We start from the raw sequence: 71,269 nt of genomic DNA on the forward strand, positions 1-71,269 counted from the left end.
TTTGAAGAAGAAACTTCATATGAAGAAGAAGAAGAGGAGGAAGAAGAAACTTGACATGAAGAAGAAGAATCCCGCCAATCGGAAACGGGCGTGGAGACGGAGGGCGTGTTATTAAATAATTATTCAAGATAATCAGTGTCAATAAATTCCGACCGTCGTTCTAATCCTTTTACTGTCAATAATCACGCGATGCTTAAATACGTTCCGAAACTTTCAAAGCACAACATTAGTTCGCTTCAAAAACCTCCCTCGAGTGCCGCTTCCGGTTGGGTTATGTCAGAAAGCATGTCCTGTCGTAAAGTGTCTCCACTGCTCATGTCGACTTATTGCGACACTTTTTATTTGTTATTATAATTAATGTCGTTGTGTTCAAGATTACAGCAAACGGCCGTTCGTGATCCCGAATTCCACCAGAAAGCGAGAGGTGGGGTCTTGGGTAGGAGGGAGTTGTGACGTGTGTCGTGACGTCACAATTACCTTCTGTGAGTTAATTGTTCTGCTCAAAAGCTCGTCTGATCAAGGCAAGGAGATCAACCCGATTCCTACCAAACGTGTTTTTTCAGACCCAACTCAAAACCATTCAATTTCATTAAATCTGCCAAAGTTTCACATCAATGATTAAACATGATGTTTTATTGATGACGTCAACAAGCATAAACCAAGAAAAAGAGCAAGCACACATTGCAGACCCTCACCAGGACTTTTGTGAGACGTTTGTGTACTGGAGTGTTACGTCATTAATAAGAGACGTAACTGGAACTGCCACTTTATAACTGCTGGCAGTGATGACCGGGTACCAGGACGTCCTGCTTTGATTGGACGTGTGACCCTGACATCTCTCAATATTATTATTCAATTGAATTTATAATGGGATTAAAATAGATTCAATTAAAATTAAATGGAAGACCAAATCGGTACGAGTCCTGCATCGGAGTCATCAGAAGGATCCCGAACAAGTAAAAAGCAAAGATGAAGTCATCAGGAGGAACCTGGATAGGATTCACATTTCAGCTGCTACTCCTCTACCCTCAAACCCATCCAAGCACAGCCAAGTGAGCTTTATTTATAAATAAATAAATAAAAACCCAGATCAAATAATTTAATAATTCTGACTACCAAACCATGCATCCAATCAAATTGAAACTTAAAACATCTATTCCCCATCACGACTACATCATAATTGTGAAGTTTCATGTCGATTGATTAAGCAGTTCCAGAGAAAACATTATTTAATATTTTTTTTCAATCCAATATGGCTGCCAAACTGTGTGACCTATCAGTTATTCCTGAAACTTGAACAGACATGGCTTGGAGAACATTTGTGTGAAGTTTCTCCTCGATATGTCCAGCTGTTCTGGAGGTGATTTTTAAAGGTTTTCGGGTATATCAAATATGGCTGACAAACCATGTGACCTATGACATCATATGTAAACATTTTGTTCCTCATGGATAGGTAGTCATATGTGTAAAGTTTCGCCTTGATCTGTTCAGCCACTTCAGACAAGCTTTTTGAAGTTTTTAAATTTAAAAAAAACTATGCCTGCTGAATCACATGACCGATGACATCAAATTTTTTTTCTGCAGACCATTTTATGGTGACGTCAGATGACCCTCAAAAGTTTTCATACTGATGAGATGTAGCGTTATACACATGCAATTATGCCGTCATAATGAAGGCACCTATGACGTCATAAAAAAAAAACAAATCACACTTATTCCCCACGAGGAGTACTTGTCGTGTGGCAAGTTTCAATTTTTTCCTTGGTGCGGATTCAGAGATACAGAGGTACAAACTTTTTCCAACATGGCTGCCACACCACATGAACTATGATGTCATAATTATCAATAAAACATTCTACATGAGTACTTGCTCCTCAGGCGAAAATTTTGTCGCAATCTGACAGGTGGTTGTGGAGAAAAACATTAAAGGTCTGTGTGAACAAACAAACAAACAAATGAATCACTCATGGAGTGAGGAAGTTGTCGAAGTTGTTTGAAAATTTATTATAACTTCATTGCAGTCACACGGATACAGCACAAGAAACATCATTTACAGTTCAGTCAGTTGCCATCATGAACAACATTCGAATGTGGAATGTGATGTCAATGGTTTAAGTCAAAAACTCCATCATCACCTCCACCTCCTCCGCATAAAAACAAGCAAAATTCTTACTGAAAACGGAAAATTGACACACCTGCGTGATGGTAACGTCATAATGGATTGGTACGATGTGGAGGGCCTTTCATTGTTAATAAAACTGGCCTGCACTGCAAAATAATACATCACGTTTGCAGAATAGTGCCATTGGCGCCTGAGCGCGATAGACGAATTTTCGGTGTCAGGCGAACTATTGAACCGGAACAGTCACAACGAAGGCCTGGATATCTCATGAAAGAGTAATATCTGAACTACATTCTCACCTAGTTTGAGCCACATATCACAAAAATTGATGGAGATACGCGCTTTCAAAAATGGCCAAATTATGACACATTTTTGCTGATGGGATCCAGAATACAAACCGGAAGTTGATCGAATTACGTCAGCTAATGGCCAATCGTATGTTTTACATTCCCTAAAAGTTTGAGCCAAAAATATAAAACTTTCGAATTTTAAGAATTTTTTTGTCATGTAAATGGGCTTTTCAATGCAAATTTCAAACATTTTGTGACGTCACAATCTGGATCCGATCCGGTTGAAACATGGCAGGGTGAAAGATATTATGACCCAACATAAGCACATTAAATATCTAAGCAATTGAACATGAAATGGCAGAGAAATTATTTTTTGAAATTTCGTCCCATGTAAGTGATTGGGATTTTTTGAAACTTTGTGAATTTTTCATGACGTCATCATTTGATCCAGGTTCACCCAAATTTATAGGTTCAGTCCTTGGGTGATTATCTTTCATGTCAAAATGTTTCGTGGACATATACACAAGGACCGCTGCGAAAATCGATGCACAGACACACACACACACACACACACACACACACACACACACACACACACACACACACTCTTAACTGTACAAAGTGACAGAAGTTGTCTTTGACAACTTAATAAACAGAGAGATGGATGTGGTAATAACATCAAAATGTGGGCATGGGGTCAAAAAATACCCCTGTTGGTAGGATTAAGGTTAATCACAGATAAACCCACAAACTTCATCCATGTGGCCATATTTGCTCAAACCAGTCCAATTCCCCCTCCCCCCGCCCCCCAGATAACGATAGGGGCGTCTGCGAGTTACTGTAAAGGACAATGTGCTACACTCTTCACTTTTTAAGCTTAAACTTGCAAAATATCCAACACTGTCCTAATTCCCTCATAACATGTCGGCCCTGCCTGTGATCAACAATAAGGTTTTTGTGAAGAAACGGAGTTTATAAGTCACAAACCCAATTAGAAACTAGAAGGGCACTCGGGAGAGCGCATCCCTCCGCCACGTAATGCCTGATCTACGAGAACATATCGGACCCAATACATTTTTGAAATATCATGCTATACAGGACTACAGCATATCATTTTTGGCCCGATCTCTCAATGGTGAAGAATCACTTGAAAAATTCATTAATTCTTGCATCCAGATCCGGATCTTCACCAAAATCTAATCAGTTCGTCCTTATCACACACCCAACCTGTACACAAAATTTCATCTGGATTCCTCTTCAACTTTTTGAGATATCCTGTACACAAACAAACAAAGACAGACAGACAGACAGACAGACAAAAAGGGGTGAAAACATAACCTCCTTCACCTTAGGTGGCGGCGGTAAAAAACTACAACGTATTCAAATCACTGATACTGTTCAAAAATTCACTCATCAAAATGTTATTTTTTGTAACCGAAGGTGAAAACAATACAATTAACGCTTGCTAACAACTTTGCAGTACCATATACTATTGCAGTTTGCCTTCAACACCATTGATGCCAAAAATTGTAAAGAACAGTAAAACAGAATCTTCATTGAAAGTTCATACCAAGTTAATTCTTATACATACTGTTCACAAGTCCAGTAGATTAGGAGGTATTCTGGGGCGAGGTTCGGAGGTCTGGCTGCAACAGGTCAAAGTAGGTCTTCAGCGACATTCCCATCAAAGGCTCTGATGGTTCTCTCTCAGTGGTTGAGTGGGGTGTTACGTGGTGTTAGGAAAATAATTAGGCCACTTTTGACTTGATGCTACCCTTTGTGAGCTTTCCATACCCTCCTCCCTGAATGTTTGCAGTGAACATTCAGCCATTGGTCCTTGGATGGTACAGTGCGAGGGTGAGCTGGGTGAATCCATTCCATACAACACCCATTGGGACCATACTCTGTGCGGAGCGTTGGTGCTGCCTAAGCAGTCTTCTTGGCTATTGGGTACAATCCTGGACGGGTCGCCACTCCGACACAGTATAACAGCAAGCTGGCACTCATTTTGCCAACCTTAGAAGGACGACAGGCAGTGTTAACCCCACCTGGTATTGATTAAACAGCTGAGTGGGATTTGAACTCAGGAACCTAGGATCCAAAGCCAACCATCCTAACCATTAAGCCAACACCAGTCAAAATAAACGAGTATATTTTTTTTATATATTTATATATTTTATATAAATATATATTTTTTATATATTATATAAATATATATTTTTATATATTTTTTTGTTTATATATTTTTTTATATTATGTTTATATATTTTTTTTGAAATGTGAAATGATACTTGCATGCATGGCAATGGCTGATCTATTGTTTCCGGCTGTAATTTTTCTTTTGACACCACTTTGTGACATGCCGGCCTTGAAAATCGATGTGAAAAGCAACATCATTTTGCCTTTTTTGTTGAAAAAAAATGGTTGATTGGCCGAGCCGTCCCACCCTTGCACGTTTGGGCGAATGTTTTTTGCAAAATCGGTCATCCATTTGTGTTCTTTATTTGTTATTGTAAGTGTGGCTTGTCCGAATGTTCATGCTGTTTTATGTTGTTGTATCTAATAAAATAAAACTCAAAACGTTGATAATAAAAAAAACAAAGCTGTTAGTTCATGTTTTATATTCATGATTATCGATGTGTGATATTTCTTTATTTGTTTCTTTTATGTTTTGTTTATACTGTGTTTACACTACTGAGATGTTAGTTAATATACATTGTGTAATACAAGAACAGTTGTACTTACGTGGATGTGCCAATAATTAGTCACAGACAGCACTGGTGAAGTTTAAATTTGTCATGTTTGTTATGACGCCTTTCCTGTGACCATTTTAATTGAAAGGCAAGCTGCGAACAGTCCTTGGAGGGCCCTTGTGTATGACAATTTTGTTGGTGCTGATCAAGCAATTGACATCACAAACTTTTGAAATTCTAGACTAGTGAATGTTGGGCCATTATCCGACACAATAATCCATGTACAGACTGCAAATGTGGTTCTTATTGGTTCACAAAAAAATATTTTCACGAAAAATATAAGTGACCACTATATTCGTTATTGTTGTGTGTCTGTCTGTCTGTCTGTCTGTCCCGAGCATAGCTCCGTGGGTTTTGATCAGATCCTGATGAAATTTTGGTGGGAGGTTTATATCATGAGAGAGTTGTGTTTTCCTGAAAATGGGCGTGGCTCCGCCCATAAAAACATGTGTTTTTAGGGGGTAGCCGATTTCAATTTGCATCTTCTCCTTGGGGTTAGGGGTTTTGGTATTTGGTTAACCCAATGGCACCTGCATAGCCCTGCGGAGCTCGATTTTTCATTTTCGTCCCAAGGTCAAGGACACAAGGTGAGGAACTTAGAAAATTGCGATTTTGACATAAAATGTCTTCTCCGAGGGATTTGTCAAATCTGGCAGGGGTTTCGGTATTTGGTTAGCCCAATGGTACCTGCATAGCCCCACAGAGCTCGATTTTTCATTTTCGTCCCAAGGTCAAGGCCACAAGGTCACGAACTTAGAAAATTGCGAATTGTGTTTTTAGGGGGTAGCCGATTTCAATTTGCATCTTCTCCTTGGGGGTTTGTCGAATCTGGCAGGAGTTTCAGTATTTGGTTAGCCCAATGGCACCTGCATAGCCCCACGGAGCTCGATTTTTCATTTTAGTCCCAAGGTCAAGGTCACAAGGTCATGAACTTAGAAAATTTCGAATTTTGACATAAAAATCAGACGATCGCCCAAACTTTGTGAGCTGGGATGACAATATTTTTTTATGCATAATCTCGAGGTCATTCCCCACCTAAAGTCTTGAAACCATTTTTCTCTATCTCGAACACCTTGCCCGTGGCGCCCCCTGCAAGTTTGTTTTTACGCTGATTTCATCAAAGTATGGATAATCCGATGAGTGTGAAATGCCATATAGCCGATATGACGTTATATTGTTCCTGGAATGTTCCAGAGGAAGTTTTGCACCAAAGGTCATAATCCTTGACCTTTGACTTTTAAAGTTCACAAAAGTCAAATTTTCAAAGTTGTGGGACTCAAACCGGGTTTTCGACCTTCTTCGACGAACTAACTCCATTAAGCTATAGCACGTATCCTGTTTCCTTATTTTAATGTCCACAACATTGTTTTGTGACCTTTAAAGGTTATGCAAAGGTCAAATTTTTTAAGTTGTTGAACGAAACCGGGTTTTCAACATTTTGCAGCTAATAACCCGTCACTCGTACCACATCATGTTGATATTTTTATAACTTGGTCAAATATTATCACATTGTCTCATCCTTGACTTCTGAAACAATCTACATCGTTTGACATTGGTAGCTTCTTCCGTTATCGAGTTATCTGAACCAAACGATCAAAAATCGAATATTTGACCTCACTGTGACCTTGACCTTTGACCCATTTTGACCAAAATCTAATCAGCACTAGCCATCACCCTCTTGAATCACGTGGTGTAATTTGACAGTGGTAGCTTCTTCCGTTCTCGAGTTATCGTGCCTACAAACAAACAAACATAAACAAACAAACAGAAACGGAAGTCATCAATATACTTACGAAATCTTTAGATTTCGTAAGTAACAATTGCAGATAAAAAATAAATCATGGAATCGTTTTGTTGAACAAAATTGAATCTAAATTTTTGACTCATCACAGTAGCCACCTTTTGCAGATATAACAGCCGAACATATTCGTGGCATTCTTTCTCCAATGGAAATCAAATATTGTTCGGAAAGTTCTTACCAACACTGTTGCAGATGTTCCCACAAATGTGTTGCACTTGAAGGTTGCTTTGCTTTCACCCTTCTCTCCAGTTCATCCCAAACCAGCTCGATGGGGTTTAAGTCTGGAGACTGTGCTGACCATTCCATGATTTGAAGCCTACCGTCTTGTTCTTTTCTTCTAAGGTAGTTCTGACATGGCCTGGAGGTATGTTTTGGGTCGTTATCTTGCTGTAGGATGAACCCCTGACCAACTAGGCTTAGACCAGAGGGTATTGCATGGTGCTGCAAAATGCTGTGGTAGCCCTTTTGGTTCATGGTGCCAGTCACTCTGTGCAAGTCGCCAACTCTGGAAACAGCAAAAGAGCCTCAGATCATCACGCTTCCTCTTCCATGTTTTACAGTTGGTAAACCATCCTTTCGCCTACTCATCGGCGTACAAAAACCCTGCCTGATGAACCAACGATTTCAAATTTTGATTCATCGGTTCATAAGACCTTCTTCCAGTTTTCAGTCGTCCACTGGCGGTGTTTCATGACCCAGGCAAGCTTCTTTTTCTTATTTTGCCATCTTAGCAATGGCTTTCTTACTGCCACTCGACCTGTCAAATCTGCAGGTCGAAGTCTTCTCTTCACGGTTGAAACGGAGACTTCCTTACTCCGACCAGTGTCAAGCTGTGCTTGAAGCTGCTGTCCTGTGAGCCGCCTATCACGCAAGCTGTTGACTCTCAGAAACTTGTCTTCTGATTGTGTTGTGGCTTTGAGTCTGCCAGACCTCTTCCTGCCAGAGTTTCCTCCAGTTTCCAAGTTCCTTTTGATGGTGTCAGAAACTGTACTCACTGACACCTTGGCTTGCTTTGCAATTTCTCCAAATTAAGACCTACACTTTTAACGGTTATAATGGTCTGTCTGTCTTCCTTTGTTAATTGCCTTTTTCTCACCATTATGATAGCAATATCCTACTTCCTACAGTGCAATATTGTCCAAATAATGTTTCGGAGGGTGCAGCAACACAGTCTGTTCCAACACTGCTTTTATACAGACAGGGGGTTTGTAAGTCATCAACAAAAGTTGGTACACCTGTAGGGATTGTTTGCATCAACTTTCAAGGCTTAATATACTTCCATTGCTGCAGAACAGCTGCAGTTGCTCACCCATTACTTGTTCCATGAAAAGGGCCTTTATTTTTAACAACTCTGAAATTTACATTATTTTTCAGTTTTTGGTAACCTAAACCTTTTTTTTAACCTATGGCAGTTTACCGCTTAGCTTTGACCATTTCAAGTTATTCACTGGACTTGAACTGCTTAAATTTCAGTAAAAACTGAAAAACGGGGATGTTCTAAAACTTTCGACCGGAAGTGTATATATTTGAAGTTTTTAATAAAACACCTCCAGCCCGTCATTTTAACCGCCTTTTATGCTCTACACCAGCAAAATAAAAATAAGGTATTTGTACGTAATTTTGGTTTTAACCTAAGTTTTCAAGGCTGAATAGTGTGAAAATACAGAAGGGCCACCCATCATTTTGATCGGCTTTTCTGCTTGTAATTAATAAACGCCATCCTTGTGTTCAGACCTGTGCACATCAAAGTTTCTTGAATAAGCACTACAAAAATACATTTCAATAAGATTTTATTTTGAATTGCCATTTGATACCAACGTATGAAAAGAGTATTACAATCAGAAGTGTACATTAGTAATTCAAACAGTAAAGGGACACACCAAGTTAAATCTAAAATGCAAAATGATTTGTGTGTTCAATAAAGTTACTTCTAATTATAAAGAAAGCAGTTGTTATCCTGTGTTGTCTATTATTTTATAATTTCAAAATAATTAACAGATATTTGAATGAGAGGAGTCATTTATGTACATTTTGAAGCAGGAGATGGATGCTTACACAGTCGAGTGCTGGTATAACGAATATACAGAATAACAAATTCAATGCGACACATCAGTCAAGCTAGTGTTGAGTCCTACACCATTAGGATAACACAAAATTAAATAATTATGGACTGCCAGGCCAACAAGAATAATTCATTTCTATAATTCTGTAGCATCTAACAGTAGAAAGTGAAGCAAAGAATGCGTAACAATGACCGGAGATATATGCAACATGTGGTTTCGTGGTTTGCTTTGCTAAAAAAAGGAAGAGTTTGAAGGGCTAGAAAGACATACCAATGTGCATCATGTGTACCCCCAAGCCAGCTGTTAGTTTTATTCTACAATCACAGCTCATAGCCAGGTGTGTGTGACGATGTGTGTTAAATGTCCATGAGTGGAATGGTGCACAGAATACATGTGGTTGGCTTGACATCTGACCTCTATCATTCTTCTTTGGTATAGCTGGATCGATCCAAGTGTAATGATCGTGACAATCTGCTGGTGCAAGCACACCACTTCTGGTGCTGTAACTTCATAAATGGTTTGTTTGTTTTTCATCGGAGTTGAACTTGTCTAAGTATATAATTGGTGATACAATGGTGTGCTAATGTTTTCCACTCTACATTTGGGGTCATGAGGAGGGCACTGTCACGACATAATAACTGTGTCCTGTGTTCTGAGAATGGGAGTTCAGTTTATGTAAACAACTTCATCCCATGCCGCAAAACATTAAGGTGTGCTTTTATCTCTTGCCAGAACTTGATAAACCATGGTTGGAAGTGTGCCATTGGCTTTGTGCACAACGGTCTCTTCCATGTTCCCAGCATGTGTAATTAAAAAAAAAATTATTATGTACAGCAACCTGTATCACACATTTAGGTTATTGTCTCTTTGTAACAGGGTGGTACATTCATGTTGATGGAGCCCTGGAAAATAGCGGGGCATGCATTTATGAAATATTCTCATTTTTAAGTCGCAGCGTCACAAATTTTCGTTATAATGAAGAGTCTGTGGAATAGCTATGTTCATTATACTGAGAATACTGCATACAGAGGTTTATATTGCCCCAATCTGTATATCTACACCACTGAAGTCACAAAGTGACTTTCTTTTTACATAGTTCATTTCTTTATTATAGTTCAAATCTATAAGTACACTGGTGTTTTTGTAATCTAAAGTTTATAGCCATTTAAAAATAATTTAACTCCCAGCAAACCCTCCCATATACCCCTTAATCTCACCCATCCATATTCAACAAAGTAATAAATATGCAAACCACAACATAAGTAAATTTCAGCAAATTAGCAGCAAAAAAACACAAACATTTTTGTTCCTAAAAATGGTAAGTGATAAGAACAATGTTGTATTAATTCCAATTTTAAGGCATTAGAACCCACAGAACCACAAGAATCCACACATTTTTACTTTCAGCTCGATGGGATCTGTGGTTCGTTTTCAGCACATACGATGAAGCTGTGACTTCACTTTCAGATCATGAAAAGGCCAACACTCAAGCATAAAATTAATGTTATTATCTTGGAAAATAACAGTAACAAAATATATATATATATATATATATATATATATATATATATATATATATATATATATATATATTCCCCAGACCTCGAGGGTGCGAGCTGGCATTTGGCAGGCATGGAATGGCTCCTAACCTCTTCTCTCTTGACTCCCTACACCTCGCAAACTCCCATACCTTCCTCTATTGTAATTTATTCAAGATTTTCTTTCCAATTGATCCCTACCCTCATTTTGCATGTAACATGTAATACCTTGTGCAAAAGCTTTTGTGAACTACCAGTGTGTTTTACATCTGCTAGTGGGAGAGGCATGCATAGGAGTTAGCACAACTATCGAGACAATGTAGAGGATGGTTGCATTAGCAAATGCGGAGGGAAAATCTTCCTCACAGACTTCAGTGCACATCTTTTCCGTGCACACGGCGTTTATGAGCTAAACATGCACTATTCTGGGTGAACTTTTTGAAACATACATCACAATGGAATGGCCTTTCCCCTGTATGTATCCTCTTATGGTCTTGCAGGTGGCTTGATTTGATAAAATCTTTTCCGCAGTGTCCACAGATAAATTGCCTCTGCTGCTGGTTCTGCAATGCCGATGAATTGATAAATCCTTTCCGACTCACCTTGAAACGAATTTGCTGCTTGTTGATCAATGGAAAGGTGGGAGTGGAATCCAAAACCTTCAAATTCTCTCTGCGCTCAGTAGGCCGTCTTCTATGTTGTACCAGGCCATGCTTAAGATTCCCACATTCTCTGTTAATGTTACTCTTCTTTTGGAGCACAACTTCCTTTTTATGAGAAATAACATAGCTCGTTTCGGGGTTGAACATCCCGTTCCTTTCCTCTCTTCCAAAATTGGCAGTCTGCTGCTCAGCATAAAACTGATGGTTCTGCCAGTCGTTTGCAATTTTGTAGTCTTCCCAGCTACCTACGTTGGCAGTGGCAGTGACCTCATTCGCAAATTGCAAAGTAGCATGTCCATCCGTCATTTCTGTAGGGGATCCACCATGGCTGCAGAAGTGGCGGTCTTTAGCTATAATGGGAACTTCAGTGGTAAGAGGAGGAAGATGAGACTTGGGAGCCACGTCCACTGGGTTAGTGAGTGCTGGTCCTAATGAAGGAAAGTTGTGGATGGGGGTGGTTAATAAATAGCTGAATATTTGCTGAAAGGGAAGATTAAAAATTCTGCAATGCATCACTAATGTACGGCAAAAATATGTGAGAACGAGCAAATTCCATGATTATCCCATTTTAATGTTGGACTGAATACGATTTATATAATGATTTACTTGATGGAGGCCCAGTTTTCATACCTCCTATAAAACAGTATCAACGAAGTAATTTATTATCATTTACATTTTTGTCAATACAACTTTCAGATATTGAGGCTGTTCAACAAAACATTTTTGTCGGTGTATTGGTTATAATATGCAATATCTTGATGTTTGGAATTTTAATTGCAAAATAAAATTAACTTTTAAAGCTGAACAAACTGTATTTTGTGATACACAAACATTCTTGACATAAACAAGTGAAATCCTTCAATACAGCTCGTGTGGTGAAGCAAATGAGTACACTAATGTGAAAATATGCAATTTATGCTTTTTCAGTTGAAAAACAATTAATAAGCATACTTAATATTTAAAATGTAAAAATCTTGTTATTATTGTGATAAACACATACATATATACATATACATATATATATATATATATATACATATACATATACATATACATATATATATATATATATAAATAAAACAGAAGGAATGAAATCATTCGATACAGCGTGGCAGGAGGCTGCAAAAGAATGATAGCATAAGAAGAACTTAGCTTTCAGCATTCGGCGATCGGCGCGAAATGCGATGGTGGGCGGAAATGATGTCTTTCATTCGTTCGTACATGAGAGGGGCGCGTTTCTTGGTTTTTTCCCGTCAAGCAATAAATTAAATGGGTTTCACATATATATATATATATATAACACATTAGTTTCACAAATTTCCATTGAAATACTCGGGTATTTCCGTCAATTCTCGCTATGTCCGTCTAGGTTACGCACTGCATCTACCGGACAGCCGTCATTGGCTGTCTTGAGGCACGTGGGGGGGGGGGGACACCGGAGACGTAGTAGACGTGGTAGACACCGGGGACATTTCAAACTCAGTGCAATTGTATACAGCGCACGCGCTGTAATAAGAAATAAAAGAAATAATGAAGACTTGTACTGGTAGTGGACAAAAAAATGGAAACATCTGGGTAAATGAGGTATAGCAAGCAATGTGTGGCCCATGTGTGCTGAGGGTCATGTATAAAAATTGCTGCATAGACCTGGTTGCCTATAATTATGGCCATCATGGCTGAAAGAGGAGATCCCCCCATGGCCCCATCCACAGAGCACACGTAGATGCCAATTGGTTTGATGAACATGAAACTGATGGTATCCATACGACGAGGCCTTCTCGGTCACCAGATCTGAACCCAATCAAGCATTTATGGGACTGGGTGTGCTCTGGCTTTCAAAAGGAATTAGCCACTGTGGCTAATCCAGGTTTAAAATGATTAGCCACAGGAGAAAGGAAATAGCCACATATTTATTCTCACCCATCAACTTCACTCATCCAACCAACCAAAGTCACTCATCAAACTCACTCATCCAAACAAACTCGTCTTACTCCAGGTACTACTACTGATTGTGTCAAAACTCACCTGGCAACCACTGACCCAACGAAGCCGAGTAGCGCCGAATCATCTGGGAATAATTTTTTTTTTCAAAAAAATTAAAATAAAATTTTGAGACAAGAATCATGGGAATCATGCGTAATTTCGGTCGATTTTTTTTTCCTAGAAACTAGTTTAAAACTACTAAAGTTAGTATATATATAAGCTTGTACGAAATCACGCGTGATTCCCGTAATCAAAACATACAAAATGGCGGCCATCTCAATGAAGGTTGAATTCTGTGCTAAAACCACCCAAAATTCGTCTAAAACTGGTAAAAAAAACAAAACAAAAAAAAAACACTAAAACATGGATTAGCCACAGTGGCTAATGGGTGGTTTAAAATATTAGCCACAGGTAAGGGGGACTCGCCCTGTGGCGAAGTGGCGAGCGTCAGCGCACACCCAGTGGGATATTCTAGAACAACGCCTGAGACAGTGTTTTCCACCTCAATCAAACAGGTGTGAATTGATTGACTTTCTCGTCGAAGAATGGTGCCACATCCCTCCTGCAGAATTCCAGACGCTAGTGGACTCCATGCCATGGTGCATACAGGCCGTACTGGCCGCACGTGGTGGCCCAACACCCTATTAAGTGACTTTGCATTGGTGTTTCCACTTGTTTGTCCACTACCTCTATACAAAAACAGGTTCATTCACACATTCACAGACTGGTGTTTCGCATTGAGCTTGCAAAATACACATGATGAATTGGTGTTCCTAATAAGTTTCCTATTACATATGCTATGTGGAGCGCTGGCCAAAGGTCTGAATGATGTTACCATCAAATATTAAGACATTGGGAACCTTCGGTCATCAATTGTTACCTGCTGCCAGATTTCTGCCACAATGCAAAGTGTGCTCTGGAGACAGGATACAGACTGGACAAATGATCTAAGCCTTTGAAAGAACCCTGAACAGAGTTTGTGAGCTTTCTCAGAGGAATGATATTGTTGCGTGAATGGCTCGCTTCACCGCAGCTGGCATAAAGCCGAGCACACTGAGGTTGTCTGCCTTGAGGATGGCTGGCTTAAGGGTAAAAGGAATGTGGAATAATCTGATTTATCAGGATTACAATTATCCTGAATTTCGACCCACAAGAATTATCAAGTAGGCTGGAACGGTTTTATCGAGGGAAGAATGGCAGGCAGACACACATGTAGGCCTTATAAATAAATAAAATAAGCACTTCATTGGCACGAAACGAAACAAATATGAAAATGCCAAGATGGAAGACAGTCACAGAAAACACTAATGATTTAATAAACAATTAACAATAAAACTACCCCCAAGGCACCACAGATAGACTTGCATACACTCAAATAACCGGGCAAAAAAATGGATACGGCCTGCATGGTGCATTAAGAATACAGGCGCCGGGGCTCAAATTTGGTGCAGCTCCAGTAACTTCCTTCTGCGGCGCAGGCTTTCAAACACGTGAAGAGCGTGACCCAGGAGAGAAAACCAGAGCAGACACGTTCGCTTTCCTTTTTTCAACACACAACCAGCGAGCCAAGATTGCTCAATGAACTGCAGCTGTCTGTATTATCCACTCCACCAGGCATCCGAGCTAAATCGCAATGACAGCGTCCCAACCAATGACAGCAAGCTCAGCTGTTACTCGGCATCTTCGCCAATTGCACATGCCATGACACAGGACAGTGACCCAATCACTGTGTTCCCACTCTTCCTACAGCCTGAGGTCCTTATTTGCATGTGTCCTCACCTTAACGCAGAGTATGTTTAACTTATGGAATAGAACAGTTTATTCGGAATATGTTTAACTTGTGGAATAGAATAGTTTATTCGAAATATGTTCAACTTGCAGAATAGAATAGCTTATTAGGAGTATGTTTAACTTGCGGAATAGAATAGTTCATTTGGAATATGTTTAACTTGCGGAATAGAATAGTTTATTCGGAATATGTTTAATTTGCGGAATAGAATAGTTCATTCGGAGTATGTTTAACTTGCGGAATAGAATAGTTTATTCGGAATATGTTTAACTTGTGGAATCGAATAGTTTAAAAGAAGTATGTTTAACTTGCGGAATAGAATAGTTTATTCGAAATATGTTTAACTTGCGGAATAGAATAGCTTATTAGGAATATGTTTAACTTGTGGAATAGAATAGCTTATTAGGAGTATGTTTAACTTGCGGAATAGAATAGTTTATTCGGAATATGTTTAACTTGTGGAATCGAATAGTTTATAAGAAGTATGTTTAACTTGCGGAATAGAATAGTTTATTCGAAATATGTTTAACTTGCGGAATAGAATAGCTTATTAGGAATATGTTTAACTTGTGGAATAGAATAGCTTATTAGGAGTATGTTTAACTTGTGGAATAGAATAGTTCATTCGGAATATGTTTAACTTGTGGAATAGAATAGTTAAATAGGAGTATGTTTAACTTGCGGAATAGAATAGTTTATTCGGAATATGTTTATCTTGCAGAAGAGAATAGTTTGTTCGGAATATGTTTAACTTGCGGAATAGAATAGTTCATTCGGAGTGTGTATAACTTGCACAATAGAATAGTTTATGAGGAGTGTGTTTCACTTGCATTATAGAATAGTTCATTCGGAGTGTGTTTTACTTGTGGGATAGAATAGTTCGTTCGGAGTAGGTTTAAATTGCAGAATAGAATTGTTTATTCAGAATATGTTTAACTTGCGGACGAGAATAGTTCATTCGGAGTGTGTATAACTTGTAGAATGGAATAGTATATTTGGAGTGTGTTTCACTTGCATTATAGAATAGTTCATTCGGAGTGTGTTTTACTTGTGGGATAGAATAGTTCGTTCGGAGTAGGTTTAAATTGCAGAATAGAATTGTTTATTCAGAATATGTTTGACTTGCAGAATAGAATAGTTTATTCGGAATGTGTTTAACTTGCAGAATAGAATAGTTCATAAGGAGTATGTTTAAATTGCGGAATAGAATTGTTTATTCGGAGTGTGTTTAACTGGTGGAATAGAAAAGTTTATTTGGAGTGCGTTTAACTTGCGGAATTGAATTGTTCATTCGGAGTACGTTTAACTTGCGGAATAGAATAGTTCATTCGGAGTACGTTTAACTTGCGGAGTGGAACAGTTTATTCGGAATATGTTTAACTTGCGGAAAAGAATAGTTCTTTCGGAGTGTGTTTAACTTGAGGAATAGAATAGTTAATTTGGAGTGTGTTTAATTTGCAGAATAGAATAGTTCTTTGAGTACATTTAAATTGCGGAATAGAATAGTTTATTTGGAGTGTGTTTAACTTGCAGAATAGAATAGTTTATTCGGAGTGTGTTTAACTTACATCATAGAATAGTTTATTAGGAGTGTGTTTAACTTGCAGAATAGAATAGTTCACAAGGAGTATGTTTAAATTGTGGAACAGAATTGTTTATTCGGAATATGTTCAACTTGCAGAATAGAATAGTTTATTTGGAGTGTGTTTCACTTTCGGAATAGAATACTTCATTTGGCGTGTGTTTAACTTCCGGAATAGAATCGTTCATTCGGAGTGTGTTTAACTTCCGGAATAGAATAGTTCATTCGGAGTGTGTTTAACTGGTGGAATAGAAAAGTTTATTTGGAGTGCGTTTAACTTGCGGAATAGAATTGTTTATTCAGAATATGTTTAACTTGCGGAATAAAATCTCGGAGTGTATTTAACTTGCGGAATAGAATAGTTCATTCCGAGTGCATTTAATTTGCAGAATAGAATGGTTTATTTGGAGTGTGTTTAACTTGCGGAATAGAATAGTTTATTCGGAGTATGTTTATCTTGCGGAATAGAATAGTTCATTCGGAGTACGTTTAACTTGCGGTATAGAATGGTTCATTCGGAGTACATTTAACTTGCGGTATAGAATGGTTCATTCGGAGTACATTTAACTTGCGGTATAGAATGGTTCATTCGGAGTACATTTAACTTGTGGAGTGGAATTGTTGATTCGGAATATGTTTAACTTGCGGAATAGAATAGTTTATTAGGAGTGTGTTTAACTTGCGGAATAGAATAGTTCATGAGTAGTGTGTTTAACTTGTGGAATAGAATTGTTTATTCGGAATATGTTTAACTTGCGGAATAGAATCGTTCATTCGGAGTGCGATTAACTTGCAGAATAGAATGGTTTATTTGGAGTGTCTTTAACTTGCGGAATAGAATAGTTCATATGGAGTATGTTTAAATTGCGGAATAGAATTGTTTATTCGGAATATGTTTAACGTGCAGAATAGAATAGTTTATTCGGAATGTGTTTAACTTGCAGAATAGAATAGTTCATCAGGAGTATGTTTAAATTGCGGAATAGAATTGTTTATTCGGAATATGTTTAACTTGCAGAATAGAATAGTTTATTTGGAGTGTGTTTAACTTGCAGAATAGAATAGTTTATTCGGAGTATGTATATCTTGCGGAATAGAATAGTTCATTCGGAGTACGTTTAACTTGCGGAATGCAATAGTTTATTAGGAGTGTGTTTCACTTGCGGAATAGAATAGTTCATTCGGAGTGTGTTTAACTGGCGGAATAGAAAAGTTTATTTGGAGTATGTTTAACTTGCGGAATAGAATAGTTCATTTGGAGTGTGTTTAATTTGCGGAATAGAATTGTTTATTCGGAATATGTTTAACTTGCGGAATAAAATCGTTTATTCGGAGTGTGTTTAACTTGCGGAATAGAATAGTTCATTCCGAGTGCATTTAACTTGCAGAATAGAATGGTTTATTTGGAGTGTGTTTAACTTGCGGAATAGAATAGTTCATAAGGAGTATGTTTAAATTGCAGAATTGAATTGTTTATTCGGAATATGTTTAACTTGCGGAATAGAATAGTTTATTTGGAGTGTGTTTCACTTGCCGAATAGAATAGTTCATTCAGAGTGATTTAACTTGCAGAATAGAATAGTTTATTAGGAGTGTGTTTAACTTGCAGAATAGAATAGTTTATTAGGAGTGTGTTTAACTTGCGGAATAGAATAGTTCATTAGTGGTGTGTTTAACTTGCGGAATAGAATTCTTTATTCGGAATATGTTTAACTTGCGGAATAGAATAGTTCATTCGGAGTGCGTTTAACTTGCAGAATAGAATGGTTTATTTGGAGTGGCTTTAACTTGCGGAATAGAATAGTTCATATGGAGTATGTTTAAATTGCGGAATATAATTGTCTATTCGGAATATGTTTAACTTGCAGAATAGAATAGTTTATTCGGAATGTGTTTAACTTGCGGAATAGAATAGTTCATAAGGAGTATGGTTAAATTGCGGAATAGAATTGTTTATTCAGAATATGTTTAACTTGCAGAATAGAATAGTTTATTTGGAGTGTGTTTAACTTGCAGAATAGAATAGTTTATTCGGAGTATGTTTATCTTGCGGAATAGAATAGTTCATTCGGAGTGCGTTTAACTTGCAGAATAGAATGGTTTATTTGGAGTGGCTTTAACTTGCGGAATAGAATAGTTCATATGGAGTATGTTTAAATTGCGGAATATAATTGTTTATTCGGAATATGTTCAACTTGCAGAATGGAATAGTTTATTTGGAGTGTGTTTAACTTTCGGAATGGAATAGTTCATAAGGAGTATGTTTAAATTGCGGAATAGAATTGTCTATTCGGAATATGTTTAACTTGCAGAATAGAATAGTTTATTCGGAATGTGTTTAACTTGCGGAATAGAATAGTTCATAAGGAGTATGGTTAAATTGCGGAATAGAATTGTTTATTCAGAATATGTTTAACTTGCAGAATAGAATAGTTTATTTGGAGTGTGTTTAACTTCCGGAATAGAATAGTTCATTCGGAGTGTGTTTAACTTGCAGAATAGAATAGTTTATTCGGAGTATGTTTATCTTGCGGAATAGAATAGTTCATTCGGACTACGTTTAACTTGCGGAATGGAATAGTTTATTAGGAGTGTGGTTAACTTGCGGAATAGAATAGTTCATTTGGAGTGTGTTTAACTGGCGGAATAGAAAAGTTTATTTGGAGTGTGTTTAACTTGCAGAATAGAATAGTTCATTTGGAGTGCTTTTAACTTGCGGAATAGAATTGTTTATTTGGAGTGCGTTTAACTTGCGGAATACAATTGTTTATTTGGAATATGTTTAACTTGCGGAATAAAATAGATTATTTGGAGTGTGCTTAACTTGTGGAATAGAAGTTCATTCGGAGTGCATTTAACTTGCAGAATAGAATGGTTTATTTGGAGTGTCTTTAACTTGCGGAATAGAATAGTTCATTCGGAGTGTGTTTATCTTGCGGAATAGAATAGTTCATTCGGAGTACGTTTAACTTGCGGAAAAGAATAGTTCATTCGGAGTACATTTAACTTGCAGAGTGGAACAGTTTATTCGGAATATGTTGAACTTGCGGAAAAGAATAGTTCTTTCGGAGTGTGTTTAACTTGAGGAATAGAATAGTTAATTTGGAGTGCGTTTAATTTGCAGAATAGAATAGTTCTTTCGGAGTACATTTAAATTGCGGAATAGAATAGTTCACTTGGAGTACATTTAACTTGCGGAATGAAATAGTTCATTCGGAATATGTTTAACTTGTGGAATAGAATAGTTTATTCGGAGTATGTTTTACTTGCGGAATAGAATAGTTCATTTGGAGTGTGTTTAACTTGCAGAATAGAATAGTTTATTCGGAGTGTGTTTAACTTCCATAATAGAATAGTTTATTAGGAGTGTGTTTAACTTGCAGAATAGAATAGTTCATAAGGAGTATGTTTAAATTGTGGAACAGAATTGTTTATTCGGAATATGTTCAACTTGCAGAATAGAATAGATTATTTTGAGTGTGTTTAACCTTCGGAATAGAATAGTTCATAAGGAGTATGTTTAAATTGCGGAATAGAATTGTTTATTCGGAATATGTTTAACTTGCGGAATAGAATAGTTTATTTTGAGTGTGTTTAACTTGCGGACTGGAATAGTTCATTCGGAGTGTGTTTAACTTGTAGAATAGAATAGTTTATTCGGAGTATGTTTATCTTGCGGAATAGAATAGTTCATTCGGAGTACGTTTAACTTGCGGAGTGGAACAGTTTATTCAGAATATGTTTAACTTGCGGAAAAGAATAGTTCTTTCGGAGTGTGTTTAACTTGAGGAATAGAATAGTTAATTTTGAGTGTGTTTAATTTGCAGAATATAATAGTTCTTTCGGAGTACATTTAAATTGCGGAATAGAATAGTTCACTTGGAGTACATTTAACTTGCGGAATGAAATAGTTCATTCGGAATATGTTTAACTTGCGGAAAAGAATAGTTTAATAGGAGTGTGTTTAACTTTCGGAATAGAATAGTTCATAAGGAGTATGTTTAAATTGGGGAATAGAATTGTTTATTCGGAATATGTTTAACTTGCAGAATAGAATAGTTTATTCGGAATGTGTTTAACTTGCGGAATAGAATAGTTCATAAGGAGTATGTTTAAATTGCGGAATGGAATTGTTGATTCGGAATATGTTTAACTTCCAGAAGAGAATAGTTTATTTGGAGTGTGTTTAACTTTCGGAATAGAATACTTCATTCGGAGTGTTTAACTTCCGGAATAGAATAGTTCATTCGGAGTGTGTTTAACTGGTGGAATAGAAAAGTTTATGTGGAGTGCGTTTAACTTGCGGAATAGAATTGTTTATTTAGAATATGTTTAACTTGCGGAATAAAATAGTTTATTCGGAGTGTGTTTAACTTGCGGAATAGAATAGTTCATTCCGAGTGCATTTAATTTGCAGAATAGAATGGTTTATTTGGAGTATGTTTATCTTGCGGAATAGAATAGTTCATTCGGAGTACGTTTAACTTGCGGTATAGAATGGTTCATTCGGAGTACATTTAACTTGCGGAGTGGAATTGTTCATTCGGAATACGTTTAACTTGCGGAATAGAATAGTTTATTTGGAGTATGTTTATCTTGCGGAATGGAATAGTTCATCAGTAGTGTGTTTAACTTGCGGAATAGAATTGTTTATTCGGAATATGTTTAACTTGCAGAATAGAATAGTTTATTCGGAGTGTGTTTAACTTGCGGAATAGAATAGTTCATTCCGAGTGTGTTTAACTTGCGGAATAGAATAGTTCATTCCGAGTGTGTTTAACTTGCGGAATAAAATAGTTCATTCCGAGTGCATTTAATTTGCAGAATAGAATGGTTTATTTGGAGTGTGTTTAACTTTCGGAATAGAATAGTTCATTCGGAGTGTGTTTAACTCGCAGAATAGAATCGTTCATTCGGAGTGTGTTTAACTTGCGGAATAGAATAGTTTATTCGGAGTATGTTTATCTTGCGGAATAGAATAGTTCATTCGGAGTACGTTTAACTTGCGGAGTGGAACAGTTTATTTGGAATATGTTTAACTTGCGGAAAAGAATAGTTCTTTCGGAGTGTGTTTAACTTGAGGAATAGAATAGTTAATTTGGAGTGTGTTTAATTTGCAGAATAGAATAGTTCTTTCGGAGTACATTTAAATTGCGGAATACAATAGTTCACTTGGAGTACATTTAACTTGCGGAATGAAATAGTTCATTCGGAATATGTTTAACTTGCGGAATAGAATAGTTTATTCGGAGTATGTTTAACTTGCGGAATAGAATAGTTTATTCGGAGTATGTTTAACTTGCGGAATAGAATAGTTTATTCGGAGTATGTTTAACTTGCGGAATAGAATTATCCACATGAATAGTTCAGGATTTCAGTACTTCCAAGACAGTTTTCTTTCCACTTCCATCCAAGTGTAGTGCAACGAAGTGACAATTGCACACCCTCGAGTTGTGGGTCGGCCCCCAGTTATCAAATTCACCTTATCCACTGCAGATGGTCGTTGGTGTTAAAAGTTGAAAAGGGAATGTGACACCTCTCACCCAAGGATATTTATCATATGTCCCACATTTTCATGAGTTCAATTTGCATCCAGCAACACAACAATTATGGTTAGCCATTTTGGAATTGCCCTCAATTTGACTCTTTTGTTTGAATGCTAAAAGTTGTGTTAAAAATACGATTTGTTTTCACCCTCACAACAGCAGGTTCAAAGTGCTCTGATTAGCTGAAGTGAATCAATGAAAGTGCATGCACAGTGCAGGCACGAAAGGTATTGTTGGGCGTTCTTGAGACATTTTGAAAGCCCTGTATTGACTGAGAATGGAAAATAGAAATGTATTACTTCAGCACAATGATTCAGAATGTCTCACTTTAACAGACAGAACATTGAAGAATATTAATTGTATCTGGAGAACACAGATCTCAGACACAATTTTAAATCTATATTATTAAAACAAGCAAGGTTGTGTGCAAGGACCTGCAATGGATTCCATTTCCACCTTGATCTCGTGTTCTGTTTGGCCAATCAAATCCTCACGTATGGGCTGCCAGCCGTTCACCAAATCTATACACAAATAAAGATGATTAATTAAGTTCTCTGACCTGGACAAACGCCGTGACGATACATTCATGATGACATGACTGCAGTCCCAGAAGGGCCTCTTGCAGTGCTAAGACGCCAAGATCATAAGCTGTCACCAAGAGGTGAAAAGTGAAGCTGCCAACTAGTTTTTCCCTTTTTGGCGCTCGTCAGGGCAACACATCACTGTTCCATCCACTTGGTGACTTTGAAGCCTCAGAGGTTTATACTGATTAATGATGCATCTACTTCAAAACTTAAAAAGTCACAACATGGTTATAAATTACAATGCATACATATTGTATATATTTATGTACAACCTTCTCCGTACTGGAACCACAGTGCTACAACCTTCATACAACCACCACAACACCTTTCTAAAAATCCCCACAACAACCTATGCTCATTCTCCACCACAACCGCTTCAACTGCTCCAACCTTCTCACCACAAACACCCCGGGCGCTCACCACTGTTATTTAGGGATGTTGGGGAACAATGGATATTACCCATCATGACAGATACTTGAGCTCAGAACAGATTGGCATGTTGCTTGGAGTGCAACTATGCGCTCGGGTCGATTAAACGTCATCTGAGTAGCCCTGGCGCTCTGCTAAATAGCGACTCAATGGTGTGCAGCACACATTCATGGCTGAAGAGCGCTCCCAAAAACCCATACCACATGTCAATCTCGGAGCTCCAATGCATGACAGAGTTTGGGGTGAATGAGGTCATTTTCGGCTTGGGAGTCTAGCGGGGTGGGGCTACTTCTTGGGGAGGCGTCTGTGCACCAATGGGATCACTGGGAAACGCCTACAGAGCATTTTTTTTTTTGTATACCTTGGTCGAGGCTCGTATGAGAGCTAACACACAACTCACAGCAAGGAAGCATGAGACAAGAGGGGCGGGAGTGGAAGGGACAAAACAGTGGGGAACAGACACATTAATTGTTACGATTCCTGATTCCTCCTTTGAACAGCATCTATAAAATAGCTGTGACAGGATCATTCGGCAAGCAGTTTATGCTACACAGTCGACGACCCGCAGTCGACGATCCGCAGTCTCAGTCAGTCCTCCAGCCAGTCAGCCTCTCTGCCACGGTCGTCCACAAGAGGTCGGAGGGTCTTCTCCCGGGTGCGAGATGACTACTTCTGAACGAGGAGGGTACTTCTGCGAGACGACTACTTCTGAACCTCAGCGGCACGAGGGGAAGGGAGGAGTGCTAAGTGAGCAGAACGCCAGACTGAGAATAGACTCAATAAGCACCCATACAGAATTTCTCACACGCCACTCACTTTAAGCTGTCTTCTCACACATTTTGCCTCTCCAATCTACTGTCTCGTCTGCTGTCGATGCACAGAAACTCAAAGAACTGCAGATACGCACCTCTTTACTCTTCCTCTTCTGCATTACATTCGCGCCGCTTCATTACACCTCATTTTGCACCTCCTCACTCATGCACCATAGACACCCCCCTCCCCCCATGCGACTGGGTTGCGTTGGTCCATAGACCACGGCAGGTACAAATAGGTTACCGAAACCTCAAACTTTCTCTCTCTTTCTTTGCTCTCTAATTTCCTCAGGTGTGTGTGTCTAATGTGCCAGTAATATATGCGTTCGATAAAATTGTCGAAGTTTGTATTGGGTTAGCTCTGCATCGTCTTCTTTTGTAAATAATTGCATTTCTTTTGCTTGTACCCCATGAATCCTTGCTTTCCCTGCTGTACATATTGCTGTGTATTAAAGCCCTTTATTGTTTACATTCCTTTCCTCACCCTCGCTTTATAAATAAATAGCTTGTATTGTAAATGTCCCCAGCTCGTTCTGTCTTTTCCTCCATTGGTCCAGCATGGTCTGCATGCAGTTTGCCGGGAAGTTCTACCCCACTAATTGGCTATGAGCCAGTACGAACTTGGCAGCTGCACTCAGCTGCATCTGATACAGTAAGTTAACGCAAGTACGCATCGAGGGCACGAGAACCCCATTGGTGTAGCCGTCCACAAGTAAGGTATCACGCGAGGTAGTATAACCCTGCAGGATTGGCAGTACCAATTGGCATTTGTGGTTGCCTAGCAACCCGCCAGTGCACGGATTTATCTGTGCCCAGCGGCCTCAGGACCGGGCGTTCAGGAGGGACCCAAGTGCTATCCCCTCATGGAAAGCCTTGAAGCCTGGATCCACAACAATACAAATAGCTTTGGGACCATCCACATATTGCATATGGTGGTATTTTCGACACCCTACGACAAATAGGATAGATCAGAAGTACCAGAAACTCACCTTCATCTGGATTTAATTTGATTTCTGACACAACTATGAACAATCGCCCTGGTGCTTCGGAGACAGGATGTTGCATCAATAAGTATGCTGTGCTACTGAGAAATGTTAAGCCGGCAGACACTGATCAGATAGTGTTTGGCGGTGGCCATTAAATATTCGAAGGTGTCTTGCGCAAGAGTAGGCCTTATAAATCAGTACCCGAGCCAAATTCAAAATTCCAGGCCAAACCTGCAGCACCCTCTGACATTGTAGCAAAACCTATCCAGAGTTGTTTTTTTGAAAGCCACAGCAAGCGCTTCAGCAGAACCGATGCTCTGGATACAGAGTATTGTCATTAATGATGACTGATAATTCCCTTACCCTGCCCTCTCATTACTCACCCCCACGTCCACTTAATTTTCTCATGTCCACCCTGCCCTTCAACTTACCGACCTTTGGGTTTTCTCCCCTCGCATCTCCCTTCCTTCAAAAAAAAAATTTTTGGTTTTCCGATTTGAATAAAGATGAAGGATTGAAGAAGTAAAGGGACATACATTCACAGACTGCCAGATGGGCAACATTTGAAAAATAATTTTTAACACGAAAAGTAAACTGCCTTCATGGCTGAAAATCTATGTCACAATCAGTGCATAATACCAGAAATAACATATGGCAGTGAAACATATTTTCTTACAAATAAGACGTATAAAAAAATTGATCACAACTCAGAGGACCATGGAAAGACGCTGTCTTGACATAACAAAGACAAGAAGAGAAGCCAATGGATCAGACAGAAAAATTGGTCACAATAAAAACAACTGAAATGGAACTGGGTTCGACACAAAGGAAGAACTGACAACCAATGGACAAGAAGAATTACAAAATGGCAAACAAGAGAAGGACCTGGAAGAAACAGAAATACCAAACATCAGATGGAGAGATGAAAGAAAAAAAATTGTGTTATGTTGGAGAATTGTTTTTTTGAAAAGTATAAAGAAAGAAAACTTGTTCGGTAATATTTTATATTTAACAACCACATTAATATACAGATTAGAGTGGGTTAGATAACTTTGAGGTGTACACACTCGCTTTGACCCGTCAAGCCACAGGCAGGGCAAGTCGTCAATGTCTGTGCCGTCCTTTGGATGGACGTTAACCTGGGCGTCCCATGTGCCAGCATTAGTTGGTGGATGCTCAAGATCCCATGGTGTCCTTCGTGAAAAGTAGACGCATTATCACCGGCACCCTGAACAAATTCCAAATCCCTGTTACCTTCAGTTGAACGTCAGGCCTGGCCAGCCAGTTTGTGACAGACTTGGGTCAAAATGTTCTCTGGTTGACTTTGACCCCATGAGAAGGTGAGAATAATTGGGGCTGTTAAGGAAGTAGTGGTAGTAATAAATTAATATGCCAGTTGTAAAGGAACACAAAATGGAACATGCGCACATAGAATAAATATTAGTGAAACATCGTGTAAGAAAGGCATTTTTGACATTTTCATAAAAATTAGAGCTGCCATGCTACAGATTTGGTAGAATGAGAAAGAGGAAGCCAAATAATCCTTTAATTGTGATGAGCAGTGCATATTACAAGCAAACAGAAACAAAATATATTGTTAGGCAGCCAGTTGCTCAGTTACTTTGTCTTGAACCTGAACAGATAATGTGTAAATTTACCTCCTGAGATCGATGAAGAAAATCAATCATGGTGGTATTGTTGTGGGGCCGGGTCTCGGTGGCGAGCACGGCTGCAAGAGGGAGCAGTAGAGTCGGCGCCACCAAACACACCGGAATTTAGGCCGTGACCCTCAGATAAGTCCGAAGGTATGGGTCCCTTACAGGACCACGAATCACCAATAATTCGACCGCGTGGAGTAGGGTTAATTGCCAACTTCAATATACCTAAGTATCCACGCGGTAAAGCTACCGGGGAATTCACACCCTCGACAGGAAAGAGCCGTTACCGTGCTCGAACAGTGTGTAACCCGAGCGGATGGTTACCGAGGCCGTCGGTCCAAATGTACAATTATGGCAACGGCCTTCCTAATCCCCAATACGCACCGTGGCAAACCAATGGCAGAAATGACAAAGAGCGAGCTGCTACATTCAACAAAAGGGGAATTTATTAACAACAATAATTGGGGAGGGGAACACAGAGCAGAGTTATCACGAATATGCAGTCAATGTACAAGGGCGAGATGCTTAAGCAATGTCTCCTTATCAGACTGGCGACACCCACGCATGCGCGCACGCACGCACGCACGCACGCACGCACGCACGCACGCACGCACGCACGCACGCACGCACGCACGCACGCACGCACGCACGCACACACACACACACACACACACACACACACACACACACACACACACACACACCAAGAAATGGGGCTGGTTGCTCTTTATTGTGCCCTACAGCTCAGGGGGTGGGGGGGAGGAGACGAGCTGAGGGAAGAGCCTGTTCTTGCACCTGCCTGCCTCGTGCGGTAATGTTGATCTTGTTCAGTGGCGGGACTCGAACCCACGCCAAATTACCAGGCACCGAGGGACCAAGGATTCAGCCACGGATGCCAGCCAGCTCGAATATTGACGAGGTGAGGGATCACTGCGACGAGACGAGACCAGAGCCAGTGACAAGAAGAGACCAGCGCCAGCGATAAGACGAGACCAGTCACGAGATGACCGCGCCGTCCCGTCTATTTCTTCTCTCCCCGGGGTCGGGGGGGGGGGTATGTGTCTCATGTCACCGCACCCCTCATTCGTCAGGGGAAATCAGTCGTCTCCCCGTGATTGGTCGGGGGGGGCGTGTCGATCCCCTGCCCCCCTCACCCCGAAGAGACTCTGCTTCTCTTGGAGCTCGCTCTGCGCCCATTGGCTGAAAGGCGGCAAACGCGCTCGCACCCTTCCGATTGGCCGAAGCGTGGAGTCAGAACTTCGGTGACAGAGGGAACTCTGCCCACATGCGTGTTCGACACGCCATCGTGCGGGGAATGGTCCATGGTGTTGTTGTTATTTTGGATGTAAAAATCCTAACTATAAAATAACTGCGCAGCGCACGTACACTTAATAACCCATTAAACATAGGACGGGACCCTACCTAGAAACACATACTTACCAATATAACTGATCTATCAGACCTGGTTGTTGTGTGCAGTAAGCTTCCAAATTCGTAACAATATCTCACCACTTCATGGTGAACATTAAATCACAGAAATTGAGATTTATTTATGCATTTAATAACCGATTAAAAATTTCACTGGTGGGTCATTTCTTGTGATGTGCAAACAGGTTTGGTGGTATGTGAAAGATGGCAAACTGTAAACAGGTTGTAAGGTCTCACCCTGAGAGCAGGAATACGTCTGCAGATCATTCTGCTTCACGGTTTCTTTATCCAACTCTTCCACATGTCGTGTATGTCTTGACTCATCCAGCTTCAGCTTTTTGGGCTCCTCTGATTCCTCCAACTCATCCTCCCCTTCTTCTGACCATCTTGAACCTTCTTGATTGAACGTGGAGTCCAACCCTGGAACAACAGCAAATCTCTGTTTATTGCTTTTAGGTCAGTGAAATAGTTTGCCCAAGACAAATAACTTCAACCAAAAGGAAGAGTTGAACATGGGTAACCAGACTAAAATTGGACCCTGAGTAATATTTTCAAAAATAGGGGCAATACCCCTGGGTGCTCACCTGGTAGCAGCTGGATAAGAAAACCAGGGAACCACGAGTAGGCGTGGCGTGGATGACCCACAAAATATGTCATGGAGAAGAAAGCAAATACCTTTGGATTTTTTTTTTTAATGCCGTGAACAAACTTTGGTACATCACGAGTGATGAAGGTTGTGGTCAAGTTTCATCGCAACTGTTTGTGTAGTTTCTGAGAAGAAAGCAAATATATATTTTGAGAAGCAGCCCCCCACATAGACCTCCTTAGACCCCAACTTATTTTATGGTGTGAACAAACTTTGGTACATCAGAGATGATGAAGGTTGTGGTCAAGTTTCATCTACATTGTATGTGTAGTTTCAGAGAAGAAAGCAAATACATATTTTGCAAGGCATCCCCTGCATAGACCCACTTAGACCATGATTTGTTTTTATGGTGCGAACAAACTTTGGTACGGAATGGGTGATGAACGTGGTGGTCAAGTTTCATTGGAATTGTGTGGGTAGTTACTCAACAGAAAGCAAACACCTCTTTAGGGTGGGGGGAACCCCCCATAAACCCCCTCCGTAGACCCGCTCAGACCACAATTTTTTTTATGCCGTAAACAAACTTTGGTATATCTTGGGTGATAAAGGTTATGGTCGTTTCATCGGAACTGCATGTGTCGCTTCTGCGAAGACAAAAACCTATTTTGGGTGGCAACCCTCTCATAGAACCCCTTAGAACCCACTTCTTGTAATGCCATGAACAAACTTTGGAACATCACGGGTGATAAAAGTTGTAGTCAAGTTTCATCGAAACTGTGTGCATGTTCTCTACCGGTCTAAAGTTTTAAAACACCCCCTTTTTCAGTTTTTACTGAAATTTAAGCAGTTCAAGTCCAGTGAATAACCTGAAATGGTACAAAGCAAAGTGGTAAACTGCCAGAGGTTAAAAAAAAGGTTTGGGTTACCAAAAACTGAAAAATAATGTAAATTTCAGTTGTTAAAAAAGGCCCTTTTCAGGGAACAAGTAATGGGTTAGCAACTGCAGCTGTTCTGCAGCAAGGGAAGTAAATTAACCCTTGAAAGTTGATGCAAAAAATTCCTACAGGTGTCCCAACTTTTGTTGATTAGTTAAAAACCCTCTGTCTGTGTAAAAGCAGTGTTGGAACAGACTGTCTTGCTACACCCTCTGAAGCATTATCTGGACAATATTGCACTGCAGGAAGTAGTATATTGCTATCAAAATGGTGAGAAAAAGGCAATTAACAAAGGAAGACAGACAGACCATTATAACCCTTAAAAGTTAGGTCTTTAGGTCTTTCCATTAGAGAAATTGCAAAGGAGCCAAGGTGTCAGTGAGTACAGTTTCCTTCACCATCAAAAGGAACTTGGAAACTGGAGGAAACTAACAGGAAGAGGTCTGGCAGACCCAAAGCCACAACACAATCAGAAGAGAAGTTTCTGAGAGTCAACAGCTCGTGCGTGATAGGCGGCTCACAGGACAGCAGCTTCAATGACAGTGTAACACTGGTCGAAGTAAGGAAGTCTCAGTTTCAACTGTGAAGAGAAGACTTCGAGCTGTTGGTTTGACAGGATGAGTGGCAGTAAGAAAGCCATTGCTAAGATGTCAAAATAAGAAAAGGAGGCTTGCCTAGGCCATGAAGCACCACCAGTGGACTACTGAAAACTGGAAGAAGGTCTTATGGACAGATTAATCAAAACTTGAAATCTTCAGTTCATCATGCAGGGTTTTTGTATGCCGTCGAGTTGGCGAAAGGATGGTTCCTCAGTGTGTGACACCAACTGTCAAACATGGAGGAGGAAGCGTGATGATCTGGGGCTCTTTTGCTGGATCTAAAGTCGGTGACTTGCACAGAGTGACTGGCACCCTGAACCAAAATGGTTACCACAGCATTTTGCAGAGCCATGCAATACCCTCTGGTCGACGCCTAGTTGGTCAGGGGTTCATCCTACAGCAAGATAACGACCCAAAACATACCTCCAGGCCATGTCAGAACTACCTCAGAAGAAAAGAAAGAGATGGTCGGCTTCAAATCATGGAATGGCCAGCACAGTCTCCAGACTTAAACCCCATCGAGCTGGTTTGGGATGAACTGGACAGAAGGGTGAAAGCAAAGAAACCTACAAGTTGTGGGAACTTCTGCAACAGTGTTGGGAAGAACTTTCCGAACAATATTTGATTTCCATTGTAGAAAGAATGCCACGAGTATGCTCGGCTGTTATATCTACAAAAGGTGGCTACTTTGACGAGTCAAAAATTTAGATTAAATTTTGTTCAAGAAAACCATTCCATGATTTCTTTTTTTATCTGCAATTATTTATTTGTTCTCTGCTTTAATTCCAGAGTACATTGAAACATTAAACTGCCTAAATTTCAGTAAAAACTGAAAAAAATGGGGGTGTTAGAGTAGTTTCGGTAGAGTAGTTTTGGAGAAGAAAGCAAATATATATATATATATATATATATATATATATATATATATATATATATATATATATATATATATATATATATATATATATATATATATATATATATATATATATTGGTGGGAAACCACCCCGTAAACCCCCCTTCGACCCCAATTTTTTTCTTAATGTCGTGAACAAACTCTGGTACATCATAGGTGATGAAGGTTGTGGTCGAGTTTCATCGGAATTGTGTGCGTTTTGAACAAAAACATTTATGCAGCCAAATGACAAGTGCAAATGAAAACTACAGTGAAGTCAATAGCATGCCATTGTAAATCCCCACACTTCCCACCTAAAGCAAAGTTGAAAGATGGCAAACTTTTCACCAAGAATGACCCAATATCAAATTTTCAGTTAAAAAAAAAAAATCTTGCTTTGACACGTGACCATAAGTCCCCATCCCCTGGGGGCATGAACCGGGGATTAAATAAAAAAAAATTGGTACATATTTCATGCGTCCTCCAATGTTGATCGCATGTACAATGCTTCATAAAAAATGTATAAAAATGTGCCTGTAATTGCATTTTTTGGTGTGAAATTTTGACCATGCCATAGGGCCCCAGTTGATCATCACTGTCACCTTGAACTGCTCTCGCACCTTCTTGGCATGTGGTGATCATAACTACCAAGTTGGGTGAATTTATGCACAACTGTTTAGGAGGAGATAGCATGACGGATAATGATCTTTCCTTTATAAGTAATATGATCAACATTGATAAAGTTTTACTCCTCAACTAGAATGGCACTCGGTGGAGTGCATACCTTGCCAGGCTGAACAGTTTACGACATCTATCCCACCGATGGGCCGGATATGCATCCGGACCTTAACCAAAATCTTATCGGCTTGTTCTTGGCACCGACCCAACCCATTCATCAAGTTTTGTCATAACCCTTCCAAAACTTTTTGAGATATCCTGCTTTCCAACATAGTTTTTGACCCCATCTCTTCATGGTAAGGAATCGTTTTAAAAATTCTCATATCTGGATCCAGATCCGGATCCGGATCTTCATCAAAATCTAATCAATTCTTCCTTGTCACACACCCAACTGGTCCACCAAGTTTCATTCGAATCTGTCCTTACCTTTTGAGATATCCTGCTCACAGACAGACAGACAAACAGGGGTGAAAACATAACCGCTGTCCACCTTCGGTGGTAGACGTAATTAAATGGATCCACGCATTTTAGGGAAGAACAGCACATTTAGTGTACAGATACTTAAAAGTCTCGGCTGGTTTGTTACTAAAGGTCGCTGTAGTTCGATTGTGTTACAGCATTTAGCATGGCCACGATATGATGTACAGTATTTTGCCCGTTCATGAAATTAATACACTGGAAATACTGCACTGCACTTACAAGCTTATTACCTCCACCACCGAAGGTGAAGGAGGTTATGTTTTCATCCCTTTCTGTCTGTTTGTCTCTGCTTGCCTGTTTGTGTACAGGATATCTCAAATAGTTGCGGACAGATCCGGATGAAATTTTGTGGACAGGTTGGGTATGTGAGAAAGATGGACTGATTAGATTTTGGTGAAGATCTGGATCCAGATCTGACGACTATAATTTTTTTAAGTGATTCTTCACCATTGAGAGATAGAGCTAAACCGATTATATAGAACGGTATCTCAAAAAGTTGACAGATCCGGATGAAACTTGGTGGACAGGTTGGGTGTGTCGCAGGGATGAATTGATTTGATTTTGGTGAAGATCCGAATCCGGATCTGGATGTGAGAATTGTTTAATTTTTAAAGTGATTCTTCACCATTGAGAGATGGGGCCAAAAACGATATAGTACTGTATAGCATGGCATTTCAAAAATGTATTGGGCCTGATATGTTCTCGTGGATCAGGCATTACGTGGCGGAGGTATGCGCTCCACCGAATGCCATTCTAGTTTTTGGATGTAACCCTTGCAATGTTCACAAAGAAAGACGTGAATTTAAGAACATATTGTAGATAGATTCCTTCAAATGATATTTCATTTCAACATTATTTCACAAAAAATGTGTACGACTGCTTTTGTTGAGTAACTGTCATCAGATATGTAACAGCCAAAACAATCAACAGAATACATGCAGGTACGTATATTCCAATAAAAACTGTTTTATGTAAGATATTATCAGATAAGTTGCATTTTTAAGTGATGGTTGGCAGGATAGCCTCGAGGTATGCTCAATCTCGAGGTATGCCTAGCTTGTAACCCCCAACAGCCGAGCCAATGAAACTGCCCCGGCAGCCTTGTGCGGTTCATGGTGCGAGGAGGGAAAGAAGAAGAGGAATGTAGAATTACGTAGGGATATTAAAAGTTACACAAAATTTATTTTCCAAGAAATGTTAATTTTTTAATCCTCAAAATTTGTATACACCCATATTCACCGCTACAAGCAATAGCATCAGACTTGACAGGAAGTGAACAGAAAAACAGGAAGGCCGAGCTGTGCAACCACATGCGTGCTCAGTATCTTGGTACATATTGTTGCAAGTGTACAACCTTACAATATGAGATAAAAGCGAGTAAAAATACAAATTATTTTGCATTACCATTACCTTTCTGAAAAACGTCTGAACAGTTTGAAATAAAAGGCGGTGAAATAAGTGAATATTTTGTTTCGTCATTGGCCGCAGTTGATAAAATGGTGAGCGTTAAGCCGAAAGTAGACTCAGAATGCCATGCCATTCAGTCAGAAGTCAGAAAGTCTGAATGATTTGTTACATTTCATATCTGCACGTGTTGTTTAAACTATGAAGAAATGACTGCATCCGGTCCGCACCACATTTATCAATAGATGTTCTGGCACAAGGACCAGGAAAGGTTCCCCACCTCTGTTATAGAGACTATGGTACATTGATGGTAACGATTCATATTTTATGGGAAATGTGTGATCTTTCTGAATGCTGTAAAAAAAAAAAAAAAACTTTTTAAAGTTTTCGGTTTAAATACGGAAGTCCAAGTTGTGATCCTTTCCAGCTTCAGCATATGAACATTTTCAGACGTTCCAATTGCTCTTGAAAGAATTGTCACCGACGACTGCAAAGCTTCCAATTATAGCTCAGTTGTGACATTTCTTGGTACAACACTCCTATCTTGTATAACTTCTGGTGTTTCCCAAATGTAGTGAAAACACTGACAGTCAATATGCATTTCCACAGGGCATTCTCAATCGATGAATAACCTACAAGCAGTAATCTATCTATATATTACCAAAACTCATATAGGTATGTATGTTCCCGAAATACAGCCAAAACGGAACACGATAGCACGAAAATTTTAGGGCCACCTTACTCACCATTCGCCTGCGATGTGCAGTATCAAGTTTCGTTAAAACCGGGCAACGAAAAAATTATTAAAAAAATCAATTCCCGATTCAGTAAAGTACTCTTCGGGAAAATTTGATCAATGCAAACAACTTCAGCGGTATAGTTCGCTGGAGCTATCTTTTTTTTTTTCATCAAACGCTGTCACAACGGGAACCCAACGGGTTAACGGGTCGTCTAGTAGATAATAAAATCCGTGAGAAAATGTTAATTTACCTGGTATATCTTCAGCAGAACCGTCTAATAAATGATGGAATCCCGTTGAAATCCATGGCTCAGCAACTTGCAACTTGACCACCTGCTGGCCACAGGACATCAGATCCTGTCCCAACCCAGCCAATAACTTGGCCAGCAGATCAAGCAGTGGGATGAGGATACTCTTTTCTGGTTGAAGACAATTTTTTCCTGCAGAGTTGTTCTCTGCATCCTGCGGAAAGCAAATCTCCACCAAGTGTCGTAGTGAAGCGTAGAAACCAAAGGGGAGTTTTGTGCGTGCTTCCTTGAAGAAGTCTGCTCGTACGTCGGGTGATTTCGTACAGGCGTACAGTGCTGGGAAGTCAGGGATCCCCAATTCTGTGACCACGGAGGTAGCAATATCTGGATTCATGCCCCAAAGATTCAGCCACTTGGTAAACGTCTGTGGCACCTCTTGCTCTTCAGCCATCTCCACGACAAGAACTCTGAAAAGCAATCGATTTACAATCCATTACAATAAAATATATAAAATACGATGTTTGGAAGGTACACATATAGACGCATTCCAGCAAGATAACGTGATCAAAGTTGGAAATCATAGACTTTGAATGCAAAGCAGTAGAGTGCATGCATAAATATTTATTACACTTCATAAGAGCAACTAAATTGGCATTCCATTTTAAAGTTTAATTCGACGTTTCAGAGTGCATTGATTATGTGACTGACTGATCCACCTTCGGACACTACTCGATCGCATAAGCTCCCCAGACCGAAGTCCAGGTGAGCTCATAATTGATGTCACATGGTCTGGCAACCATATAACATCGAGCAAAAAATTTCAAAAATATATTCTTTCTCTTGAACCACTTACTCAATCACCATGAAACTTCACAATTATGATCCAGCAGTGATGGGGAATAAATATTTTAAATCTCAACCTGACTGGACACATTATGTGGCAGCCAGAATTATTTGATTGCTGGAATCTGGGTTCTTTTTATTTTTTGTTAATAAGACTCACGTGGCTGTGCTTGGATGGGTTTGAGGGTAGAGGAGGAGCAGCTGAAACCCGAATCCTATCGAGGATCCTATTTCGAGGTTCCCAGGTTCCCGAATTCTATTGCTTGTTGATGTTCCTTCTGATTACTCCAATGCAGGGCTGCACATATTTGGTCTTCCATTCGATTTGAATTTATTTTAATCCTATTCCAAATTAAATTGAATAATAATTTGAAAAAAAATGTCGTGGGTCAGGGTTATGGTCAGGTGTCCGATCAAAGCAGGGTTGCATCAAAGCGGGAAGTCTTGGTACCCAGTCATCATTGCCAGCAGTTATAAAGCGGTAGTTCTAGTTATGTCTCCTTAATTACGCAACACACCAGTACACAAACAACACACATAACAAGTCCTGATGAGGGTCTGTTATCTCTGATTGCTCTTTTTCTTGTTTCAATTTATGTTTTAGTTTCTCTTGAAATATTTCATTAATCAAAAGTAGGTTGGTGACCCCTGGGCTAAACGGTTAAGGTGACTGGCTTAAGATGTTTGGGTATTGAGTTTGAGCCCTTGTTGGGCTGTTAAAATAACACCAGATGGGTCAACTCAACCTGTCATCCTTCTGAGGTCAGCAAAATGAGTACTAGCTTACTGGGAATAATGAGCATTTCGAGTATCCTGCATCGCAGTGGTGACCCATCCAGGATTGTGCTCTATACCCAAGGAAAAACTGCCTCAGCAGCCCTATGCGCCTCAAGATGTGAAAGGAGCGGTCCTTCTTTCTCGTTTCAAGAAAACTTTTTCATATTTTAAGAAAATATTTTCTTACTAAGAAATTATTTTTGGCAGCGATTCCATTGCCTGCCTACCATTGCACACTCACCTGTTTCTGTGTGCTTGTTTTATTTGTGTGTATGGGAGTCTGTAGACAGGATTAGTTTCTTCCTTCTTCAGTGTGCGTATTTATTACCTCCATCACCGAAGATGGACGGAGGTTACGTTTTCACCCGTCTGTCTGTTTGTAAACAGGATATCTCAAAATGTTATGGACAGATTCAGACGAAATTTGGTGGCGAAGTTGGGTGTGACAAGGACGAATTGATGATATTTTGGTGAAGATCCTGATCCGGATCCGAATCCGGATGTGAGGCTGTTTTTTTTTTAAATTTATAAAATGATTTTTCATAATTGAGAGATCGGGCCAAAAATATATATAGTATCGCATGATATTTCAAAAAGTTGTGGATGGGTTATGACAAAACTTGGTGGATGGGTTGGGTAGGTAACAAGAACAAGGCGATTAGATTTTGGTTCAGTTCCAGATACAGATCCAGCCTGTCAGTGGGATACAAAACATAAACTGTTCAACCTGGCGGAGATGTGTGCTCTACCGAGTGCCGTTATAGTTTTCTTTGTATTTGGGATTCTGTGCCTCATTTCATGTAAAAAGTATTATTACCACAAACTACAGTATTCAATCAATTCTATCCAATGTATGATTACATTTTTAACAGCCGCTACTGTTGTTTCACATTAAACTGAAAGAAATTAATTTGGAGGGAACCTGACGTCCCTGAGGCACTCTATGTTTATTGCATCCCCCACACACTAATGGACCCAAGCTGTCAAGCGAGGCCACAATGATCTTTCACTAATAAAAGCACTTAAATAAGTATTTACACATGAATGATGTATCCCATTGCGTGTCCGATTTTTCTGGCCATCACATTTTTGTGCACCGTCCATGGATTGTTTATAACTTATATATTGGTCCCTCATATGTGATTTATCCTGGCCATGGCTCCAAGTGTGTTGTGCGATATTGCCCCTCCCCCACCCCCCTTTATTTGATGCATAACTTCATTCCTAATGGTCGCTGGCATTGTTTAATACTCACCTGAGGGTGATTTGGGGAAATTGGATGTATTTGCAGATGGGTGGTTACATATAGGCTGAGTCACTGGTTCGCACACCTACCGGAAATAAAAATTATCACCAGTTATCCAGGTCAGTCAAGTACTGGTCAACTTCTGGTGACATGCACAGTCAGATTTCTCCAAACATCCCTATCCTGCACTACTTTCCAAAGCTCTGGCACAGACAGCTTGGTTGCAACCTTTACCACATCCATGGTTAAAGGACACACAAGGTTAACCCAGCATGATTGACTTTTCTCCAGACTTTCGTTAATGCATGCATGATGTGTCTGATGGACAGTATTCCGAATTTTTGTTTTCTGCATGCATGATATGTCCAAAGTATGACAGTTTCTGTTTCAGCATCAGTGCTTCTAATGCACATTGTGGTCTCATCAAGGGAAGCGCGAAGCATCCCTTCTTTGATATGGAATGGTTTCTCTGTCTGCAACTTTAACACAGGGAATGAAAATTTGTTTCTCGGCTTCTACTGGACAAAACTGGCTACAAGTTTCAGAAGTAAATCCTTTGTACGTCGAAGTAACATGGTCCAAATTTCAGCAACGTCCATGACTGCATTTTTGAGTTTTTAACGAAAACTCTCAAAATTCACGTTGGTGTCTGTCTGTCAGTCTGTCCATCCGTCCACCCGCCTGAAATGTGTTGGCGCTCATATATCAAAACTATCTGAAACCTGGAATACACATCGGCCAATACGTCTTATATTATCGATGACTTTTGAAACAAGTTCCACCAAAATGCTGTAGTTTTTTGCTTTTTTTGCCAATTTTTGCTCATTAGCTATTAGCTTGAGTTCTGTTCTTGTGCGGTACAAGCATGCAATGGCGGTGTCGGCAGAAGCAGAGACTCCTGCAGCAATCAAGGCATGGGTGAAACTGCAGAACTTTTGAAAAAAGGAAAGTAACGAGCAAAATTACAAGGAGGGTTCATGCTCCCCAGAAAATTTTGCTATTAGCTTGAGCAATTAGTTCAAATTAGTCAGTCTATTATTAGTCAGTCTGTCCACCCATCCGCTCGAAATGTGTTGGCGCTCATATCTCAAAGGCTATACATTGGAACTCGCTGAAACTTGAAATATACAACGGCCAATACATCTAATTAATGGCTTTTTAAACAAATTCCAACTAAGGCCTGAGTTATTTTATAACTTGGTTTACGCAGTTCTTCAGCTAAAATGTAGGGTCGGCAGGTCGAAATATAAATATAAATATAATTTCAATTTTTAGAAATTATATATTCTAATGATTTTTTTTCGGATGTTCCATGGAAAAGACAAGGGTAGGTGTAGGGGGAATAAATATAAATCCGGACCAGGAGGATCTAAGGAAACATTGAAGATGGAAAACCATTCAAATGCAGGATGCCATTGTTCACTGTATCATCTGATGTGAAAAACAATAAAGAAGGATGAAAACTTGTTTTTAACAATATAGTCTGGCATGTTTTTCTTATTGAAACCTGTTGGATCATCAAACAAATGGAAACAATGCTGAGAAAATTACTGTCCAAGTCGTAGATGTGTGCGTGCACACCAGTGCATAATGCTGAATACAATTTAAAAAAGGTGTCTACTCGGAGTAAACACGCTCAAAACGGTCAATCAGAGCCATAACCAGCTTAGTTTTCAGTGGGCATCTGATCGTACCGTCTCCCCATCCACATGAGCACATCAAAGGCCGATTTCTGGTCCGTTGAAGGCTGAATATCAGCATCTCGCAGGGAAACTTTGACGTACTTGGCAGCGAAATCTTTCAATATGAACAGCGGTGTAAAACTTTCGATGGAAACAAAAATCGGCATGATCGAGAGTAGCGTGCGAATCATCCCTGCTGCTGCACTGAATTGATGCAATAGTTCGGCCAGAATATTCGTCGTCCAGATGTTGTTTGATTAAATCACCAATACAGTCACTCAAATTTATACCGCTGACAAACTTCTTAACAACTCATGGCTCGCAGACTTCCTCTCCTGTCGCAGTCACCGTGTGGCCCTAAATGGAGTTCTTTCATCCCATCTTCCTGTCCAGGCTGGAGTTCCTCAAGGTAGCGTTCTGGGCCCTGTTCTTTTTCTGGTTTTCATCAATGATCTCTCCGACTCTCTGGAAAATCCTCTATATCTGTTTGCTGATGACTCTACCCTCTGCCGTACCATGGGTCATCCCTCAGACCGGCAAGCAGCAGCTTCTTCGCTCACTGCAGATCTGGATAAAATCACAAACTGGTCCAACACATGGAACATGTCTTTCAATCTGGACAAATCTCACACTCTCACTATGTCTCTTCAAAAGGACCGTTTAGAACCCCCCCCCCCCCAATCCACTTTCTCAACAATCCTCTGGAAGAAGTCCTTTCTTTCAAGCTTCTGGGTCTCACTAACTGCCATGACCTTTCCTAGGAAAGCCACATTTCAAACCTCGCCTCCAAAGCCAGTCACCGACTGGGAATCCTCCATCATGCAAAGTCCTTCCTCGGCCCACCTGAGCTCCTGACCACTTACAAAGCTTTTGTCCACAGCCTGATGGAGTACTGCTCTCCCCTCTGGGCTGGTGCTCCTGCCTCCCACCTTTCTTGGCTTCACGCTGTAGAAACCAAGGCATTTCGGATCATTGGCATCTCCCGCGATGAGGCTGAGTCTTTGGGCCTCTCACTCAATCACCGCAGGTTGGTCGGTGGTCTTTCTGTCTCCTACCGTCTCCTCTCCAGCCTCGCCCCCCCCCCCAGCTCTCTCTGCGATTTGTCCCCACCACATTTCGGCAGGGCGCTCAAGGTCCGCCAACAACCCCCTTCTGGTAAAACTACCAAAATCACGAATCACTGCTCACCTTCACTCTTTCATTCCTCTTTTTTCCCACCTTTGGAATAAACTCCCTCACTATTCATTCCCATTCTTCCCTCCAGGCCTTCAAAACAGCTGTTCACCACCACCTCTTATCACCCCCCATCCAAATCCTCGATCTTTTCTACCCCCGATAATCCACCCAAGCCCACCTCCTTCAAATTCCCTGCTTTCCTTCCTGAAAGTCCCTGTAATGTCCATCGTCTATTCCCCATGTTCCCTGTCCCATCCCTCTCCCTTCCACAGATCTCCAAATGTCTCTGTTCCCCACTGTTTTGTCCTTCCCACTCCCTCCTCTCTTGTCTCATGTCCATGATATGCGTTGTGTATTAGCTCTCACACGAGCCTCGACAAGGTATACAAAAAAAAATTACTTTCGCCCCAGAAACAACAGTCAATCTGAACCACGCTGGCCACTGCTCAGACGCCATGACCGAAGACGACTGCGCAGCTCTACTGCGCAGCTCGGTTAAAGGTGATTCGGCATTTTGGTACGTGCGCACGAAATTATATTTTGAAAATAAATGCCGACGTTTACATTTCGGGTTTTGAAACTTTTGCACCTTCGGCGGAAAATGTATAAATATAAGAGGCTAAAAATGTGTTTTATATTTATATTTAATTTCGGAAAATATACCGTCGGCGGATCCGCAAACCAAGTTATAAAATAACTAAGGCCTAAGTGCCATAGATTTTGCTAGTTTTTGCTCATAGAGTAGGTGCAAACCCCAAAAAACATGGATATAGAAAAATTTTGACTCCAGAAGTAAAATAGTCGAACGTGAGGGCTCATAACTTATGAACTGTTGAATGAAAGTTTGTGAAATTTTGAATATGAATGGAGGGACGCTTGTTGAGACTTCGGTGTTACCCGCAGCCTCATAATTAGGGACACAGCAAAAATTAGGGATACCGTAAAAGTGGACTTTTGGAAAAATATCTTTTTCAGGCGCTCCAATTCTAAAAGAAAACTGGCTGAAACATGGAATACCATATGTAATACAGGGAAACCATAACATTCTTGGGAAAAATGTCAGGGGAATCGAAAAGGCCACTTTATATGGTATGTTCCGTGTGGCAAACGATAAAAAAGAAGGGACATTGCATAGCTTATAGAAAATAAGGCACATTCAAAAAAATCTCATGTGCATGCTGTACTACCCTTGTGGTCTTAGGAGGAACCAAGTAATGCTCGAGAAAAGTTCATATAAAGGGGCGCCCAACATATATAGGTTAAAATCCGTCAGGACGTAAACTTTTTTTTGTGTACCTTGAAAATGAAAACACAAAAGAAAATGCGCATGTGTGTGATCAATTTGTTTAAAAACACTTGGCGCCCCGATATATTTCCCAGGGCAGACTCTAAGCATCCACCTTCATTTCAGTAAGGGGTCACGATTCATGGACCAAGCTGTAGTGGGGCAACTTAGCTAAATATAGCATAACAATTGTGCATTTTGTGAGAAAAGCACCAAATTTGGCACACCAGTAGCCTAACATATTATGAACAGATTTGGATATTGGGCCATCTCAAATTCAGCCGCTGATGGCTGTGGCAGCCATTTTCCACTGCCATCAAAAATTTTGAGATGGCACAATACCTAAATCAGTTCATAATATGATAGGCTATGAGCGTACCAAATTTGGTGCTTTCCTCACAAAATGCACAATTGTAATGCTAAGTTGCCCCACTACTGTGAAGTTTTCTGTTCTCAGTTTTGTGCCAGGGGCTCTCTTCAGGATCATCACTGAGCCCCAGACATCTTCCAACTGTAGTTTGTTTGTTATAATATGCCCAGGGATGATTTTTAGCTCCTCTGTGAGGTCGTTCCGGGGAGCTTATGGGATGGAACATTGTCCATCCGTCCATAAATACTTCCAACTTCTTCTCAGAAGCTACACAAACGAAACAATAAACTTTGACCACAACCTTAATCACCCATGATGGCCTTAAAAAAGGGGTCTGAAGGGGGTCCACAAAGGGAGTTTAAGGGGAGTGGAGGAGGACTAGGTTTCCTCCCCAAAGAGGTATTTGCTTTCTTCTCAAACGATGCACACAATTCTGATGAAAAGTCACGACAACCTTCATCACCCAAGACGTACCAAAGTTTGTTCATGACATGAAAAGAACCACAATTGGGGTCTCGGAGGGTCGATGGGGAGAGGAGGGTTGCCCCCCAAAATATGGATTTGCTTTCTTTTCTGAAGCCACGCACACAATTCCGATGAAACTTTACCACAAACTTTATCACCCGTAATGTACCAATGTTTGTTCATGGCATAAAAAAATACCATCAGAGATGGGGAATCCCCCACCATTGAATGAAAAAGGTCATACATATTCCAGATAATGAGGGAGGTGAATTGGAAACAAGACACCATTTGGTCATCATCTCGAAAAAGTTCCTCAGGGGTGAGGAACGTAGTAACCAAAAATAATTGAAATCAGATTCGCGGTTTCCATTTATTACAAAAAACATATTTTTGAAGATAGCCGCTCCAGTCGGCCATCTTTGATCCGGCCACGCCCAAAATCAACAGGCTTCTTCCTTTTCAGGTGGTACATGTGATCCAAATTTCAAATCAATATGGCGAACAGTTTACGAGTTATCGCACTCACAGCTATAAAGGTTGACGCCCAGCCAGCCAGCCGGACGGATGGACGGACAGCCGGACGGATGACCCGGGTGACAACAATATCCCACTTCCGCCACGCGGCGGGGGGATAAAAATCCATAGGTATTTACTTTCTTCTCCATTATATATGTTGTGGGTCATCCATGCCTACCAGTGATTACCTGGTTATCTTATGCAGCCACGACCAGGTGAGCACCAAGGGGCATTGCCCCTATGTTTAATAATTCTGTGGTGTTATTTGTCATCATTCATGTAGGTCTGGCTATCACTGGTACAACTTTGGCATTCTTCAGCTTTCAGGATCTTCTCCCCTCATTCTTGACGTCTTGGTATTTGGTCATTTTCTTGATTTCTGCATCGTTTAGTCCAAAATCACTGGTATTAACACCTCAATCAGCAATGCCTTCTTCTCTTTTTTTTTGCACCTGAGCATGATATCTGGTCGCAATGCTTTGTTTTCGATGTTCACACTCAATGGGATCATTAGTTCGTACGTGAGCGGTAAGTACTTCCATGTTTTTGGTGATTACATTTGGTTCATGTTCCCACAAATTTTCTGGAACTGGGACATCAAAGTTTTTGCAGACGTGCCAGCGGATTTCATTATAAACTCTGTTGTGTTTGTGTGTATAGCTGTTCTGACATGGGTTTTGTGTGTGTGTGTGTGTGTGTGTGTGTGTGTGTGTGTGTGTGTGTGTGTGTGTGTGTGTGTGTGTGTGTGTGTGTGTGTGTGTGTGTGTGTGTGTGTGTGTGTGTGTGTGTGTGTGTGTGTGTGTGTGTGTGTGTGTGTGTGTGTGTGTGTGTGTTCAGCCATTTAGCATAATATATTGTTAAGGATTCAGCGGTGGCGGGATTCTGACGAGTGCTGTCAATTAATGTCCATAACCAGTTTGGGTTTTCACACCCTACTCTCGACAGCCAAATGTGACAGATTCGGCGCCACCCTAACCACCGCCGTCTCCGGGGTTATCATGCCGGCTGGTTCAGCACAATTCTTGGGTTACACATCTCGAATCACGATACCAACATACACCTGTGCCTTGCCAGCTGGGGGAATAGACCCCGGTTACAGACTGGCTTTGTCAGAGACCGAGCGGAGTCTACCAGTCTGAAACCATGGAGCAGATCGTTCCTTGGCATGGCACGAATTCATTTAAAGCGGCAACTTCATACGAATCAGCCAGATTTATTGGGGACACATCGGGGAAACAACACAAGCAAAGCATTCACGACAGTTATAATTAATCTATAACCTGTTCTTAACGAGGGAGCTACAGATTACGGGTTTCGAAGGGGACCCTAACGAGATAAACCTTAAACGACATGCAGACAAGACACAGACAGCATGCAGACAAGACACAGAGTACTTGGTGATGTTTCATGGACGAGAGGAAAGTGTCAAAAGCACGAATGTGGCTCATGACAAGCCGATGTCCACGGATTCGAGCGCCCATGCTCAAACACGCCGCGTGGCAAAATGGCGCTCGTCCATGTGTCGCAGCCCTCACGCACGCAGCCTCGGCACGTTCAGACCCCATGAGGTCGACTGCACCAGATCGAAAGATCGATGGTGGGTTTCAGCTTGTTTCTCCCAAGGTCCAGTATACAAGTCCAGGCCTGGCCTGTTCACCAGACCAGGCAAAAATCGAGGTGTTGGTCTCCGCAGGCTGGGTCCATGGGATTCCAAGACGTCGTCGAGCCGTGAGGTGAGTAGGGACAGTCAGAGGCTCCGTCACTGGACCTGTCGATGTGGATCGATGATGTTGATGTCACTGGATCAACCTGTCGGTGTGATCCTCACGAAAGCCGATCGCGCCCCACCTCGGCGCTCAGTTTCACCACTGCCTTCCCCGGCGCTCCTGCAATCTTTTCCTTCACTCGCTCGCCTCAAAACCGACTGGCTCCTCCCTTCAGTTTCACTTCCAGGTTCTCTAGGCCACTCCCCCTCAGAGCACTGGGTGGGGACTATTGTCCGGAGAGAGGAAGGAAGGAAGAAGAAACTCTCGGTCCACCACCAATGTACCAACGATGAACAGCCTCTTACACCTCCCAACATACATGTAGCGTCCATTTACCGAACAACCTGGCTAAACATGCATTTAATGGGGGATATGGGCTAATCCTGAATTTAATGACACACTAAGGGCCATTTCCACAATAACATCATTCTCTTTTCTAACCCCACCTCCACCCCTCACCAGACTCTATTTTTTCTGTTTTTTTTTGTCTGTGTCACTCTCTGTCTCTCTCTCTCTCGCATCCCTCCCTCCTGTGGTATAGCAATATTTGGTGAAGCATAGCTCTCCCACCTCCCCCCCTTCCAAGCTTCCCCACTCTCCTTCCTCCTCTCTCTCTCTCCCCTCCCTCCTCTCTCAACCCTCCCTCCTGTGAAGTTATATATATATATATATATATATATATATATATATATATATATATATATATATATATATATATATATATATATATGTGAAAAAAGGTCAGTCGAAAAGTAACAGGACTGAGCCTGCTGTGTGCTCCATTTACACAACTTGAATGAACGGGTTGCGTCACAGTCTTTTGCAACATTCCAGCAATATATATATATATATATATATATATATATATATATATATATATATATATATATATATATATATATATATATATATGATTGGTGATGTTGACTGCGCTCATTGTGTGATTTTTTACAGGTCGTGCTTTAAACGTTGTCTCGTCTGAATCGTCGCGCTATGAGTCGTGAGCAGAGAGCCAATCTGAAGTTTCTTGCCAAGCTTGGCAAAACACCTTCCAAATCCTTCGCAATGCTGCAGCAAGTCTATGGGGAAAGAAAGAATGTCACGTACATGTGTATTTGAATGGCACAAGAGGTTCAAAGAGGGACAGGAGGGGGTTGAAGACGATCCACGGTCTGGAAGACCTTTAACGAGCAGAACGGTGGACAAATCGAGCGTGTGAAGCAGATGGTGCACGCAGATTGTCAACTCACGGTGCGGATGATTGCTGAGGAACTTTCCATCAACAAGGACACTGTCTGGAGCATCCTCACTGAAAATCTTGAAATGTGCAAGGTGTGCGCAAAGATGATCCCCAAGCTGTTGTCCGAGGACCAGAAACAGCAGAGTCACTGTCTGTCAAGACATTATCGAGCGCCTCGAGGATGATCCAGACCTGCTTGGGAGAGTCATTACTGGCGATGAATCGTGGATATTCGAATACGACCCAAAGACCAAACGGCAGAGTCGTCAGTGGAAAAGTCCGGCATCACCAAGACCAAAGAAAGCAAGAATGTCGAAGTCGAAGGTCAAGGTGATGCTCATCGCGTTTTTTGACATCAAGGGCATCGTCCACTTCGAGTTTCTACCACAGGGTCAAACAGTGAATCAATACGTGTACAAAGAGATCCTCCGGCACCTCATGAGATCAGTCCGGGACAAGAGGAGGGACCTGTGGGAGAACAACGCTTGGGTGCTCCACCATGACAACGCCCCTGCTCACAGTGCCCTGAGCATCCGACAGTTTCTGGCGGAAAGGAACGTGCCAACTCTGGAGCAACCGCCGTATTCTCCAGACATGGCCCTTGTGATTTTTTTCCTATTCCCCAACCCCAAGGGACTGATCAGGGGACCCATTTTCCTGATGTGAAGGCCATCAAAAGGGCCATGACGACGGAGCTCCGGAGGATTCCAGAAGAAGCCTTCCGGGAGTGCATCAAAGTGTGGAAGAAGAGGATGGACAAGTGTGCGAGACTGGAGGGAAATTATTTTGAACGGGACAAGCTGTAATTTCAATATATTTTTTGGAATAAAATTTTTGTGAAGTCAGTCCCGTTACTTTTTAGACGGACCTCGTATGCTATCGCATTAAGATTTCCCTTAACTGGAACTAAGGGGGCAAGCCCAAACCATGAAAAACAGCCCCAGACCATTCTTCCTCCTCCACCACACTTTAAAGTTGGCACTATGCATTCAGTCAGGTAGGGTTCTCCTGGCATCCGCCAATCCCAGATTCATCCGTCGGACTGCCTAATGGTGAAGTGTGATTTATCACTCCAGAGAACGTGTTTCCCCTGCTCCAGAGTCCAATGGCGGTGAGCTTTACACCGCTCTTGCCGACGCTTGGAATTGCGCATGGTGATCTTAGGCTTGTGTGTGGCTGCTCAGCTATGAAAACCCATTTAATGAAGCCCTCGACGAGCAGTGTTTATGCTGATGTTGCTTCCAGAGTCAGTTTAGAACTTGGTAGCGAGTGTTGCAACCGACAACAGACAATTTTTCCACGCTACGCGCTTCAGCACTCAGTGGTCCCATTCTATGAGCTTGTGTGGCCGACCACGTTGTGGCTGAGCTGCTGTTGCTCCTAGATGTTTCCACTTCACAACAACAGCACTTACAGTTGACCGGGGCAGCTCTTGCAGGGCAGAAATTTGATGAACTGACTTGTTAGAAAGGTGGCATCCTATGACGGTGCCACGTTGAAAGTCACCGAGCTCTTCAGTATGGCCCATTCAATGACCAATGTTTGTCTATGGAGATTGCATGGCTGTGTGCTTGATTTTATACACCTGTCAGCAATGGGTGTAGCTTAAATTGCCGAATCCACTAATTAGAAGGGGTGTCCACATACTTTTGGCCATGGTGTGTGTGTGTGTGTGTGTGTGTGTGTGTGTGTGTGTGTGTGTGTGTGTGTGTGTGTGTGTGTGTGTGTGTGTGTGTGTGTGTGTGTGTGTGTGTGTGTGTGTGTGTGTGTATATATATATATATATATATATATATATATATATGCTTGGCCAATATCGACAATTTTTAGGTAATCAGCAGATTGGAGTCAATGTGATTACCGACTGCAGCACATACTGTATCCAACGCAAAAACCAGGATTAGCTTTCACCGTTGTTTTGGTGGAATTTCAACAAACAAATTAAAAAAACCAATGTTGCATATTGTTACGGCTGTGGAAATTCGCATTACACCATAAAGGGCCCTCAGGTGAGATATCTTCATGGGTACATGTGTAGTTAGCCCAAACCCATTGCATAGAGGGAATTTATGTGATTCATCCGGGCTGTGATGCTTTGAGTTAGCCATTTTTTTCATTCTCTGTTGTTATTTTCGACCATTAAGCTGCCAACAACGCAAACAGCCACTACCCTTACCTTCACAACTCCATCCCGCAAACACCGCTTCACCGCCATTCCCAAACGGCACCATAACCATCAAACCACCACCGAAAACCCTCCACCACCTTCGCCTCTCTCCTTCACAACCAACAACCACACCACCTGTGAACAATGAACGTCGGGCTGTCTCGGGCCCGTTCGGCGATTGGTGCCGAACGCACCGAGCCGCGAGTGCGAATGTCGGCCTTTCCGAGGGGAAAAGTCAGATCAGAAATGCTTCACGCCCACTTCTCCTCCGTCGAATTGGCGAGCGTGGGGCGGTTTGGCCCCGCCTCCAAGCGTGTGTCTGTGAAGTCCGTATATGCAAATTTTAGGATCAGGAGAGGTTCACGCCCATTTTTACCCGACCAATGGCTGACCGGGAGGCGGCGTGGCCCTGCCTCCAATCGAGTTCTGATCCAAAAATTTGCATATACGCTTCTCCTGCCACCTATAAAAAGGCGAGCGCAAGGAGAATTAAAGAGAGTGGCAGAGTCGGGTCGGTCGGGTCGGGAGAGTGTGGAACGAAGAAGAGTTGCAGGCAGAGTTGAGTTCTGGAGTTACCTGGAGAGGGTCGTCGAGAAGTGGCTGTTGGGGACGCGTTGCGTTGCGTTGGTGAAGTCGAGGCGAGTGCGCGCGGTGGAACTGCAGGCAAGGGAGCTTGGGTCCGAGGCAGGAAGGATGGCGGTCGGCGACGAGGTTGCGGTGTGGGATAGCTCGTCTCGTCGCGGGACCCAAGCCAGCCAGCCACTCCCCTCCCCCAGGGCATCAACAATCTCCCTTTCCCCCGCGCTGAGATAGTGCAAAGGCGCCCCTGCTCCCCCCACACGTGGTGCCAACGAAACCCGCCAAGGAGCACGGAGTCGGGGCACAGCCGCGTGGCCACATTTGCGGCTCGCCCGCCAACGCGTCACAAGGACGCGGGTAGGACCCCCCCGGTCTCGTGGACCTGGCCGCTCCTCTAGGTCCCGCGCACATTTGGCCTACGGGCCTGTCTGCCTCCTTGTCTACGAGGGTGGCTTCTTTTCCTTTGCTTTCCTTCTTTCCTTTGCGCCGTCTGTGAAGTAAAACTGTATAAGTGTTGCCGTGTGTGCGCGTCGTCGGTATTAACTCTGCGTCGTTGTTGCTTTTATTGTTTTGGTTGCTTTATGTGCATTTTGACTGTATACCTGTATGTATATATATATATATATATATATAAATATATATATATATAAAATATATATATATATATATAAAATATATATATATAAAATATATATATATATATATAAAATATATATATATATATATAAAATATATATATATATATATATATATATGTGTGTGCTTTCCGTGTGCCGGGAAAGAAATGTGCATTGTGTGAACTGTTTTCCCGTTTCGCTTCGTCTTTTCTCTAATTGAATCTCCATCCTGCTTCACGTAAAGGGTTCCTGGTGGGTGCAAAACGCCCGGTAAATAATCTGAACCGTCGAGGTCGACGATAACACCGCTCGGTTATCCCGATAGTACGGAACGGGCCGCCCAAGCGGCTCGTGGCCGGAGTCGACCTGCGGCGAGGTACGATCGCCCGGTTTACCATCCGCGTGGGTATTCAGGTGGGTCGAGTTTGGTGAACAACCCTATCCTACGCGGGTGGCCGATTGGCACGATTGTGGTGAGGTCGAAAGGTCCACCCGTGACTAGCTTCCCGGCGTTGTTCCGAGAGGGTCACGACTGAATTGGCCATCTGGTGGGCGACGTGCCGCAATCCAAGTTACGTGGCCGTCCGCACGCTGGCGGGCGCGAATTCGCAACACTGGTGTCAGAGAGCGGGAAACAAACTCTCCCGTCTCCAAGCTAAATTCATGGGAATTGGTTAGGGGTGAGTGAAGCGACCCCCCCCCCCCGTTCCCTCCAAATTACGAGCAAATAAAAATTAACCCCTTACGAGAAATAAGATGGAGTCTCAATGCGAGCGGGAGCCAGGGGTATTCGAGATGGATGTAAAATGCGTAGAATCCATGGTCCAGGACGGAATCCCCGAGCAGGACATTTCCGTGCAGAAGCAATTCCCCCCACGAACAAACTCAGAGTCCGAAATGGGCGCGGCAGCGGCAGAGGCCGCGGTGGATCACACCCCCCCACCCCTCCTCCGTCAAAATCCTTCCCCAGCCCCCAGCGAAGCCGCGACCCACGGAGGCGATTCGGCTTCGTCGGAGGGGGATGAATTCTGCTGAAAGGGGGAATGGTGATACTGATGTTACAAGCGATGAGTGCGAAAGGAATGAGAAACAACATAAAGGCAATGGCACGTGACGAAACGCAGACAATGGTGCGCAAAATGGCGGTACCACGTGGCGATACGATGGAGCCAGCGAGGGGGAGTGCAATGGATGTCAGGCCCGCGATAAAGACGGGCGAGGTCATAATTAATGGGGAGACCGGAACGTGAAAGACGAGACACGAGGTAACGACGTCCGAAAAATTAAAAGAAACGAGAACTGAGAATGAAACGTTGAGGAAACACACTGTACAGATCAAACAGTTGGAAGCCAAAGCAAGGTTGGAGTGTGCGGAAATGAGAAAAGAATTAGAAAAGAAAGCTTCTGAGTTACAAAACGAGCTGAGGATGTTGAGAGAGGAAAGAACGAGAACGGAGAATGAAACGTCAAGGAACCACACTGTACAGATTGAACAGCTGGAAGCGTAGGCCAGATTAAAGAATGAGGAACAAGAAAGAGTACTGAAAGAACAAAGAATGAGACAGGAGAAGGAAATTAGTCAATTGAAGGAAACCACGAGATTGCAGAATGAGGAACAAGAAAGACAATGGAATAGAAAACTGAAAGAATATGAATTTGAAACTGAACGACAAAAGGGAAAAAATAGGTTGGAGTACGAGGAGAAAGTGAAGGAGCAAGGAATGAAGCAGGAAGGAGAAATCAGGCGATTGAAGGAGACAACGAGATTGGAGAGGGAAGAACGAGAGGAACAGTGGAATAGAAAACAACAAGAACATGAATTTGAGGTTAACCAATTGAAAGAAACTATGAGATTGGAGGCTGAGAAACATGAGGAACAGTGGGAGAGAAAACAAAAACTATACGAGTTTGAAATTAATGAACTCAAGGAGAGAGTAAAATTGAAGTCCATAGAGATGGAAAAACTCCAGAAAGAAACAGAAATAGGGAACAAGGAGAGAAAATGTATAGAGACGCAGGAGGTAGAGAAAATAGAGGAGACTGCATGATAAAGACGGGGTTAACGAAACGCGCGCGCGCACGCACGCACGCACGCACGCACGCACGCACGCACGCACGCACGCACGCACGCACGCACGCACGCACGCACGCACGCACGCACACACACACACACACACACACACACACACACACACACACACACACACACACACACACACACACACACACACACACACACACACACACACACACACGGAGTTAGTGGAGGATAATGGGGGCGAGCTGGCAGAATGTGTCGTGTGACCCGGTGCGAGCAGCTAGATGGCCTCCTCCAGAAACAAGGGGAGGGAGTATTCCCCCTTGAGGCGACTCACGACCAGGTTGGTTCGGTCGTGCTTTGCGAGTTCGAGGGGAGGAGTGCTGCGAACGGGTGCACGCCGAGCTTGGGGGGTATAGAGGCCCCGGAACCCCTTGGGGTAACACGAATCCCCAGTGTGGTTGTCCCGGTGTGTGTGGTGCAAGGTGTGAGTACGAGCCCGTGTATGGATGAGACCCCGGGTATGAGTGACACCCCGTGTGGGAGTGAAACCCCGCGTGTGAGTGGTGTGGTGGCAAGTGTGCCGAAGTGCGTGCCTCCCAGCACGCCGTGTGTGAAAGGTGCCCGTAGGTGGAAGAGACCACGTGCGCGCAGGAAACGGCACGCGTGTGTGAACAGCCGAGTGGGAGTGTGGCCTCGTGTGTGAGTGGTGTGGTGGCAAGTGTGCCGAAGTGCGTGCTTCCCAGTATGCCGTGTGTGGATGAGGCACCGCATGTGAGTGTCACCGCATGTGTGAGTGAAAGGGTCCGTGTGAGAGAGACAGTGTGTGTAAGAGAGCGGTATGTAAGGGAGATGACGGTTGGCATGTGGGAGCACGCAGCCGCGTCTCCCGGCGTGAATGTGATGGAATGGAGTGTGAGCATCGTAACACGCAGGTGTGCGTGGGTGGAATGGCGACGACAATGGCGACAGAGGGACAAAAGCTGAGTAGCGGCCGTAACTGTTTCGGGGACCGTGCCGGGTTCACCCAGCGGCGAGCGCGAGGTCCGTGCTGTGCAACGCACGAGGCCGCCACGTGCTCGGCTGCGGGAGTGAAGCCTGGTCCGGAAACGCCAGCGGTGGATTTGCCGATCCCGCGGACGGACAAAGTTTAGGCAGGATTTCGGATTTGGACCGGATGGGTTCTCCACGCGGGCGTGTGTGTTAAGCTCCAACGGGCAGAGCACGTATTCGCGTGGGGAACCCCTCGAGGCTTGTGTTATTTTTATGCGCCGGGTGACGTTATGGCTGCGTGTGTGGTTGGAATCCGGCAGGAGGGTGAATCCCTGCCGGATGGTGCCGTCCAAGAGGGACGAGGGACGCGAACAGCTGCCATGACGTCACGCCACAGGTGCGCGGCTGTGAATTGCCGCGCTGATGCGCAGGTTGCGAGTTGCCGCGTTGGTGCTGCGCGATGAAAAAAGGAAAAACAAGCCTCGCTTTCGGGTGAACAGGATTCCCGGGCATGGGGTGGAGGACCCCCCTGTTCGGGCACAGGATGGAACTAGTTAGGGGGAAGGGTTAGTTTAGCTAGACCGGCTTCATGGGGCAGGGGTAAGTCCTCATGGGGCCCGTGGAATGGATTAGTTCGAGGGATTTAGGTGAGCTTAAGGATGGGAAAGAAAGTGATTTTTGATGATTTGAGGACAGAGACAGACTGTGGATGTGTAGTGGGGACGTAGCTTAGCTACGTAGTGTTAAAAGGAAGGTGCTGTAGTGTAAGGGATGACGTGGGAGCACGAGTAAGGTAGGGGATTTAGTGAGCAGAATGGCAGGATTCAGCGATGTGCGAGTTGTGAGTTGATGGATTGAAACATGTGCTTGGTGAGTGAGTGAGGCCAGCGGGTCTGAGTGAATGGAGTGATTGTGGAATGCATGGTGCGATGAGTGATTGGGGGGAGTGACTCCCGCCCAAGGGACCCCGGGGTCAGAATAAAGTGAGTTAGCTGAGGTAGTCAAATTAACAAAAATGGAAGTCGTTTTGTTGTTGGTGGGGAAGTCGGCTCGAAACCCGTTTGGAGGGGTGCAGGAGCCCTGTTGACGGGCTGGGAGCGTGGCTGCGAAAGGTGAGTATCGCTGAGTGGGTACCCCGGGCACCAGGCTAGTCGGCCGTGGTAGGCCAAGGGCCCATGGGGGGCCGGGATAGCGTAGTGGGCACGGGTGCGCCCGCATGATGCGGGGGCCCGGGGCGCCGTTTGCCGCATGGGCAGTGTTGTGGGCACGGGTGACCCTCGGAAAGGGGCCCAGGAAGCCAGCCTGCCACGTGAGCGTTTCAGGCGAGTCGCCAGGGAGGGCACTCCCCGGTGTTTACGGAGCTGGTAGGCTCGGAGGCAGTGTAGTGCCCGGGGGGGTGCCATCGTGGGAGAATCGGCAGAGGGTAGTGCCTGCCAAGGGAGCCACGCGTCCCAGCCGTGAGACCGTGTGAGGGCACGTGAAGAAAATTGGGGGGGCAAGGCCCGAAATTGTGAGGACACCACAACAGGCGACGGGAATCTGGGTTTTTAGAACCAAAAGCTGAAGCGAGAGGAGCTTGTTGAAAGCCCCGGGGTCGTTTAAACGTTAATGGTTATGGTAGATTAGGAAGTATACCCCTCCGCACCATCCATCCCTTTCGTTGTGGGCCGCTGGACCCACTTTGGGTTAAGATTGCTGAAGTCTGGGAAGGCCATCCTGAGGCTTCATTGGGCCTCGACACAGGACGCTGGCTCTCCCTTATTCCCCTCCGGGAAGGGAACGTAGGGGTTGGGAGTGGGCTATGGGGACGATAGGTTAGCCGAGCAAGGACGATAAAGGGGGTTAGGGGACGATATATAGTAGGGAAGAGTAAAAAAAATAAAAACAACAAAAAATAAGTTGGGGCTAAATTGGGTTTTACAAATTAAGGGAGTGGGTATGGACAGTGACAGGCAAAGGCGATAGGTGGGAGGGAGATAGTAGGTAGGTCCGGGCCCGCCTTCCGAGTGGCCAGCACCACCGCACTCCTCCACTAACTCCGTGTGTGTGTGTGTGTGTGTGTGTGTGTGTGTGTGTGTGTGTGTGTGTGTGTGTGTGTGTGTGTGTGTGTGTGTGTGTGTGTTCCGTTCCTTTAACCCCGTCTTTATCATGCAGTCTCCTCTATTTTCTCTACCTCCTGCGTCTCTATACATTTTCTCTCCTTGTTCCCTATTTCTGTTTCTTTCTGGAGTTTTTCCATCTCTATGGACTTCAATTTTACTCTCTCCACCAACCTCCATCTCAAGGCAAGAGGCCGGCCAACTTCATCGGCTGTTGTTTTGCTGCAAGGCCTGGACCGGCCGGATCGTCTGCAGCTGTTTTCTGCAAAGCCCGTGCCGGTCGGATTGTCTGCGGGCTGTGTTTGCCTGCTGCCTTTGCCATGCCATGCCCACTGCCCACATTATCAGTTTGCCCCCGTTCAATTTTGTTTTCCCCGCTCCTTGTTCATTGCCATGTGCGCCGGGATCATCGTGAAGGCAACAGTTTGCAAGTTTGCGAGGACTGTCCTGTTGGCAGCTACAACACGGGCCTGCAGTGGCGGCCCGTGCGCCGGATCACCGTTGACTTTTGTTTTGCTCCCTGCAGAGTCCATTGATCCTGGGCCATGGTTCGTGTAAATTTTGTAAGTTAAGTTGTACTGTAAATATGAGTGCGCCCCCGGCATGTCTGTCTCGCGCCGGCAATTTTATTTAATTCGTCCGTATGAGTGGGTTTGTTTAGTGAGTTACTCAACCCTCAGGTTATTTATTTTGGGGACACGAATACCATGAATGTCGCACTCAGGGATCCGTAGGTAAAACGTACAAGGGGAGCACTACACATGATGGCACACGAAAATTTGACGACTCGGGACGAGTCTGTAAAAAGAGGAGGGGGTAGTGTTACGGTTGTGGAAATTCGCATTACACCATTAAGGGCCCTCAGGTGAGATATCTTCATAGGTACATGTGTAGTTAGCCCAAACCCGTTGTATAGAGGGAATTTATGCGATTCATCCGGGCTGCGACGCTTTGAGTTAGCAATTTTTTTTCTTTCTCTATTGTTATTTTCGACTATTAAGCCACCAACAACGCAAACAACCACTACCCTTACCTTCACAACTCCATCCCGCAAACACCGCTTCACCGCCATTCCCAAACGGCACCATAACCATCAAACCACCACAGAAAACCCTCCACCACCTTCGCCTCTCTCCTTCAAACCAACAATCGCACCACCTGTGAACACTGAACGTCGGGCTGTCTCGGGCCCATTCGGCGATTGGTGCCGAACGCACCGAGCCGCGAGCGCGAATGTCGGCCTTTCCGAGGGGAAAAGTCGGATCAGAAACGCTTCACGCCCACTTCTCCTCAGTCCAATTGGCGAGCGGGGGGCGGTTTGGCCCCGCCTCCAAGCGTCTGTGAAGTCCGTATATGCAAATTTTAGGATCAGGAGAGGTTCACGCCCATTTTGCCCGACCAATGGCTGACCGGGGGGTGGCGTGGCCCCTCCTCCAATCGCGTTCTGATCCTAAAATTTGCATATACGCTTCTCCTGCCGCCTATAAAAAGGCGAGCGCAAGGCGAATTAAAGAGAGTGGCAGAGTCGGGTCGGGAGAGTGTGGAACGAAGAAGAGTTGCAGGAAGAGTTGAGTTCTGGAGTTGCCTGGAGAGGGTCGTCGAGAAGTGGCTGTTGGGGACGCGTTGCGTTGCGTTGCGTTGGTGTTGAGGCGAGTGCGCGCGGTGGAACTGCAGGCAAGGGAGCTCGGGTCCGAGGCAGGAAGGACAGCGGTCGGGGACGAGGTTGCGGTGTGCGATCGCTCGTCTCGTCGTGGGACCCAAGCCAGCCAGCCACTGCCCTCCCCCAGGGCATCAACAATCTCCCTTTCCCCCGTGCTGAGATGGTGCAAAAGGGGGCCCCGTTCCCACCCCCCCCTCACACGTGGTGCCAACGAAACCCGCCAAGGAGCACGGAGTCGGGGCACAGCCGCGCGGCCACATTTGCGGCTCGCCCGCCAACTCGTCACGAGGACGCGGGTAGGACCCCCCCGGTCTGGAGGACCTGGCCACTCCTCAAGGTCCCGCGCACATTTGGCCTTCAGGCCTGTCTGCCTCCTTGTCTATGAGGGTGGCTTCTTTCCTTTGCTTTTGTGTTAATGTGTGTTGGCGCCGTCTGTGAAGTAAAACTGTACAAGTGTTGCCGTGTGTGCGCGTAGTCGGTATTAACTCTGCGTCGTTGTTGCTTTTATTGTTTTGGTTGCTTTATATGCATTTTGACTGTATGGCTGTATATACGTGCTTTCCGTGTGCCGGGATATAAATGTGCATTGTGTAAACTGTTTTCCTGTTTCGCTTTGTCTTTTCTTTAATTGAATCTCCATCCTGCTCACGTAAAGGGTTCGTGGTGGGTGAAAAACGCCCGGTAAATAATCTGAACCGTCGAGGTCGACGATAACACCGCTCGGTTATCCCGATAGTACGGAACGGGCCGCCTGAGCGGCTCGTCTCCGGAGTCGACCTGCAGCGAGGTACGATCGCCCGGTTTACCATCCGCGTGGGTACTTAGGTAGGTCGAGTTTGGCGAACAACCCTATCCTACGCGGGTGGCCGATTGGCACGATCGTTGTGAGGTCGAAAGGCCCACCCGTGACTAGCTCCCGGCGTTGTTCCGACTGAATTGTCCGTCTGGTTGGCGACGTGCCGCGATCCGAGTTACGTGACCGTCCGCACGCTGGCGGGCGCGAATTCGCAACAATATGTGTGTGTGTGTATATATATATATATATATATATATATATATATATATATATACACACATATATATATATATATATATATATATATATATATATATATATATACATATAAATATATATATATATATATATATATATATATATATAAATAAATGTTTCAAGATGTGTACAAATATTAATATTTATAAAGAGCTGGCAAGCATCATGTGAAAGGTGGAAAAAAACTTTTCTCAGGAATTAAAAAAAACACATTAATATGGCAAAAGGCTGGGAAATTGGGTGTTATCAAATGTATTTTGTTTTGAAACTCACAAAAAGAAACCACATAACTGTTCGTAAGCCAATCATCATCATAAGATACGGGATGAAACTTTGCCACCACCAAGCATGCAGACATGCACACACACCCACGGAGAGAGTCCCTTTAAAATCCAAATGTACCCATAATGTACCACATACCTTGTAGCAATTGTCGATTGTACATCTCGATAGGGACACAAACTGTACCGCTATCGAATGTCGGGCACTCGGTAAGTGGCTTAAGCACTCAAGCAAGTACTCCAATTAAACGGTTGTTAAGGAACAGCTCACTTGGCATGCTATGAGTAATCACCAAACCATCATGTCAAACACATACCTCTGGAGATAACGAAAATATCAAATATGTTCGAATTAGACAAATGAACACCTTTTTTAGCAATCATAACAGCTGCTAAGTTCAATTCTGGAGCTTAAATTTTGTAATTCGACTTAGTTCAAGAGATTATCGAGGTTATGGCACGTGCGGAATTGAAACAAAGCCACAAACGCTGGTATCTTTGGGTCGTGTATAGGCATTGCAAAGGTATCGATAATATGAGTGAGAGTGAAAAAAAACCTATTGAGAAATCGTTGTGGCCTGTTCCATGTCAAGACATGGTTGAGTAGGCCAAAAAACATCGCAGCTTCAGACCCCAGCGTGGTAACCCAGGATACGCCTTAAGACCCCATAGAGAGTGAGGTGGCCGAGGATGTGCCTGATAAAGGATATAATTAAATAAAGCCATTAATTATCTTCAAAAGGGGTGTTTTGATTAACCCAAACAACCAATTTTCACTCATGCATTCCTTGGTGTTCCCTTAGTATACATGCAAAGATTCAGGCTGCCAGGTTTTTCTGGTTTTGGAGTTATGGAGGACAACACGCACACGCACACACACACACACGACATTTGTGAGTATAAATGTTCTGGCATTTCCACAAGCCATAGAATGTCCCCTCTTTTCTCTCCTTTGCCACATGGCACATTCTGTACCATATGAAGGGGCCTTTTCTCCACCCCTGGCATTTTTAGAATAATTTATTTAAGCACTGATTTGTTTGCTCTTCTTGTAATCCATGTAATTTTTAACATTAATCTCCAAACCACATTTGAAAACTGTCAATCTTCTTCCTTTTTTTTTCTTTTTCTTTTCCCTATCCATGTATTGCAACTGGAAATAACAGAACATTCACCAGCCTTCTCTTGGTTTGTATTGTCACATATTTGTCTTTCCAGATCTTTGTCAATCCTGACATTGCTATTCTCCCCAATGCTAATTAACCATCTATAACAAGTCTCCTCCACATTCTCCACTCACTTCAATCTTAAAACCCGTGAAGATGAAACTTTACACTATTTCCACCTGATAGTCTCCCAATCTGAACATGTCAATCTTCTCAGTTGACAAGATTTTATTCTTTTTTAGATTTAAACAAACACCAGCGAATTCACTTTCCTTCTTCACTGTTGCAACAGTTTCACCAAGTCATCTTTCCTTTCTCCTCTTTAGTTGTATCGTCAACATACGTTAGATTGTTGATACATCTTCCTCGAATCCTCACTCCAGTCTATTTGTCATCCAAGTATGATTTTTCATAAAATTATTATAACCACAAATTAATCGGTCAATTCCGTCCAACGATAATGGCATAATGATAATATTAACACAGGGGCTAGCAGGATGTCCTAGAGGTACACACGAAGTTGTACATCTGAGGCTTGAATCCTCGCCCAGCTATAAACGATCATCCTGGTGTTTAACAGGCAGGGTGGTTCATCAATGTGCGTGCAGTCCCTCGAATGGACGTTAAACTGGGCATCCCATCTATCATACAAATTATTGCCCTAACCGAGGAAGCACTTTTGAGTGGGGGCTATCCACATAACAGTACTGCATCAAAAAAAATTCCTCTTGTCATCGACTATAATAAACAGAGCGTGTGTTGCTGTAGTTGTCATCAATATTCGCTTGTCGATTAGTCACAGCACTGGCCAATTGGGTGTGTCCATTTTTCCCTCTATTCCTTTTTGCATCGTACAGTACTCTATCCCACTGACAGGCAGAAAGCACCTACATCACTCTATGCTGATCTACAATAATTGATTACATGCTGCCCCAACAATTAGAACATGTCTTTCAATCCTGGAAAATTTCAAACCCACCCTGTCGCTGCAGAACCAACGTCAAGCAAACCTAACTCCGAGGTTTCATCAGCAGTGATAGCTGATAATATGCCATTTGCATGTGCAGAATTAAAAATATTCGTTCAAGAATGGGGATTTCACATTACGACATCAAGCCTCACATGTGGCCAATCAAGTGGATAGGCAGTACATGCAATACAAACTGTCAAACAAGACCTCAAGAAAGCTCTGCAATCTGGTGACGATTTGCATTTGACCCTGCCGACTTACAGGAACACTCCCATATCAGGGCTACCACATTCCCCAGGTCAGCCGTGAGCTCCCACCATTACTCCAGGTGAAAGCGTCCGCATCAAGGAAGAATGGGTCTGAGAGCCAGTAGTGGTCACGCCGACACATAACTCACCCAGTTTATGTTATGTTACTAACAAATACAACCAGTCGCTTCGCTGATGGGGGTGTTAAGGGGGGGGGATAGAGGAGGGAGGGAAGCTAGGAAGGGGAGAAGAGCGAGGAAGGCAGGGGTGGTGGAGAGAGCTATGTCTCACCAAACGCTGCTATACACTGCAGGAGATAGGGGTGAGAGAGAGAGCGAGCGAGAGCGAGCGAGCGAGAGCGAGCGAGAGGGAGCGAGAGGGAGCGAGCGAGAGGGAGCGAGCGAGAGGGAGCGAGCGAGAGGGAGCGAGCGAGAGGGAGCGAGCGAGAGGGAGCGAGCGAGAGGGAGCGAGCGAGAGGGAGAGCGAGAGGGAGAGCGAGAGGGAGAGCGAGAGGGAGAGCGAGAGGGAGAGCGAGAGCGAGAGCGAGAGCGAGAGGGAGAGCGAGAGGGAGAGCGAGAGGGAGAGCGAGAGGGAGCGAGAGAGAGCGAGAGAGAGCGAGAGAGAGCGAGAGAGAGCGAGAGAGAGAGAGAGAGAGAGAGCGAGAATGAAAAAAAAGAGAAAGTTGAGGGGTGTAGGTGGGGTTAATAAAGAGATTGATATGTTATGCTTAATGACCGAACACGCACACACACACACAAAAACAAACTCATGTCAGAACAGCTGTACAGACAACGACACAACAGAGTTTGTAAAGTAATCCGCTGGCACATCTGCAAAAACTTTGATGTTCCAGTTCCAGAAAATTTGTGGGAACATGAACCAAAAGTAATCACTGAAAACATGGAAGTACCTATGGCTCGCGTACGATCTAATGATCCCATCAAGCGTGAACATCGAAAACAAAGCGTTGCGACTAGATATCATACTTAGATACAAAAAAGAGAATAAGGCATTGCTGATTGAGGTGTTAATGCCAGTGATTTTGGACTAAACAAGCCAGAAATCAAGAAAATGACCAAACACAAAGATCTCAATAATGAAGTAAGAAGATACTGGAAGCCGAAGAAAGCCAAAGTTGTACCAGTGATAGCTGGATCTACAGGAATGATGACGAAGAACCTCACAGAGATATTAAACATAGGGGCAATACACCTGGGCGCTCACCTGGTAGTGGCTGGAGAAGATAACCAAGTTACCACTGGGAGGCATGGATGACCCACAAAATATGTTACGGAGAAAAAAGTAAATACCCATGGATTTTATTTTTATGCCATGAACAAACTTTGGTACATCATGTATGATAAAGGTTGCGGTTAAGTTTCATCAAATTTGTGCGTGTGGTTTCAGAAAAGAAAGCAAACACATCTTTTGGGGGGCAACCCCCTGAAGAACCCCTTCGACCCCAATTTTTTAATAATGTCGTGAACAAACTTTAGTGCATCACAGGTGATGGTCAAGTTTCATCGGAACTGCGTGTGTCGTTTCTGAGAAGAAAGCAAATGAATATTTTGGGGGGCAACCACATTTCCCCCATCGACCCCTCCGAGAGCCCAACTGTTTTTTACGGTCGTGAACAAACTTTAGTGCATCACGGGTGATGAAGGTGATGAAGGTCAAGTTTCATTGGAATTGTGTGTCGTTTCTGAAAAGAAAGCAAATACCTCTTTGGGGGGCAACCCCCTCCATAAACTCATTTGTAGAACCCTTCAGACCCTGTTTTCTTTTTTAATGCCATCACGGGTGATGAAGGTTGAGGTCAAATTTCATTGTTTCCTTTGTGTAGTTTCTGAGAAGAAGTTGCAAGTATTTGTGGATGGACGGGCGGACGGAAAGACGACGCGTCATCCCTTAATCTCCCAGGAACTACTTCACAGGTGAGCGAAAAACCATCCCTTGGAATATAATGACAAACGACAGTTGGAAGCTGTCTGCAGCTCAACGACGATCCTGAAGAGAGCCCTCGGCACAAAACTTAGAGAACAGAAAACTTCACAGCTTGGTCTATGAATCGTGACCCCTTACCAAAATGAAGGTGGCTGCTTGGAGCCTGCCCTGGGAGGACTCCATTCCACATTCTGAAACCTGCATTTGTAGATCGCAAAAAAACACACACACACACACACACACACACACACACACACACACACACACACACACACACACACACACACACACACACACACACACACACACACACACACACACACACACGATGCAAGATGGCCAGTTTTACCGCTGCAACCACCGCAAACACCTCCAGAAGACCTGTGAATATCCTCCACTTGTCACCCCCACTCCAAGAGGAAGACCAGCTGTCTGATCACTCTATAACGATAGCTCAGTCACAAGACCCCACCAAACAACCATCCTCAGCCTTACAACCTGAAGGAGTCCCTGACACAAGTAGTCACAACACCTGTTTGTCGTTCTTCTCATACAAAGAGACTATCCACACATCTCGATGACTGTGATGTTGTGTCACCTCATCATGTATCTCACAACAAACAGTAAGACCAGGATGGCTGTGTCTGATAAAATAAGAGTCGCTCAAGATGAAACTCTCCTGTGAGAGTTTGAATTGTCTAGTTAGTTATCTATCTATAATTCCAGCAATCTCTGTGTGTCTGTCTGTGACCACTGTTTCTCGACAACCACTGGTCCGATCTAATTGAAACTTGCCAGCTATATCGCTAGCGACCTGAATATGTGCCTTTTCAGGGTTTTATATTAATCGGACAAGTGGTTCCCAAGTTATGGCCATTTATTTACCAAGCCAATGACAGGACACGGTGCTATGACATCACAATTCTTCTTCTTCGTTTGATATGACATCACAATTGACGCTGGGGACCTGAATATGTGCCTTTTCAGGGTTTTATATTAATCGGACAAGTGGTTCCCAAGTTATGGCCATTTATTTACCAAGCCAATGACAGGACACGGTGCTATGACATCACAATTCTTCTTCTTCGTTTGATATGACATCACAATTGACGCTGGGGACCTGAGTATGTGCTTTTTCAAGGTTTGATATCGTTCTTCTTCATCCATTTCAGCTGTTTCCCAAGTGTTTCCCAAGTTATGGCCATTTATTTACCAAACCAATGACAGGACACGTTGCTGTGGCCATTTATTTACCAAACCAATGACAGGACACGTTGCTGCGTCGGCATGGCCGATGGGGAAAGGGCGCCTTAGTTACCGTGGAAAAGGAGTGGCAATGGTCAATGGCAGCGAATGTCATGGCTAGCAAAGACAGGGAGGTAAACTTGATTTTAATTAACTCTGTGTGTGCATCACAGCAGTTGTTACTTCAATGCAAGCGATAATTCGTGGAATGCATGTGAACATTCCGTACGGGCACGCACTACTTCCGGATAGTGATGACTTACTGTATTCTAATAATTTCTCGATTTCTTATGCGCACTTATCGATAAACACAATGCCCCAATCCAGTCGTCCTTTACGAGAGTGAAGGAACGGCCTGTGTGGTTGTTCCTGTAAGGATGGCAGTACAGATATTGCAATGACTAGTACGTCCGTATCATTAGCCTTAATGATAATGGACTTGCTACCATCCGTCGTTGCATCCCTGTCGTGTACAAATATTCGAGTGTCAGCTTCTTCATGACAACATGGAGACACAGCATCCAGTGACTTCCTTGTGTTGCTAATGGCATCTTCTCCTTTTGTGACAATGACTGTGCAGTCCTCTGTGCTTCACACATCTTTTCCACAAGGAAGTGAAACGGCTCAGTCTTGTTGCTGTCATCTCGAAGAAAGCTTCGCCAGTTACTTGGGGTCTTACTGGTTCCTGTCACTCTTCTTCCGATTCCTTGCCCCCTTTTCGACCTTGCCTCTGACTTCTTGTACACATCAAACACTACGTCCACCCTCTCGTACCTGGCACGATAGGATCCCACCTTTGGGATGATGTCTTCTTTAGCATAGTCATCAAATATCTTTGAAGTGCGTGGAGGTAGGGCATTGATAAGTGCTGAGCCATCAATGATGACTGCATCAACCCTTGGTTCTCTGTCTGGGATGTTCACTTGCGCTTCAAGAATTTCAGCCAGCTGTGGCTTCAATTTTTTTTGAAGTTTTTTTTGTTTTTTTTCAAAATTTGGATTTTCAAATGGCCAATCGGGCAGATGTGATCAGAAAGCCCTGCAGAATAGAAATGCCAAATTTGATGCTTGCATCATAATTTGCACGATTTTTCTACTGTCAACTACACTATTGGTGGTATTGATAGTATTGACGAGTTGGTATTGTTGTTCATTTGGAGTTGGCCAGTAAATAGGTTACTACATACTGTGTGTGGTTCATGTGGTTCAGTCGTTTCAGTGATTGCTGTTTGTAGTCAGGTCAGGTATGGGAGCATGTGCCAGAACAGCGCGTCGCTGCGTCCACTTTCCGCCGGTACTCCAGGGGCCTCCGTCTGGCCATCCCCCAGGCAGATGCCAGGCCCATCCCCATCTCCTTGAGATGATGGTCAACCTGCTGCAACCATGAGGCACGTGGTCGGCCCACTGGCCTCCTCCACTCATGAGACTCCCTCGCTGAGAGAATCTGGTGAGCAGGATCAGCGTCAGGAAAACGAGCCACATGTCCATACAGCCGCAGCTGACGCTCACGGACTATGCAGGTAACAAATCTCATCCGAGTCTCTCTCAGCAACCGCTCGTTGGACACAAAATCCGACCAGCGATAGCCGAGGATTCTCCGAAGAGACCTGGTACCAAAGGAATTAAGTCTCCGTCTCAGATCCTTGGTCAAAGTCCAAGTCTCGCACCCATAGAGCAAGACTGGAAGTACCAAGGACCTGAAGACTCGGACTTTCGTCCTCCCGCACAGGTACCGGCAGCGCCACACCCCATGATCCAGTGAATCCATGACTCCCCAGGCCCGACCCAGACGTCTATTGACCTCCGGCTCACAACCTGCGGAGACATGAATATCACTGCCAAGGTAAGTGAATCTATCCACGACCTCAACATCCTCACCACAAACAGACACGGACAGGACAGCAGCATCCAAGATGTCACCGAAAGCCTGGATCTTTGTTTTGACCCAAGAAATCCGTAATCCCAACGGCTCCGACTCCTCATTCAGCACCTCGAGGGCCCCCAAGAGGATGTCTAAAGTCTCCGCAAAGATGACTGCATCATCTGCAAAATCAAGGTCCGAGATCTTGACATTGCCAAACGATGCACCGCAACTTGATCTCTCCGACATCCTCCCAAAAATCCAGTCCATACAAGTGCTGAAAAGTGTGGGGGCAAGTACACACCCCTGACGAACTCCAGTAACAACTGGAAATAAGTCAGAGATGGTACCACCACACTTCACAGCACTCTCAGTACCAGAGTAGAGTTCAGACATCAGATCGATCAGTTTTGGTGGCACCCCACGAAGACCAAGAATCCTCCAGAGGACATCCCGATTCACTGAATCGAACGCTTTACAGAGATCAACATAGGCTGCAAGCAGCCCTGCCGAAAACTCTCGTCTGTGTTCGGTGAGGACACGAAGTGCAAGGATACGGTCAATCGTTGACCTCTTTGGTGTAAAGCCTGACTGCTCTGGACGCTGGTGCTCAAGCAGATGGTGGCGAACCCTATCAAGAATTATCCGAGCAAAGACCTTGCCCGGCACTGAGAGCAGCGTCACCCCTCGGTAGTTGTTGCAGTCTTGGCGATCACCCTTCCCTTTCCAGAGAGGGACAACAAGGCCCCTCTTCCAGTCAGTTGGGATGATGCCTGTGTTCCAGGCAGAGCACAAAACTGCATGCAACGACGCGAGTGCAGCATTTCCACCAGCCTTGAGAAGTTCGGCATGGATGCCACAGATCCCTGGAGCTTTGCCCCGTTTCAACTGGTTCACCGCAGCCCGTGTTTCCACAAGCGATGGTGGACCACAGTTGATGAGAGGGTCAGCAACAGGGATTGTAACACCCTTGACGTCCAACTCGACAGCTGGGGGATCAGCCTGGTACAACCGCTCAAAGTAACCGGCCCAGCGGGCCTTCACTTCAGACTCCTCTGTCAAGAGCCTACCACTCTCTGCTCGAACTGCAGTGCTCCGAGGGATGGGCTTGGATGAACGTAATGCGCGAATTCCCCTGTAAGCGGGACGAGAATCACCTGTCCACAGGTGATGCTCTACACCCTCACAGATTCCTCGCACATAGGCCTCCTTGTCCACCCTCAGTGCACGCACAGTTTTACGCCTCAGCTCCCTGAACAGCTCAGCTCTGCCATTCAGCCTGGCCCTGCGACTCTGGTCAATGGTATCCAGTGTCCCTTGAGAGACAAAATTCTTCTTTGCCCTGCGGTGAACTCCAAGGCATCCACCGGCAACATCAAGGACGGTGGTCTTGAAGGTGCTCCACAACTCTTCAGGAGCCCCCAAAGCACCCAGACCCCCCAAGTGTCCACTCAGCCTGTTCGCAAACTCCTCAGCTACTCTCTCATCCCTGAGCTTGGCAACATCCAGCCTAGGCTGGGATGGTACCATTCTCCAGGATTTAAGGTGCAGCTTTAGAGTTGCTACAACAAGCCTGTGGTCAGTATTGAGGAACTGAGCACTCCGGTGGGCCCTGCAGTTCTGGATCATCCTCCAACGACCGTCAATGAGGACATGGTCAATCTCCTTTGCCACACCGCCAGCGTTGGAATACCAAGTCCAGCGATGAGCTTGCGGGCGCTGAAACCATGAACCAGCCACCCTAAGTCCATGACTTCTTGCAAAGTCAAGGAACTTAGTGCTATTCTGGTTCATAGTTCCTGACCCATGGGGACCAACACACACCTCATAACCATCCCTATCAGTTCCAGTCGATGCATTGAAATCCCCCAAGACTAGAAGTGTATCTCGTCTGGGGCACTGATCAACCACAGACTCGAGTGTGGCGTAGAATGTGTCCTTCACGGTAAGATCACTCGCCTCAGTCGGAGCATAAACAGAGACCAGGGAAATGACACCTAAGGAGTGACGAATCCTTAATCTCATAATACGCTCGTTGACCGGTGTTACCTCAATTATCATTGGGGTCAGCTTATTGGACACAGCTACAGCAACTCCTTGGGTATGGTAACCATCAGAGCGACCAGACCAATAGTAGGTGTAACCACCCACCATTATCTCGCCGCAATCCGGTCTCCGAACCTCAGAGAGCTGCAATCCCGATGTCCAAACGCTTGAGCTCAGATGATAACAGAGACAGGTGATCATCCTCTCTTAGGGATAGGACATTCCAGGCACCCACCCGAAGGGACCGCCTCAGGTTAACCCAAGGAGACCGCCGTCTGGTGGACGACACCTCAGCACCACTCCGACACACTCTCCCGCAATCTGACCCAGGGATGTTACCCCGTGGTTTCCCTCCTATCAAAGATTGGGGGTCCCGAAGGCTTTGCCCCAATCCCATCATCCGGTGAGCTGCCCTGCGAAGGGAAGCTGCACAGGAGAGTACTCCCACGGAGTGGGTTTTCAGATTTTTGCGTTTTGCGTTTTGCGGAATGAAGCGTTTTACGGTGGCTGGAGTGCAAATCCTGCCACCAACCTCCTAATAAGAAGTAACCCAACTGCAGGAGGACGTCCGCAGACACAGTTGGGCACTAGATATGGATGGCCGTTGGCTCACAAGGAGCTCCTCCGCCCTTTGACAGGTTTTGTTTTTAATCCTGCTGGGTGTCCATATCCAAACACCCTCCTCACCAGAAAACCTGGTGGGGGAGACGGTTTAGTCGCCGACAACCCGACCATGGAACAGGTTAGTACAGGTTTACATGGTACCTGTAGCAGGTCACAGATCGAACCTGACCTGACAAAAATAAACCAGACAAACAGGTACAAAAATTAGTACCTGTTTGTAGTATGTTTTTAGTCACTTGTGCGAGCTTTTCAACAATGAGAATGAAGACTAAGCGAGTTGTAGTTGGTATTACGAGTTCTATACAAGGACAGGTACTATGACCTCAGATTTCGTCTCCCCAATAACCATTACCGATTGAGCCTTCGTTAAGCTCACTACAGTTAACATTTCATCGTTATACTAGGTCGGTACATGTGCTTCAAACATCACATAACGCGGTACAAACTATGAGGCCTACACTCATTCCTCCTATCACCACAATGGATCTGATCAGGACTGTATTTGTTATTCGGTCGATTTAAACCTTCGTCAAAGGCACTCGTAGAAGGAAAACAAAACAAACAAACCCAAAACCCTTTGAAGTGAAACTTTAACATGCATTGTCAGATACACACAGGTTATTATTCAACACCCAAGTTATTCCATGACAAATAAACATCATGATTGATTATGCGTTACGACTTACGTTATTAAGGCAACGATTCGAAGTGACGATAGAAACAAACATACGGTTCGACCCACCTATCAAAAGCAAGAAGAAATTACGAGGGCGGAGATAGCAATTTAAAAGGGGCGGGGTTATTTATATATTTTATTTTATTTTTTTTAAAAAGGAAGGGTGATGGGGAGGGGGCCAGCAAAGCTGAGACTTCTACACGATACACCCTCAATAAGTCACGCGTAAAATAATCGTCTAAAGCCGAGTTAACCACCAGGAAATGACAATCCCCAAGGAAGATATCTATCGTATTAACGAGGTGTGCGCACTTGCCTCTGAGCGGTGTCCAGGCTGGGTTCGAATCCCATCCCAACTTATTAAACCGTCACCTTCAGGTGTTTTTGCAAACAGGTCGGGGTATAAATACGTGCGCCGTCCCTTGGATCGATGTTAAACTGTGTCCCGTCTGCCTGCGTTAGTTGGTGGGCATTAAAGATCATCCGTTATCTTTCGCGAAGAGTAGGCGAGCCGTCGCCGGCACTTCGGCCAACTTCAAAATTCCTGCTCCGACCTATCTATCTATCTATAATTCCAGCAATGTGTGTGTGTGTGTGCGCGTGCGCGTGTGCGCGTGTGCGCGTGTGCGTGTGTGTGTGTGTTTGTGTGACCCCTGTTTCTCGACAACCACTGGTCCGATCGAACTTACCAGGTATATTGCTGGGGACCTGAGTATGTGCCTTTTCAAGGTTTGATATTAATCGGACAAGTGGTTCCCAAGTTATTACCATTTATTTACCAACCAATGACATGACACAGTGCTATGACGTCACAATTGACGTCACAACTCTTCTTCTTCGTTTGATATGACGTCACAATTGACGCTGGGGACCTGAGTATGTGCCTTTTCTAGGTTTGATATTAATAGGACAAGTGGTTCCCAAGTTATGGCCATTTATTTACAAAAGCAATGACAGGACACGGTGCTATGACATCACGATTGACGTCACAATTCTTCTTCTTTATTTATTTATTTATTTATTTTTTCACGTACGAGTTCCCACGTACGGGCATGCATTGACACAATTCTTTTTTTTATCTTTTTTTTTTGCACGTACGGGCACGTACTAGTATATATTAAGGGACAGTGACCTCCCCTTGCAAAGTTTGCGGAGTACAGCCTGATTGTACATGCCGACTCAAGCGAGACAAGACAACTGACAAAACAAAGTATCGAACTGACGATGGAGAAACTATTCGTTAGACACTATAAGCTGAGAAGTGAACAAAGAGGAAAAGGTGAGGGAAGGTACGACCGACGTGTAGTGTGACTGTCAGGTTAGGTAAGGTTAAATAATAAATAATCCTCCGGTAGTATAAAAGAATCCAGGAGGGACAGATGCGACACTTACTGAAGGGCAACCCTATAAAGAACAGCACCAGCAGCCCCACTCCAATGGACTATTAGTCCGTCAGCTAAAGGGTTAAATTTGGAACAACTCAAGGTGGACAAGCTTCACTGGTATCATTCGAAAGGCCAGCTATTCAGAATTTCATTTTTCCCTGGTAGCACACTCTCTACATCGGAGCTTAAGCTCCACAGAGCTGTTTGAAGAGAGTGACTCTGGCAGAAAATGTTGATAAAATGTTCATAATTGGTAAAAGCACAGAGATAGTACGTCTACACAAGCTAGATACCTGGGAGCAGATTGATGATACCACACTTTTTATTTTTTTTATACAAAGTCCAGACTTGTGGAAGAAAGAGCTTTTCCTGGTGTATGTTAAAAGACAGAAAAAAAAACATAGGGGCAATACTGTTGTGGGGCCGGGTATCGGTGGCGAGCATGGCCGATGGAGGGAGCAGTAGAGTCGGCTCCACCGAACACACCGGAATTTAGGTCATGACCCTCGGATAAGTCCGAAAGGCACGGGTCCCTTACAGGATCATGAATCACCAATAATTCGACTGCGTGGGGTAGGCTTAATTGCCAAACTTCAATATACCTAATTACCCACGCGGCAAAGCTACCAGGGAATTCACCTCCTCGACGGACCTTGAGCGGGACGAGCCGTTACCGTGCTCGAACTGTGTGGAACCCGAGCGGATGGTTACCGAGGCCCGTCGGTCTAAATGAACAATTTACTGTCTCGCTTTTCCTCAACACACACCATGCTAAGCCAATAAAAGAAATGACAGGGAACGAGCTGGGACATTCAACAATAGGGAAATTTATTACAATAAATTATCGGGGTGGGAAGCACGTAAGGGCAGAGTTATCCGAATATCAGGCAGGCAATGTACAGTGAGCAAAAGCACTTAACAGTTCTACTTAAGAGACGGGGCCCACACACAGACACACACCCAAAGAAATGGACCCTGTCAGGTCTTTATTGAAGGCTTCCAGCTCGAGGAAAAGTGAGCTGGAGACCAGAGACTGTGCTTGGACCTGTCCGCCTCGTGCGGTCTTCGAAGATCTGGCTCAGTGGCGGGACTCAAACCCGCAGCTTTCACGTGACGTGAAGGACGAAGGCACCAGGAGTGGAGCAGCAGACGCCAGCAAGATCGGCAAAAACAAGCGAGGCAGGCGAAGCAAATGATTCTCCTCAGGCTCCGACACGCAACCAGGCTCTGACGCCAACACGAACATGAACACGAACCCGAACCCCTCCAAAGGAAGCCTGGTCTTTTTATCCGCTCCCTGAGCAGGGCGGAGCCTCGGTGTCGGACGCTCTGTGCGCGCTTGGTTGGACAGGGATCAGGTGTGTTGATGCGCTGTTCGCTCCTGATTGGACAGCAAGGGGAGCCTGGTAAAGCGCTCGGTCAGTGGAGGGTGGTTGGTTTGTCAGATCTAAGGATTTAAAGACCCGACTATAAAACAACTTCATAGCGCGCGTACACTTAATTATCCATTAAATAAGGGATGGTACCCTAACTATAAACACATACTTACCGATATAACTGATCTATTAGGACTCTGGCTGTTGTGTGCGATGGGTTCCAGATTCGTAACAATACCCCTGGGCACTCACCTAGTAGAGGTTGGATAAGATAACCAGGGATCC

At 43.5% G+C, this 71,269-nt stretch overlaps 2 protein-coding genes across 14 annotated transcripts in view; both read right to left on the reverse strand.

Annotated features, from left to right (window-relative positions):
- LOC147031540 (uncharacterized) overlaps nucleotides 1–36 on the reverse strand; it is a 47,663-nt gene extending 47,627 nt beyond the window's left edge. For 5 of the 13 annotated variants that reach the window (XM_085864702.1, XM_085864753.1, XM_085864689.1 and 2 more), the window contains exon 1: nucleotides 1–36. This exon is cut by the window's left edge and continues 118 nt beyond it. The gene's annotated coding sequence lies outside the window, so the exon portion shown is untranslated. The other 8 variants (XM_085864774.1, XM_085864743.1, XM_085864732.1 and 5 more) reach the window with 4 other exon arrangements.
- Nucleotides 37–8,739: 8,703 nt separating this feature from the next.
- On the reverse strand, nucleotides 8,740–57,602 carry LOC147031541 (uncharacterized). The gene is made up of 5 exons (XM_085864799.1): nucleotides 57,584–57,602; nucleotides 34,594–35,057; nucleotides 28,264–28,446; nucleotides 22,564–22,650; nucleotides 8,740–11,657 (listed from the first exon to the last, which is right to left on the reverse strand). The coding sequence occupies exons 2-5, from the start codon at nucleotides 35,039–35,041 to the stop codon at nucleotides 10,939–10,941; spliced, it is 1,437 nt and encodes a 478-aa protein (XP_085720925.1). The 5' UTR covers nucleotides 35,042–35,057; nucleotides 57,584–57,602; the 3' UTR covers nucleotides 8,740–10,938.
- Nucleotides 57,603–71,269: the final 13,667 nt, after the last annotated feature.

This window comes from Eptatretus burgeri, chromosome 2 (assembly GCF_056783735.1).
Source record: "Eptatretus burgeri isolate ZD-2024b chromosome 2, Ebu_testis_v1, whole genome shotgun sequence".
In the NCBI taxonomy this organism is placed as follows: Eukaryota; Metazoa; Chordata; class Myxini; order Myxiniformes; family Myxinidae; genus Eptatretus; species Eptatretus burgeri.

Coding starts and splice junctions, on each gene's coding strand:
- LOC147031541 (XM_085864799.1), bottom strand. CDS start 35,041: ATGGCTGAAGAGCAAGAGGTGCCACAGACGTTTACCAAGTGGCTGAAT. Junction 28,447..34,593: donor TTCTGCTGAAGATATACCAG/GTAAATTAACAT, acceptor CTGTTGTTCCAG/GGTTGGACTCCACGTTCAAT. Junction 11,658..22,563: donor GGAAATGGAATCCATTGCAG/GTCCTTGCACAC, acceptor TTCCTTCATTAG/GACCAGCACTCACTAACCCA.